Source organism: Leptidea sinapis, chromosome 9 (assembly GCF_905404315.1).
Source record: "Leptidea sinapis chromosome 9, ilLepSina1.1, whole genome shotgun sequence".
Lineage (NCBI taxonomy): Eukaryota > Metazoa > Arthropoda > Insecta > Lepidoptera > Pieridae > Leptidea > Leptidea sinapis.
The window spans coordinates 1,385,873-1,457,961 of record NC_066273.1 but is presented as its reverse complement, the minus strand read 5'-3'; the positions used below and the strand labels follow the sequence as shown (position 1 = coordinate 1,457,961).

The window sequence follows — 72,089 nt, the reverse complement described above, 5'->3', positions numbered from 1 at the left end:
ACCAATAAAATCAGTTTGCTCGGAAAACCTTTGGAATACGAAAATCGCTACATTTATCTAGGAAAATTATTGTCATTTAGAGATAACAGCGAGGAGGAAGAAGTTGAACGAAGGGTGAATATAAGCTGGAAAAAATCCTGGAGCTTAAAAGAAATTTTAAAAGGGTCATTCCCTCTGCATCTCTAAAAGATTGTTATGGACACCTGCATTCTACCGACTCTCACATACGGCCCATGATACAGATGGATTGATGACATAATAAAAATAGCAGGAAAAGAATATAGAGGAAAAGCACAGAGGAGGGATACATGGAATAAGCTGGAGGAGGCCTATACCCGCAGTGGGGTTCCAATAACATAACTTTTATATTATACGCGTGGTGTTAAGATTATATTATTGTGTATTTGAACGTTGTTGGAATTAATAAAAGGCTTATTATTATAATTATTGATTGTAGAACACTCGGTAAGTATTCTTTAAAAAAATATTCAATGTAAAATTTTCTTATCATTATATTATGTAAAACTAATGCACCCGCAATCCCCCTTACGGGTTAAATTTCGTAAAATCCATTGTTAGCTAACCTCTTCTCCTTGAAAGGAATATTCCTACCAAATTTCAAGTCTCTGCCAAGGCCCAATGTTTCCAGAGATATCATGATGAGTCAGTAGATGTATGTTATTGTTTTTCGAAGTATTTTCCGTTCAACTTAATGCACTTTTCCATTCGTGCAAACCAATCATTAAAACAGTAATTTCAGTCGGAAGTTGATGTTAACAAAATGGCTGATTTGTACGCTTCAACAGCTGCTTCTGGGTCTTCTTTTTTTTATGGAATAGGAGGACAAATAAGTGTACGGGTCACCTGTTGTTAAGTGATCACCGCCGCCCACAATCTCTTGCAAACACCAGAGGAATCAGAGGAGCGTTGCCGGCTTTTAAGGAAGGTGTACGCGCTGTTTTTGAAGGTACCCATGTCGTATTGTCCCGAAAACACCGCACAAAGAAGTTCATTCCACAGCTTTGTAGTACGTGGAAGAAAGCTCCGTGAAAACCGCACACATCCAGATGGTGGGGATGATATCCTAACTTGTGGCGTGTCGTGCGAAGGTGGAATTCAGCGGCAGGAATCAGGGTAAACAGCTCTTCAGAACACTCCCCATGATAAATGCGGTAGAAGACACACAATGAAGCGACATCTCTACGCAACGCCAAGTGATCCAGCCGTTTACAGAGCACTGGGTCCCCGACAATTCGAGCTGCTCTACGTTACACGCGGTCAAATGGATGCCCTCCAGATGGCCACGAAATTGGCAATGGCTCGAGATTTCGAGACCCAGTATTCCGATACTAGGCGAGGCTTTAAGGGAAGTGTTGTCGAAGAGCGGTGATACGACAAATGGGGTTTTTTTAGTGGTAAACGCGCAAACTTGAGTCTTCGGGGGGTTAAATTGGACAAGGTTCAACCTGTTGAGGGGGGGGGGGGGCCGGACCTCGACACTAACCTATGCGAAACATAGCGGCACTAGGCTGCTACTTCACACCGGTATTCTGTGCGATGTGTGGTAATTAACCCGGACGAGTCTGGCCCGACTGTACTGACGTCATAAGACGCCAGCGTGACTCTCCCACTTCTAAAAAACCTTTAGTCGCCTCTTACGACAACCATGGGCCTGGGACTCCCCTATTCTTTTTACGCCCCGGGGAAACTACAGGGCAACCAAACCGTTCTTCAAACCGTTGACCTCGTAATAAATCTTTCATTCCGCCTTTTGCTCTTCGGACAAAATTGTGGGGAACCCAGCGGGAAACTAGCTTTCTTACATAGCTGTATCACAACAATATCGACTGAATTGAACTCATTCCGATACTGATAACAGCCTGAATCTGCTTGTATGTCACATGACGGTCATCTAATATAATAGGTCGCCCAGCTGCGATGTTTTAAGGCGTGACCGCTGTTCGACCTGCAGAAGAAACAGTGCTGAGCGAACTCTGCATACCAGCGGTATATTGTCGATTGACTCGGTGCCTTCAACATCATAAATCGAAACAAGTTCGTTGAGTTATTTATCTTGAGATAAGCCGCGACGAAAATTGTGATAAATTATGGCACAGAAATGTTCACGCGCGAGCTCCATTTCTGTTAACGACGTGTCAAATTTAAACCAACATAATTTTTGTTTATGAACTTGTTGGAATGTCATTAAGAATCTAAGAGGCCAGTATTCAAATTCTAAAAAAGGATTTACTGTAACTCAAACCGAAATATTCTATTCCCGATCATTTCAGTGTGCCCCTCGGATATAGATTATAAATAATAAAATTAAAGAATAATTAAATTGTTATAATATTGAAAATTTTACATTATACTTCATGCCAACGAAATAAATCTCAAAAACAAAGCACAACACTTCAATCCAACCCATTTCTTCTCCTTGGAAACTTCTTCTCTTCAAGTTGTTCAACTTTCTGTGCAACTTCAGTTAATTGTTCCGAAGCATTTGCAGCAGCAGCTCCACATGTCTCTGCAAGCTCTTGAATACCCTGGGATACCTGTGATGGACAGATTATAAAAGATTTTTATTGTTTATCACACTTGCTCATAACATGGGTCTTATTACATTGATCTCAGTCAGTGATTATGAGAATCAAAGATATAAAACACACAATTTAATTAACATTAACACAACCGTGTTTTATGAAAAGTTCACACCTCAATCCAAGTTAAATATAATATACTATAAATAGACTAGGCATTTTTAATTTAACTGGCCACCATCGTACTACAAACATCTAGACCAGTGGGAGGCTCCTTTGCACATAATGGCGGCTAGATTATGGGTACCACAAAGGTGCCTATTTCTGCGGTGAAGCAGTAATGTGTAAACATTACTGTGTTTTATTACTGGGCAAATGAGACCTAACATCTTATGTCTCAAGGTGACGAGCGCAATTGTGGTGCCACTCAGAATTTTTGGGTTTTTTTGCATTGTTGTGGGCAGGGCTCATCAATTACCATCAGCTGAACGTCCTGCTCGTCTCGTCCCTTATTATTATAAAAAAAAGAGTCACAATCGCCTAATAAATGGTCGTCGAAAATGTGGCGTTGTATATGTATTAAGTTTTAACATTAACAGATTAGAGATTCAACACTAAGATTAATTTTAATAGATGATGACATTAGACCTAGACATAATTTTGTGGCACGTTCATCTGTATCACACATTTTGAATCACATTTATAGGCGATTTATTTTAGCCAAGTTAGTTACATAATTTTGCTAGTTTAAAGGCCTTTTACCTGAAATACAAATATATAATATTTTTAAGTCGGGATATGCTATTATTTGGTAAATTTTTCTCTGAACACTGTCATTGCTTGGCGTTGTAATCAAAGCTCGGCCAAAACAACTGAACGAAAACTCTGCCTAAATGACGCGTAGGCAGAGTTTTGCTTCAGACAATTTTTGAATGTGCTTGTCAGTCTAGTTGTTTATTGTATGTTAATGCTGTTAACCTAATAAGTTTTGTATATCCACATCAACAAAAGTTTCTCTAAATAGTAGCTACTTACACAATTTCTATTTTATTTTATCAAAATTTTCATAATTCACAATTAGTAATATTATAATTACTAATACGGTTTTTATTTTTTATATTTACTGTTTGTTAATTCTTTTTGCAACAGTAAAAGTAATGTGTACGGAGTACCTCTGAACTTTAGGTAACAAAACATACATAGATAATTTAGTATCCTAATATATTAATTAATTCGCCTTTTCGTGCATTTATTCATTGGTGGAAATAATATGGTATCTTTTGATTTTGATTCAAGCAGTTGTAGTGCAGAATAATTTAGTATGATATGTCATTTCATTTCAAGGTGCATGAGGACGAACTTGTCCAGTATATTCAGAAATTTTTCGTCATTACTGACTTGAAAACAACAATTAAATGCCAAACTAATATAGCACACTAGTTGAATGTACTATTACAGTATGTCAACTACAATTTTTATTATCTTTTTGACTCTGATATCTGCCTGACTATGATAATATTTCAAGATTATAAAAATGTGTAAAATGGTTTTGAAGTTCTGAATTATAAGGTAACCTTTATAGGTCAGTCATAAATGATTATGGGTTGCATGTTATATAAAATTTATTATATATTACCACATCAGCTTCCGTCTTTACTTCGGCAGCTGCAACATGCATTTGGTTAACTGTTTCTTGCATTTGTGGGACTTGTTGTAATGGTTCTGACTCCAAAACTGGTGCACCCTATAATTTTATAGAAATTTAATCAATTACCGTGAGTTATAATAGCGAGCTAGCTAGCTAAACTCAGATTAAAGAAAAGACATGCACTGAAAACAAATCGACTTTCTACTGAAAGTGGATTTGTATCTTTGTATTCAGTGACTTTCTAAGAAAAAAAGTACTGTACTGAATGTACTAAGTAATAAGATTTCACACTAAGTACATAGTTTAGTGTACTGTGTCAGTAAGTTTTCTTTGCATTAATTCCCAAAAATAAAAGCAAATTCCCAAATAAAATATTTTTTCACTCATGTTTTTCAAATAAGACGAGCCCTTATCGAAATGACTAGTGTGGCTGGCCTTTATACTATTGACAGAATGTAGATATCGTCGGTTTACTGCAAGAACTCTAAAAATCGTAAATCGTGATTGTAAACTTTCAAAACTCATTTGTTATTTCGTGATTTTTTTAAATATGACATACGAAAACCACTTTAGAACGATACTAGGTTAAAACTCATTAACTGCGCTTAATTACTCTTTAAAAACTATAATGTTATTATAAGACATATTTAACAATTTCAATTGATTCTACCAAATCATGTGATGGCAATCATATTAAACTTAGTCAAATAATTATTGTTTTTTTATGATTGATCTTTGCCCTTATAATGAAGTAGTAAATTCAGTTTTATATTTATTAAATCAGTTAGTACCTTATGATGGAATTCATTATCCCTTTATCATTATTTAGTGAATTTTGTTTACTTAAAACCAATAGATAAATATTGGTGTAAACCTGTAATAGCACAGGAATAAAACGCGGGATGGGATAAGTGAAACGGGGATAACGTGAGGGGTGGGCTGCATCAACCGGTCGGGTCGCTCGATAGTTGGTCACTTAATTTAACTAAAGTAAAATAATAAATAAATAAATTATCACTCAATTAAGTTGTGGCAGACAGCTGAAGCTACATGGAACGAGTCGGCGGAATTTTGCATAATAATTTGCACATGTAAAAGGCGCTCTAAATGCCAAAAATGCTTACTCCACTCGACAAGCAGCGGCCAGCACAACTTCACAGAAGTTTTGGATATCTATGGCGGTAATTCCGATATTTTTACTCGTATTGTTACAGTTAAACAGAAAAATCGCCCCGGAAGTTCAAAGTCGAAAAATCGGTATCCAAGCTCATGGTTACTGTTTATGTTATTGTGAAGGGATTTTGCTTATCGATTACATACCTAAAAAAACTACGATGAATGGGGATTTTTATGCCGCATTGCAGACATTGAAGTGGTGTTCTGTTCACTCAGCGCGAGTTGCAATCCGTGCCCTAGATTAAACAGGGCTTGAAGAAATTAACCACCCACCTAGCCCCCAGAAATTATTTTCTATTTTATAAGGTAAAGAAAGACCTCCGAGGGTGAAGATTTCCGAGTGACGAAGAGATGAAGGCGGCATTTGACGAAAGTTTTCATTAATACAGTTAAAGTAAAGAAAAAGACGGTACTATAGACGACTATCGAAAGGAAGGCAGAAGGTCTGGCAGTTAGCCTAGATATAGCGAAGGCCTTTCGTCGTGTATGGCACAAGGCGCATCTCTCAAAACTTCGATAATTCGGGCTTTCCTAGAATTTATGGGACCTCCAGTTACTTACTGGGTGCAGCATAGAGGTCGTTATCGATGGTTATTGCTCAAACCCGAAGCCCGTGAACGCCTGAGTGCCCCAAGGCTGTGTGCTATCTCCTACACTGTTTATTCTTCCTGTTTCTTCTGTGTGTCAATGATATGTTGGACACCTCCAACATACATTGCTATGCAGATGACAGTACTGGTGATGCCGTATACACGGGCCATGAAGGTCTCTTCGGGAAATTGTCGACGAGTGCCAGATGAAACTTGTGTCTTCCATCGAGTCCTATCTTGAGAAGGTCGCGGAATGGGGTAAAACCTTGTCCAATTTGACCCCCAGAAGACTCAAGTTTGCGCGTTACTAAAAAATCCACATTTGCCGTATCACTGCTCTTCGCCAACACCTCCCTTAAAGCTTCGCTCAGTATCAAAATACTCTCGAAATCTGGAACGAATGCCACTTCCGCGGTCAACTGGAATGCAAAGCCAAATTGGATTCGTAGAAGCTGGGCGTCATAAATAGAGCACAGCAATACTTCAACCCTGCCCACATTGTAGCGCTCTTCAAAGCGCAGTTCCGGCCACGTATAAAGTATTGCTGTCTGGTCTGGCGCACCCCAGTCTCAGCTCGAATCAATTGACCGAGTGCAAAACAGGACTGCTCGAAATGGCGGGGACCCAGTGCAATGTGAACATCTCGATCACCTGGCGTTACATAGAAACATAGCTTCATTGTTTGAAGAGAGGTTGGATGATTTGTAGATAAATCTCCATGCGAAGAAAAAACAGGTGTTAAGTGGCAGCTATGTAGTCGCGTTTCAATTGGCCAGTGAGAGTTCCGGAGGCCCACTCCCTTTACCTTCAACACAGTCCCTTAGGTTTACCCCCTCTTCCTCCCCCAGAGCCCAGTAGGTCCTCTCTGCTTCCCTTCCCACACCTTTCCCTGAAAAGTTAGTAGCACATCTGCAAGCCTGGTGGTGCAGGTTTCCATGGGTGGTAGTGATCACTTTCCATCAAGTAAACCTTATGCCCATTTGCCCTCTTTATCAAAAAAAAAATTATTATATCTATTAAAATAGTACTTATTTTTAAAAATAGACTTCTATTTTAAGGAATACTTAATTCACACCTCAATCAAAGGCCCAATGTCAAGAATCCATTAAATTCACATTTAATTTTTTTTTTTAATTATGACTTGTTAATATTTAAAAAGCCCTCTTGATTTAAATACTAAATATATTCAGCAATATAACAGTATTTTACTTTTCTTTAACATATGATAATGTTAAAGAAAAGTAAAATACTATTATTTAAGATGATATAGGGAAAACAATATTACTAAAACTCGCTTGAGTCATTAATGAGTTCTTACAGTAAACCGACAATATATTCTGTCAATAGCCTTCTAGTACGGCCTTCTATGCTGGTTGGTCACAGTAACAACTGACAAATAGCTGATAGCTGTCGTTATAACAGTATCACACACAGGGCCCCAATATTGCCTTCACAGTATTTTAATAAAACATCTGCCTTATTCCTGTTATATGTGGATAGTATATAACATAGACATCAAGCACAGCTATTATTACTACATTTATTGCAGAATATTTTAAAACAAATTAGATTTGCTTATAATATAGCTTAGTTAAATCTTGGTGATGAAAAGAAAAAAAAATATATTATTGTATTGTTCATTCAAACTGATATACAAAATTTTCAGTTAGCTAGCCTAATCTAAGTAGTTGTTGCTTAACCTATAAATGCTTTACCTGTCCACATTTATGCATACAATGGCAATGGTGCTTTATTATTGGCTCTGCAGCAGCTATTTCTTGCATTTTCATGTTATTTTGCTGCATCTGGAAACATCCTCAGAATTACATCCTTATCATATAAAATCCTCTTCATAGGTATATCCTGGCTAAACAATCTAGATACATACATTTTCAATCAAATTTGGGTCGGTGTAGTTGTTCAATTCATTGGCCATATCATGGATTTTTGACAACCTCTCATGTCCAGCAATAGCATTGTTTATAGATTGAGCTGCGTTCATTAAATTTGCAGTTGCGGAGTCTCCTTGTTGGCCTTCGTTCACTATGTCTGAGGCTAAGCCCAATTTAGCTTCCAATTGTTCAATTCTATTTTGCAAAATAGCAATGGGATCCATTATAACAAATAATCAGTTTATGAATGAGAGAATGGCTAATAATATAACGAATAAAAAATTAAATGTATTTAAGAAAAAGATTACTTCATAAAACAACTTTCAAATAAAAATAGGAAACAAATTGAAACAATAAAATTAATTCGCAATTTTAAAAATAGAAACTCGAATATTCAAATTATGAAAATTCGTAAATCGTCATTCGTCACAGCCTTTACGATAAACGTCAAAACACGTCAAAATAGACAACAAAAGATGATGTAAATACTACCTAATAAGAGGCGGGACTACCTAAAATAATATTTTTTTTTTTTTTTTTGAGAGGAGGAAATACTGTTACGTATTTACGCCCCGGAACGGGGCGTAATATGTCGGACTCGAGTGTCCGCGTAAGCGGACACCCCATACCGACTAAAACCTCCTCTGTGCTGTTAGCAGCCCTGGCTTTCACAGCGAAGTAGGACGTGGGCCGTGGAGGCCGCAAAGACTACGCAACAACAGTCGCGGGGCGTCTCCTAAGGAGACTCGAACCTCAGACCGGCTGTGTGCTTGTGGGAAGGAGAGAGAATGAAAATGAAGATGAAAGATGATAAGAACACACTCGCCGGCGAGTGTGGTGATGTTTTGTGTAATGTATGTAAGTGTGTATGTATGTGTTTATGATTGTATGTATGTGTGTTTGTATGTATGTACGTAGTGTAAATGTTTGTGTGCATGTATGTTTGTGTTTGTGTCTGTTTGTGGAGTGTGTTTGTGATTGTGTAAGTGGTGTATGTCAGTCCGTCAGTTAGTCCGTGTGTGAGGTAAAATAATAAATCCATACGTAGCCGTTTTGTATTCCAGTAAGGTCGGGCTTGCCAACATAATAACGAGAAAATGTCGATATATAAAAGTGTGAATATAAGAAAAAAAGAAACTGAAGAAGCTGTTCGGGTAAATAAATGTAGCTCTTGATTCGTGAGCCCTTTGACTGTCTTTATACAAAATTCACATTAATTTGCCGATATAATTTGACGTGAAAGGACAAACAAGCATACTATCACATTTTGTAATACTCAAGGATGAATTTATGGATTACAGGGAAAAAGTCTTTATTTGTTTGTGTAGCTAGAAATAATGCAATGAGCACATTTTCATTTTTAATACCAAATATAAATAAAAAGAACTTATTTTTGCACTTATTTACATGCTTGGGTATATTATGTAGGTATATTTAAGCACTATACATTGCGATGGATACGGGGGTTTAAGTGAAACTACTCGCACCGGCCCTTAAAATATGTTTATTAGAAAACAATTAATATATATTATGAGCAGGAGTCGTAGGTTTTATGGTTGGTTGATTGAGCTCACCGTCGTAGTCCGGTACTCCTGACGCTGAAGATGCCGGTGCAGACCCCTCAGCTGGAGGCAACGACTCGGCATGTCGCAGGTATTCCGGAAGGTCCTGTGTCCGTGGAATCTACCACTGAAACTTGGTGAATGGAACCTTATTATTCAAAGTCCAGAATCTAAATATGGAACCTTGTGAATGATGTCCACAGTTAAGGCCACATTCCTTTGCCTCCGCTGATTGTAAGCCACTTGCGTCTATCATCATGGGTGAAGCCGTAAGCAGAAGGTGTAGGTGTTCACAATCAGATTGTGTGTCGTTGTTCAATCACTTAAAATTGAAGAAAGCGAAAGCATAGAAAGAAATAATAATTTTGTAAAGAAAATTAAGTGCTTTGGATTTCAGGCAATTAAAGTAAGTTAAATGATATTTAACCCGTGTCCTACACTTACCCTATGGTGGTAACGAATAATCCTTAAACTATTTTAATAATTAATAGTCTAAAAGACCAGTAGTATAAAAATGATAAATTCGGTAAGGCGACAACAAATCAAATAATGTATAATATTGTATGGCACACGTAAGAAGACACTCAACTACCGTAGTGGATGCTTGCACATACAATTACGTGTTGAAAGTACCGAGCGCAGGCGTGGTATGGCGATTGGCGATAGTCGGGCGACCGGTGCCGCGAGCGATCGAGCCATTTTTATGTGTATTAAAAAAACTCACCGCTGTAAACAACGTTCGCACACAAAAGCGCTAACAAAAGAAATTGTTACTTTATAATTTATAATTTATTATTTATATTTTTTTTATTTATAATTTTATGTTATTATTTTTTTTTTGATTTATTTATATATTAGTTTAAAGTTAAACGTGTCTGTAGATACGACGTTATAACATATTATTACACTTCTTACATTTAAACTTTAAACAGTGTTCAATAATCACTCCAGTTATAATTATTAAAAAAGGCTAAATAATCTAGACATAGATTCCCTGGAAATTTGGAGAATGGCGGCTAAAAAACTAATTAGAAGTTTATTGATTATTTTTAATTTTCTATATATTTTAATTATTAGTTTTTTAGTTTAGTAATGTTGTGCATCCCTTTAATATAGATATATAAATTGTTTTACTTAAAAAAAGTTTATATCATTGTTTATTTTATTCGTACAAGCAATGTATCTAGTTGGTAAGCCTGAATAAATATTGGGAAATATAATCTTGATTTGATTTAAAGCACTCATATTTACTTCTGTATTCTACGATTTTCATCGTATTGACAGTGTAGCTGTACCTACAACCAATAATATCAATTAATACAAATGTCTTATACCTAACTTGTAACGTAGCATTATAATCGTAGAAATAGTAATCGTGCATAATAACTGTAATAAGCGTATGCCGAAAGATTCGTTCTGACAAGAACATTTTATTTTATATAACGTAGTATTAGCTCTGATAAGAACATTTTATTTTATATAACGTAATATTAGCTCTGATAAGAACAATTTCATAATGCTGTACATCAACTCATAGAATCATACAGATCACCAGTTTAGTCATATCAGTAAAGTTTCAAGCATCGTACTTTCTCTCGACGATTGCAGATATACTCACGTGATCAGTCATATGCTCCGCGTTACACAACCGCACAGCAAGGCCGAGCGTCCTCGTATGAAGCGTCGGGACTCGGGAGTCGATCGCTATTCATGCAATTTTAATCAATGAGCAACAGCCGTAGGTGCGGAATGCTCATTGACATCGTATGATCGAGGTTCGACGCGAGTTTACACAAACTGCGATAGCATTAGTTTTAGAGCGTGATAGAACACATAATATTATTCTCAAATCTTATTGAATGAAACGTTTTACTATTGGTTAAAATGTAAGCTCTAGTATTGGTGTGTATTTTCTGAACTTGTAAATATTTTTAAGTAACGATTGTAATTGGGTAACTAGTTTTAAGGATTTTGTATATATATCGTGTAACTTTTTAATAAATCATATCTTCCATATATCTTCCGCATATTCCTCACAGTCAAGCAGTTGTTTTATTTAATCGCCAAACGCTCAGTCTCTAAAACAGTAACATTGTGACTGCACAACAATATGAAACCTCAGCATATTCTTTTTTTATTTTAAAAAATGGCTATGAGTTTTTATTTTAATACGGAAAGCATAAATATGGGTGTGTCACAAAGTAATTACAAAATTCAAAATTTTAACACACATAAATTAAAACTAAATGTAACTAGCATTATCATGTGAAAAGGAAAATTCCCGCCTTCATCTGATTTTTCACTGCTATGGCTTGCAAAATGAAATATAGTGGCTTCAAGTTCATGTTTTGCATTTCAAGGTAGATAAGGTGAGATATGTCTGTCTCTTTTCAGTGAATTGCTTTTTTTGCATAGGTTTGAAAAGTCAAGCTAGTAAAGCTCAATTTATTGTTACTGCTCTAGTCTTGATATTTGCTCTGAGGTTGACACTAAGAAAAATTGACACACGTCAGAAATGACATATTGTCAAATATAAATTTTGATTGTCCTGTTTTTATATTTTCAAATTTCAATTAATTGATAAATATTAGAATTTTGTAGTTTTTTTTATTTCGAAACTATCAATGAAGTAATAAAGGTTATACTAGTTGTATTTTTACTATTACATAGTATAATTAAATTAAAACATGGACCCAGAAGCAGGAGAAATTTTAACTCAGGAAGACTTTTTTCTTCCGCCGGTTAAATATGAATGTAAGTTTGTAAAATGATTCATTGTATGGTAAATATTTTTATCAGAAACCATAACTAATAATGGAGACTTTTGGACGTTAGAAGCTATATTTTACACCTCTATTGCTTCCTTATTTGTGTTAAAACATATGATTTAAGTAATATTTAATAATGGTTTGCAGATTTAGACCACACAGCTGATGTGCAGTAAGTTATTAAATACTTTGAAACATTTTTTATAAGTAAGTTATTTATAGTAATTTAAGAGTACTAGTAATAGACCTTGTACCTGTAATTGAAGAGTAACATCTGTAAATTTATTATATTTATAAGAATTTGAGGCACGTGTTTAAACTTATTCTATAATGAGTCTTCAGTGCTGCTATCTTATATATTCAATATAGCCAACAGTTATTTGTCAAGGTATATACCATAATTTTATTAATTTATTTTCCTTACAGTTTTTTTATGGATTGCAAAGTTCATAAAGTAAATTAGCAAGTAAATGACATTCATGTTCATGGTAAAGTTTTTGCTTATCATAATATTGTTGAATTAATAAAGGTACATCTTTACATGTTATTTTTTTTTTTTTAAATATTAAGTCGATATTAACTATTTTAAAATTGGGTGGTCCACTTTTGCCTCTAATAAAAAATAAATAAGTAAATTAACTAACTTTTGAATGAAATCATCTGATAAGTATAGTAAAACTATACAAAAGAATATCTGTAGGGTAGCATGTACTTAAATTATTTTATTAGAAGTTACATAAAGTCCCAACAAGCTGAAAATCAGTGAAATTGTTCAAAACATAATTATTATAAACAATGTTTAAAAGTTCCCCATCATTCCCGTGTATGGAAAAAATTATTCAAGGTCAAAGGTCAAAAAAATGAGTTTTTCATGATTTTCAGCAAAACGGTAAGTTTTATCATGAAAGTACCTCAGACAAAAATTGGAGATCATAAAATTATCTATAAAAAATGTATCAATACTTTTTCTTACAACTTGAACCTTGACCTCTTGACCTTGAATAAAAAAAAATCCATACACGGGAATGATGGCGAACTTTTAAACATTGTTTATAATTATTATGTTTTGAACATTTAGGCATTTAGTAAGTATTGCATAATATGTAGATGAACTTGAATTGAATTGTTATTAATAACTCTTGTGTTTATAAGTATTAATTTACTTTTTTTTTCTTTTTTTGACTTACTCATGTAAGCCTTTCAGTTTTTGACTTTTAAGTATTTTTGTTGCGTCACTTTGCATATATTGTAATTGAAATGATTTGTAAAACAACTAAAATGTAAATCTTGACTTAAAAGAGTGGCAATGAGTTTGTGTTTTTGAATTTGAACAATTTCACTGATTTTCAGGTTGTTGGGACTTTATGTAACTTCACTCTCATTTTTTGGTCTAAATGTACCCGACTAGTAAGTGGCTAATTTCCATAGAACCAGATGAATGTTAAATTTAATCAAATTCATTATCATACAAGGGGCTTACAATAGTTTCAATCCTACAAATCTAAAAACTTTTTACTCAGGTTTAGGTAAATGATCAGTTGATTGGTTTCAGTTTGATTTATTGTTGTAATGATAATTTTTTTGGGAAAAAACTTAAGGACACCTAAAAGGTTGCAATACAAACTAATAATTATATATGGGAATATGGATGTTGTTCAACTTTGGAAAATATATTCATATTATTGTGCACTAATAATTTTGCTTTGCTGTCAACTTGAATTTTGATCCGAAATTATATGGAACATGAGCAAATACGCAAAAGTGTAATTGAAAAACCAAGAATTTTTTAAATCATTAAATAAGCAAAAACACTGTTTCGTTTCATTTACTTTAATTGTTTCATTTCATCTTTGTTTATTTTGTAGACTTCCACAGAGTCTACTAAAAGAAAAGTCATTTTGTGTTTTGGGGATAGTGGTCATCTTTTGGTACTCTTGCCATGTGTAAATCTTTTTTAAATACAGTTAGAACTTAAGTAATAATAATGATCTAAGTTGAATTCATTAACTTGGCAAATATAAACTCAAACAAGTTTTTTTTATATATACAAGAGGGGGCAAACAATCAAAAGCAAGAGGTTCATGTGATGGGAAGTGATGAGGAAAAACCCATGGACATCTGCAATACGAAAATTTCTTTGACAAAGTGTTTACTATAGTTTTTATAGACTCTATCAATGCCGGAACTTGTTGGATCTCGAAAAAGGCGAAAATACGTTTTATACACCATTCAAATAATTATTGTATGTATATTTCGGGTCTCATTATTGTATGAATAGTTCTTTTTTGATATACGACATTGAAGTTTTTAAGCCATAGAAAAGTTGTACTATAGAAAACACTAAACAATCATTGAATACATTTACAGCAGTTAAAAAATATTTTAGTGACATTAATATTATAAAAAACCAATGAAACCTACATCTTATGGATCATAACATCTAAGTTACTATTGATTCTGAAGGTACACAATATAAACCTACTAGCCCTCCTGTTGAAGGTTTACAAGAAGGTTGTTGATCATTATATCTGTCCCAGTGGATAACAAATACGAAATAGCAGACATAACAGAAAGTATAAACCTAATTAAATTAGAATATTAGCTTATATTATTTATAAATCTTAGCTTAATTTTAATGATGACGATAACAATACCTTTTTGTTGAATGAGGCATTTCCCACAGGAGATTCTAATATGCTTATATATATTCTAGTATGCCGCTACAAGCTGTAATATAACATATAGTTTAGGAGTAATCTCGAATCAGGGGAAACAACAAAGGGATGCTTTTTAGCGGAAAATGCAGAAACTTGTGTCCATGTGTCTTCCTAGGACTAAAGTGGACGATAGTTAGACATTTGCAAAGCATAGTCTCGATTTCAGATACAAGTTTGTTCTGATTCTCGATGACACAACGCCGGGAAATGTTGGCACGGCCGGTTCAAGAAGTCTGTCTGTCATACCATGTGCTGTGGTTTTGCATAGAAATGAATATCGCTGATTTGCAGCACATCATTGATATGCATAATAAACAGTTTAGGGGATAGCATGCAGCCTTTCGGGACATAAACGTTTATGGGCACGCACCGTTAATAACAACATGATCCTAGAGGTTCCCAAAAGGTTGATCAGAACCCATCTGATCAACCTCTTGGGAAGCCCACAGGGAAGAAGTTTCGCTATTAGCGCTTTGTGTTATACCCAATCAAAGAAATTTAATATTAGTAAATAGCATTCTCAAACATGACCTTAATCTAAAGACCTGAAGTCATCATAAAGTGCACTATTTGCGTACTTTTTGAAAAAGTTCAATCCAAAAAAATGTCTAATTCAACTTCGAGAAGATATTTACAATGAGAGAAAAGTTTTACCGGCAAAACGAAAATGTGTGGATATATCGATGTCCAGCCTTCTATATGTAACGTAATGGCACCAATAATCGACACTTTTAGAAGTTCATGTTTTTCTTTCTAAAATTAAAAATATTTTTATCATGTTTTAAAACAAAATTGATATTGAATACGGTAAAATATAATTGTCCTTGTGATATAAATCGAGTATATTTTATTTTTAAAATATGATGCAGATGAGTTTTAAATAAAAAAAATATATTTATTTTCAATATCTCCAATTTTCGACATTAGCACTCCAATAGTCAACACCCAGTTACCGACAATTACCAGTTATCGTCACCCAGTTTTCGACTATATTACCTGGTAATGTATGTTTTAAGTATAATACATATCTCAAAATATATTTGTACTACAAACTCTAAAAAAGGTGTTTCTGTTTTTAATACTTTTTATTTTTATATAAGTACACTTTAACAATAGCTTGTAAAAAATTCGAATTAGAAAACAAACACAAACACACTTTAGCATTTATAATATTAGTAAGCAAAGGATTTATTATTAAATACTCAACTACTAAAGTTACTCTTACGTATATAACGAATATTTAGTGAATTTTTATTCTTAATCACCTTGGCTTCAACTCCACTGACAAGAGTAAAGTAAATTTGTGACGAATTGTGTAATTATTACGAAACTTCCAATTGTATACTTCATGTTTTCCTTTAATTTAATGGCATTTGAAGATGTAAATGTGTCACGTAAAAGTAAATTCTCTAAGTCTGAGTCTAGAGAATTAAGCTAATCATAACTAACATCACTTTCAGCGTACGAAACCTCCATATCGGAGTCTGAAGTCAATTCTTCTTGAATAATCGTCTTTCTTTTAACTTTTGTTTTAGCTGTTTTTATTTTGTAAGTTTTATTTTTCTTATCTTTGCCTAACTGTTCCTTTAATTTCAAATTTCAATTCTCTTTTTTTGCTCTTTCTTCTTTTTCTTGTTGTTTTCTATTTTTCTCAGCCGCTTTCTTCTCGTAATAGTTTTTCCAAGCTAAACTTGTTACTGTTGTAAAGATGTGTAGAGTTTTGACAAAGATCATTTTGGGAGCAAAAATTAGATAAGTGTAGCGTGAGGTGTGATTTGTGATTTGTGGCCATCCTCAACGAGTAAAATCGGTTTTTCAATATTATTTTGCTCTAACCAAGGGTTTAACGTTTTCAACGTTAGTCAAATATTCATAGAATGTGCTGCTGCACATCCATTCAACTACCTATTGCCCAGTCATCGGGAACACTGGCAGCAATGGACGGCGCAATTCGTTCATAATTAAAAGCGATTATCAGGGGCAAGGTCTCCGGCTGCATTTCCTGTGATAAGGACGGTAAGATTGTCGTTATCATCCTCACAGCTACTGTAAAGGTGTTTCTCTACTTTTTTGCGATTACTCGATCAGGTTTGAGCGACAAAAAAAACGCGCTTTCGTCTGTATTAAATAACCTGTGTGGATTGTTTAGAATAGTTTTGAAGTTATGTTCATCAAAATAACATTCTCAGACACGTTATCTCAAGCTCTAGGTAAGTTATCTGGTACCCTTTGTGACAAGTTTGGATGCCTTTTCATGAACGACTGAAACCATTTTTTACCAGGCCTATTATTAGTAAATGGGTTTGGCCTGTTTTGACTAATAATATTTTTTTGCACACTGTCCAGTAGAGAATCCTTAGTAAGTGGAATATGTTTTTCAGACAACGTTACTTACCATTTTCCAGAATATCTTCTTCTAATTTCATCAAAATAGTACTTGGCCCCATGGCGCAACCTATTCAAGTTTTTCCAGTTATTTTGTCATGAAGCGTAATCCAAGGTACTCCGAAACGTTGCGCAGCCACTGCTATCTTTTCGCCATTACTTACAGCCTCAATTGCTTTCTCTATCTGATCGGAATTGTAGTTTTTTCTCGGAGCCATCTGCAAGAACCAATTATCGACATCGTGTCGATTACTGGTAACTATACGTTGATCAACTTATTAAAAATATCTAAGAGTTCAGAAGAAACCAAAGGACAATATTCTCTTAATAAATATAATATTTATAAAAAAATTATTATCGACACTTGTCGATAATTGGAGAAAGCCAATTTATGAGAACCAGTAAACGAAATCAGCATTTTAAGTCGAAAAAAGTAACCTGTAAACTTTTATTACAATGAAAATCGTTACTATAATCCCCATACCATGCCGTAAAAAACACCAAATTAAAATAAGTTTTAACACGTCAAGATAATGAACAAAACATTGTACTTACTTTCCTAAAGATTCCGCTTAGAAATGCCTTTGTTTGAAGAGGAACACTAGCCAGACTCAGATCTCACGCGGCCACTTTTAGAGAAAATAGCGGATTTCTTTCAAGTATCACTAGATGACAGCAGGAAGCATATAGTCTATGATATAGAGTAGCCATATTAGAAAATCAATTTCCTACTCTTATTTTCAGAAGACAGAGTAAGAATTAGCATTGCTTTAAGTTAGCAGACTATTATGAAAAAGGGGGTATATGTTTGCGCTAGATACAACTTTACTTATAAACTTTCAATAAATTTTGTTAGAAATAGTTAGAAATATTTTTTGTTTTTCCATATGTGGTAGCTTTTAATTGGCCTTTTCACATGTTTTAAATGTATTGTGTTAGTGGCTGTAAGATTCCCTAATAGAATAAAATAAATACCATATATTGCACGTCTCACAAAACTAGAGCCGGAGGGAGTTCTCTATTAACGGTAGATACCATGCGTCAGTTTCCGACGAAAAAATGGTTGTCATACTCCAAGTACATAAAACAAATTGATCCAAACATGGATATTTTTTTTTAATTTACAGACTACATGCATGGGGAGATAGTCTTCAAGAGGCGTTTGAGCAATGTGGAATGGCCATGTTCGGATATATGACAGAACTAAACTATGTCGAAATTAAAGAAGTTCATACTATTGAGGCTACAGCCGACGATATGTTGGGTCTTCTGTACCACTTCCTTGACGAACTGCTCTTTCTGTTTAGTGCTGAACCAAATATAATTTGTAGAAAGTTGGTAATAACAGAATTCAACACGGAATGCTTCCGGATAGTGTGCAAGTGCTATGGTGAAGAGTTTCAGATTGGAAAACATCCTCAGGGATCGGAAGTAAAGGCTATCACATATTCAGCCATGCAGATCATAGATGAACCAAAGGACAATAAGTTTGAAGTATTCGTTATTATTGATATTTAGTTGTACGACTTATTATTTATATAATATTATTTTAAACAATGTTATTGTTAAACATAATGCATAAATTACATAGATCAATACTCTTATCAAAAAGGATTTAATATGTTACCGTTGTCGCTGATCAACTTTTCTATTAATTTTTACACGCCGAAATAAATATTTTTTTATATTAATTTATTTTTTATTAAAAGCTTTAATTAACATCTTAATGTGTAAGTACTTTTTTTCATTTTCAGGCGTGTTACTTTTGTTTTTTGAAAGAGGATGACAAGCATACGGGTCACCTTATAGTAAGTGATCACCACTCTCACCACCGCTCATACTCTCTGCTAACACCAGAGGAATCACAAGAGCGTTGCCGACCTTATAAAGCGATGAATAAACGTACCTACATATGAATGAGAAAACCGAAAATGTGGTGGGCGAGGATCAAATTAGGGGGTTTGAGGCGAGTCGATTAGTAGCGCACTCAAAGCACTTTTATCAAAATATTGAAAATCATTAATATGTCATCTATAATTTTATTAATAGCTTTGAAGATTCCTACAATTCAAAAAATAAATAATAGCTATACAAAAATAATATTTTGTGTGGTAAAATTTATGTAATACCAAAAGTAAACAACGAAAGTCTCACTCCGCAAAATCAATTAAAGAAATAGGGACTAAGGTGTAATTCAGATCGCAAACCGCTACTAACCTACATTTTTATTCACCTAGAAGTTTTCCTCTTTCTATGGCGTGAATCCTACCTGTTCTGACGACAGTAGGGTTGACTTCTTTGCCTAAAACTGTACCTACCTAGAATAAGGTCAGCTTATAAATATAGCTCAGTTTTTTCTATAATATAAATATGTACGTTATCGTTATTTTTTTGAATTTTCTTGCGTTGTCAAACATACCTACATTAGTTGCAGATGGTAATGTTACATGCGTTGGAAGATCACGACATAGTCAAACCTTCTTTGTATATAGGAAATAAATAGGTAGCTATCATGAATGATAATTTAATTATAATAATAATCACTTTGACTTAGATTGATTCAGCGTCTTTATAAAGCTTTAAAAAATTTAATTAGGATTGTAATGACCATTATTATGCATTATGTTTCTCCTTTTTTTAAATATCGGTCAGACCGTTGAAGTAGGTATTAGTAGTAGACGAAAAAGCTCGCGCGTGCGTCACTGATCGCTTGTGATTCCCTAATGACTGGCCTGCTCTGTAGAGTTTCAAATTCAAATATTTTTATTCGAAATAGGATTTAAAATCACTTATTGAACGTCAAAAACTACCACCCATTCAAAAGAGACTGCCTCAGACCTGAGAAGAATGGGCGCAAGAAACTCAGCGGGCTTTTTTTTTTAAATATAAAATATGGATTACAATGTGATATCGTACAATAAACATTTATAATTAAAGAGCCTAAAGGTGTTCGCTTTATTTCCAGTTCGTGGTGTCATTAAGAAAATCGTTTATGCTATAATAACCTTTCCCACACAAACGTTTTTTAACAATTCTTTTAAATTTCGTAACACATTTGTTTTGTACATTTTCTGGGATCATATTGTAGAAGCATATAAATCGCCAAACAAAAGACTTACTAACTCGACCCAACCGAGTATTTATTTATTTATTTATTTATTTATTTATTAGAATTTCAATTTTACACTGACATTACAGGGTGATCCTAATGCGCTAGTGTAGTTGTCCATAAAAATAATTATATATAATTATTTTGGACTTATTATGGACATTTAAAAGCTTAGTAATATAGATTATAGGTGCTCGTCACACAATAATAATAATAATAAGTAAATATTAGTCGCACAATATCAAATGTCAAAACCAGTTGAAATACAATCGAAAGAACTAAATTGTTATAAACATATGATAAAAATAAAAATTTACAAGTCAATATTTTGTCTTAATATTTAAATAATTTCTATAATACAAGAGGCCAAGTTGTAGGCATAATAAGTTTATGTTTGTTCCTCGTGTTAACATTATGAATGTCACAGTTTCTAGAGAATTCCTCAATGTGCTTATGAACATACAGAACATTATCAAAAATGTATTGAGAAGCAACAGTCAAAATGTTTATTTTTTTTAAATTTTCTCTTAATGATTCTCTAGGACCTAGGTTATAAATCGCGCGAAAAGCCCTCTTCTGCAGCACAAAGATGATATTAATATCGGCCGCACTGCCCCATAACAATATACCATAGGACATAATACTATGAAAATAACTAAAGTATACTAATCTCGCCGTATCTATGTCAGTTAACCGTCTAATTTTCTTAACCGCATATGCTGCAGAACTAAGCCTATTCGCCAATCCTTCAATATGGGGGCCCCACTGCAATTTGGAATCAAGCGTAATGCCAAGAAATACAGCAGATTCCACTGGTTTTACCACCTCTCCATTTAATAAAATATTCGCATCTACATTTTTGACATTTGGCGCGGTGAATTTAATATATTTGGTTTTATGATTATTTAACAATAAGTTATTGGCGCTAAACCAGTTCACGATGTCTAATAGAGCATTGTTTACTTCGTCATATAAAACTTGGCTTCGTTTCACTTTGAATATAAGTGAAGTGTCATCCGCAAACAATACCACCTTCAATATCTACGTGGGAAGTGCGAAAGGCTTGGTAATACTAAAGATTTATATTTATGACATAGGACCCAGTAGTTTACAAATAAATAAAATTGTTTCAATATCAAAATAACACAAAAGCAATAATTTTGGCTGTCTGTTTGTTTATTCCGGGTTATCGCCGAAACGACTGAACGAATTTGATGAGATCAGTGAAATAATAACTAAACTTAGACAGAAAGGAAAGTTGGTGCTTATTTTCAACAGCGTAACAGTAGCTATTAATATGTTGCTTGTTTTGGATTATACTTTTTGTAAATAAGTAAAATTTATTTTCAGTCAGGTCAGCACGGCATATCTGCAAAGAACTTTTCTTTTCTTGACCTCCAAATAACAATATAAAACAAAATGCTTTGAGCTAAGCCGAGAATTTTTGAAAGGTTCACGGTTTACAATATATTTACAATAAGGCATGCCAATTTTCCCAAGAGTTTTACGAACATATAAATTGGTAGATATATTGGGTAATTATAATCTTTTTGATTTGAAGCAGTCATATTTTACTGTATACTGCGATGTTCATCGCATCGATGACAAAACTGTGACTACACACCAATATGAAACCAATATTTCGCATCATCATCAGCCGGAAGACGTCCACTGCTGGACAAAGGCCTCCCCCAAAGATTTCCATGACGATCGGTTCTGCGCTGCCCTCGTCCAACGTATTCTGGCGATCTTGACTAGATCGTCGGTCCATCTTGTGCCTACCAACGCTGAGTCTTCCGGTACGTGGTTGCCATTCGAGGACTTTATTGCCTCAACGGCTATCTGTCCGTCGAACTATGTGTCCTGCCCGCTGCCACTTCATTTTCGCAATCATTTGGGCTATGTCGGTTGGCTTTGGTATTTCGCATATTTTTTTTAAATATGAGTTTATTTAGTTAAACATGAAAAGCATAAACATAAGCAATTCACAAAGTAAATTCAAATCCAATATTTTTTAATACCTTAAAACCTAACCATAACCTGTGAAATGATAAATTCTCGATTCCTGATCCCTTTCTCATTGCAACGGCTTTTTCAGCTATAAGCAACGCAAGTCATGTAATCAGATCAGACACGGTAAGATATATCTGTCTCTTTTCAGTGCATTGCGTTTTGCGTAGGTTAGAAAAGTCAAGCCAGTGCCAGTGCTGTAACGCTCAACTTATTGTTACTTTTCTAGGCTAGATAATTGCACCGAGACCTTTGGAATTGCTGATGTCCATTGGCGGCTGATTTTTTTATTTTCCATCAGTAATGGTTTGGAGAAGGAGTTAACTTAGCCTGTTCACACTAAATGCACACAGCATAGTCTAGTTAGCTGTAGAAGCAATTTACTGATACAGCCTGTAAAATATACATTGCCGTATGGCAAAAAACTAAGTCATAATCTTAGAATAATGACACAATAGAAGTAGTCGCCGTGTGCCCCATTTGGATAGCAATCGTTTTGACAGGAGTAGTTTTAGGTCTTGTCATATTATTATTATGATGAAAATTACCCCTAACGGAATTACATCTTACGACACGAAGTCACATACTCAACAGATGATTGGGAATGTAAATGAAGTAAACACCATAACGAAAAGCATGTACTGATAATTATATTTATTTTTAAAGGACCGTAACTTCACAAAAAATAAGTAATATTATGAATTAATGAATTTCTTTATTCATTTAGGTACAATTTGTACGCTTATGAAAGTCAAGTTTGATGCCATATTGGTTAAAGAGACTACTAAGAGATTACAAAAGTCATCTCTATAATATTATGTGAAAACTACGGTCAGAACTCTTTTGAAGATTAGGAAATATATTGTCTTATTTTTTATTTCTATTCACATGTATTTATTTTCTTTCTTTCTTAAATCTAAGTTTTTATTTCATTCATTTAATACATAATATAATTTTTATAATAAAAACAAAATGCATCGACGAACTTTAAAAAACTAGATCCACATTAGCTTAATAAAAGTTCGCCAAAAATATCAAGCGGCGTTGTACATACGTACGTATAAATTAATTTATACAGATAACATTAAAATATTCGTGTAAATTAGCACCTTACTTGGTGGCAGTAATTTTCAAAGTCAATTGTATACCCTTATAAGAAGTTCATTGTTACTGAACACTTCGTCATTGAGTGGCGTTGTATTCCAAGGGCTGTCAAAACAACTGAACTAAAACTCTACCTAATGACGCGTAGGCTGAGTTTTGCTTCAGACAATTATCAGCGTTATTGTTGTTTATTGTACGTCAATGACAATATATTATAAAAACTTAAACTTAAAGTGCCGCCGGCAGCGGTGGCATCGCTGCAGAATGCAGATAAAGCTATCACTGTGTGTCTTTGAGCTAACCGCCTAGCGAGAACCGCTTCATATATTGATTGAGGCTCTTTGCCTCACCTTTGAGACCTTTCGCCGTAAAGACTATCCGGACTATGATCGTCGAGTCAACGTCTCATGTGTCGGTTATCTCGTTAGCCAAGTCATTTTAGATGTCGTTTGGTGACACATCGTTGGAGGCTGACTTGTTCAATTTCAAATATTGTTATTCAATATATGATGTGACATCACTTATTGAAAGTCAAAAATTGAAAACCCATTCCATAACGAATGCCTGAGACCTGAGAAGAATGGGTGCAACAAACTCATCGTGCTTAAAAATTTGTTTACGAAGTAATATTGTACAATTAAACTTATTATTTAAAAGCCTGAAGGCGCTCCATTCTCAATCTGTGGTATCATTATGTTTTTTTTATGTAAGTTACCTCATAACTTTGACTGGGTGAACCGATTTTGATAATTATTTGAATGCTGGTGCTTCCTGTGTGGTCCGATCCAGATCTGACAATGGCATACATGAGAAAACCATAAAAGTTTTAAATTTGCTATACATACGTATAGCAAAGTGGATGATAAATTTACGAATGACTCAATATCGCACCAACCGATTTCGATGATTCTTTTTTTATTGGAGATGATATACTTTAAAGATAGTTTGGTGAGAGTTTGGTTAGGTTCTGATTACGGAATCCATGACAAAGTAACGGAACTCTTCAAATCTTAGGAGCAAATTAACGATACTCGGCCGAATCTTTTATACCCTATCCGCATATTTAAGTCATCTACCATAAAATAGTGGATAATTGGTGGTGTGCATAAATGGTCAAGTAATTGTCGTAGTCAAATATGATGATCAATGGGACTCCTTAACGGTGCGATCTGTGGCAGAATTTTTAACTGTCTGTAATTAAATTGCAAAGCGCTTACGTTCATTGCTGGTTTGAAAATTTTAGTATATCTACACATATTTAATTTAACAAATTGTTAGTTAGTGTACTTCAAATTCACTAAAAATAAAAATAAAAAATAACAACCGACTTCAATAACACTATTCCAAAACAATAGATATAATATGCACTAAAAAGTATAAAATAATTGCGTATTTTTATACAATCTAATTAATCGATTATAACAACATAATCGACACCGATTCCAAAAATAACAATAATCTAGATATAACTAGAATTAGATTGTATAAAAATACGCAATTTTTTTTATATTTTTAGTGCATATTATATCTATTGTTTTGGAATAGTGTTTTCGAAGTTGGTTGTTTTTTTGTTAATTTTTTTTACATTTTTTTGTAAAACGTAATGCTTTTGTTTTGAACATTTTCTGGGATATTGCTGTGCAAAAAAGCATATACATCGCCCCACAAAAGACTTACTAACTCTACTTAGCCGAGTATAAGGTATATTAGTTTGTCTGTTCCTGGTGTTAACAAGAGCGACATCTCAAGTCAATTTCCTAATATGCAAATATTGGGGTTAAGCAGGTTATCAACTGTAAAGTAGATCCTGTAGATGAAGCCACAACCTGAGAGTTGAACAAAGCATACACGATTTTATAACGAGACATCACTCAAACGGTTAGCTCCGTTGGTTAGAGCACCGGCACGGAACGCCGGAGGTCGTGGGCTCGAATCCCGCATCGTTCATAAAATTTTGTGTTTCAAATTTTATTTGTAGATAGAATATCGTTAACTTCGTCATACATAGCATGGTTTCTTTTCATTTTGAAAATCAGTGAAGTGTCGTCCGCAAACAATACTACCTTATGGTTTTTCTCTATAATATTAGGAAGATCATTTATATAGATAAGGAAGAGGAACGGTCCAAGAATAGACCCTTGTCCTCATACTGAGAGGAGTCCCAGTAGATCTCCTGCCATTCCCGTCGATCTTCTGATTTCTATTGTGCCTTCTGATGTTGATGAAGTATCTAAAAATAAAATAAGAAGTGTTGGAACAGGAACTTATAATATGTTTTTTTTAATGAAATTTAATTTGCAAGAAACATTGTACATAAGATGTTAAAATAATATTATTGATAATCCAATATGTTTCGTCAATTGACATGCAAAATATGTTATGAAATTGTCTAAATACCAATACACTACTGTTATACTGAAATTTAATAATTTAAAATGTTTATTTAGATTCACATAATGCCATCAAACTTGTAAAAATCAAATAACTTGTAAAGCAATTAACCAAGTCTCGTAACTCAGTTGTCCATTAAATATGTTAAGTCGGTCAATCCATTCAGACCCCCGAAGGTGGAAGGAACTGGGGGCTTTCCCTCAGAATCCTTCGTGAAATGTATCTATTGGTGGCTAGGCCCATTATCACATACCGTTGTTTGGTGTGGGCAAATAAGACATCTACCGTAGTGGGAAAACTATGCCTTATAAAACTGCAAAGGCTAGCATGTCTCTGTGCCACAGGCGCTACGAAATCCTGCCCAACAGCAGCCATGGAGGTGATATTATATCTTCCACCGCTGCATATAGCAGTAACAATTGCTGTCAGAATAGCTATAATCAGATTAAAAAACAGCGGGACTAGAACGGGCATAAATGCAAGCCAACATGTCCTAAAGCTACTGGCAAAGTTGTCACACACCTGGTTTATGCCACAAGACGAAATTCACCCAATAAATAGCTTTGAGCAGAATATCAGGCTAATTATCAGCAACAAGGAAGACTACTGCGATACCACAGTAAACCTAGATAGTCATACCATAAAGTGGTACACGGATGGCTCCAGGACTGCAGCCAGTACCGGTGTTGGAGTTTTCGGCCCAGCAATCAATTACCATGAAGCCTTAGGTAACTTCACGGTTAGTGTAGAAATGCAGAAGTAAACTAGAAATCCTTTGCCAGATAAATCAAGTTACCCTGGCTTGGATACCTGGGCACAAAGGTATAGTAGGTAATGAGAAAGCTGACCAGCTAGCTAAGGATGGAGCCTCATCTCCCTTCATAGGCCCTGAACCCTTTTGTGGAGCTGGAGAATGGCTTATCCGCAATGTCATCAAGAATCCAGAAATGCTGGAGGCAGCCAGTTATAGGTCCTCGCTGCCAGGCCATCGGCAAGCTAAAAGGCTCCTAGGCAACTATCAACGTAAGCGTGCCAAGCAATGTGGACAGGAGACAACTGAGAGTTCTCACGGGGTTCCTATCCGGCCATTGTGAGCTGAATGGCACCTGTGCAGATTCTCCTGCGAAGCCGCTGAAGACCTTCACATACACATCCTTCTGGAATGCGAAGCCCTTGCCAGAATCAGACTGGGGTGTCTTAAAATACTTTCACTTAAAGCAGAGGACGTGCCATGCCTGGACCCTCTGAGAATCCTACGCCTTTTAAAAGTAATAGGTCTCGAGGATATAATTTCAATCTCATTTCCAAGCATATACCAAGTATAGTAACTAGACATCGGTTTGGCGTGGCCAACACGAGACAGATAATATCCTATATATACAGCGTGAACCAGAAAGGGTTTAACATCTCTTCAATGGTACGTTATTTGGGTCATATGCAATAGTATGGTGATGTTTAAGTTTTAATAAATAAAAAAAAAGAAAAATACTTCCCTACGAAATAAAAACTTTATTTATCAATTTCTTTTCTTAGACAACCCTAACTTTTAAAGGGACTGCCATTTTTAGGCGGGACCTTTGTTTGTAAACAGAACGAGGTTACCTACCTACGAACATAAACAAAGCGTAGGTACGTACCATTCTTTTTATTTGTATCTTGAGCAGGTTTTAAATACACCTGTTATACAATAAATACACAGAAAATACCACATCACGTCATGTTGATTATGTTTTAGGTGCCCGGTTATTTTATCACTAGTATCTTCAAAACAGCCCAGGTACATCATGCATACACATGATCAAGCGAAGCATTAGTCCTCTGTGATCCACCACGATCAGAACTACAAAACGACCCAGTTAAGTGGAGCCTGTGCTTGGTGCACAGGCTTTCGGCAACTTACGGATGAAAATAAATATTTATTTATTTCACACACATAGCAACTATCATTACAGTTATTAGTTGACAGTTACAAACAAACAAGAATAACAAACACAGCAAACAACAATCAAATCAAACTAAAACTAATCATACAATCAAACATTACATTACAAATAATATATCACACCAGAAAATAGAAAAACTTAAACATACTACTATTTACCATAACATACTACATATAACAATACCCTTGTGAGTTCACTCCACGTACACTCAAAAATGTCCACTTTGTTGTGGAGTTCATTTATATGGCGAAGGGCTCTAGTTAAAGGCGACTTTGCCAACACATTTGTTCTCGCCATCGGAATGGACAGTAGTGGCGGATGGAGGCGCCTCCACACGTACCGGTCCGGCATACGAAGACTCAAGCAGCACAGAACTCCCGGGTTGTGCTCCTTCCCGCGCAACAACTTCACCACATACGCTGCTAGAAAAATTCCTACGGACGCTCAACTCAGTATACCCAACCATACCCAGCACAAACAGTGTCGGATACATAAGTGGGTAAAATGGGTATACTCCATATAACTTGAATAAAAAAATATAAAAAAAATATTAAATTAAATTAGTGACACCCATAATGTCAATACTAGAAATAGGGATAGGCTTGCTGTTCATGTAAGTCGACTTCAAAAAGTCACAAATTCACAGACATTCAGAACTTACCTTTAAATGAATATAAATCAGTGCTAAGGAAATAGTTGTATACAAAAGGGTACTATAAAATATCTGAATCTAAAGAACCCTTGGGACTGAGCTGCTGGGCTGTGACATGTGTGTCTCAGTTTGATAAATGTCATTATAGTTATATAATTTAAATATTAATATTGTTTCTGTTTTTTAATCAATTTTAATAAGAATAATAATAATAATGAGTTATGTAAATTGAAACAAAATAGTAAGAAGAGGCATTGAGTAAGTATTGCATAATATGTAGATGAACATTGTTTTCCTATTCGGTAGATTTCTCGTGACAGGCATCGTCGTGCTTGCTTAAATGCCTCTGCTTGTGGCGGCGACGTGGGGCGGGTCGTTCCCTTCACTAAGATATGGTCGAGGGAGGCGATGGCTGGTCCATGCGTCATGCTCGTGAATGGGTGCTACTCGTGGTGGCTGGATGATCTTGTTACCGGGAGGTCTGCTTGATGTGTTTTTTATTATTATTATTTCCTTTAAAGTTAAAGTTATTATATATTTTATTTTATGAAATGCGCACATAATGCCTCTATGTATTTTTTTTATATGAGAGGGGGCAAACGGGCAAGAGGCTCACGGGATGGGGAGAGGTGAGGCGGTTGCCCATGGACATCTGCAACAACAGGTGTGTCAAGAAATGCGTTGCCGGCCTTTAAGGTGGGAGTATGCTTTTTTCTTGAAGGTCCCTAAGTCGTATCTGTTCGGGAAGACCGCTGCCGGTAGTTGATTCCACAAAGTGGCTGTGCGAGGCAAGAAATTTCGAAGAAAACGCGCGGTTGTGTAATGCCAGACGTCTACGTGATGCGGATGGTACTTTGCACGTAATGTCCGATGGTGGAATTCGGCCGCTGGAATCAACCCGAACAGCTCCTCTGAGCACTCCCCGTGATAAATGCGGTAGAAGATGTAGAGAGAACCCACATCTCTACGCAATGCTAGAGAATCAAGCCGATCGGAGATGACTTGATCGTGGATGATTCGAGCCACTCTTCGTTGTATGCGGTCAAATGGAAGAAGCTGGTACTGGGGATAACCCGCCCAGAGGTGAGAACAGTACTCCATGTGAGGCCAAATTTGCGCCTTATAAAGTTGCAGGCGGTGGCTTTTAGTGAAGTAATGTCTCGCCTTACTGAGTACACCAAGCTTTTTAGAGGCCAGTTTGGCCTTCTCTTCCTAGTGACCACGGAACTGAACGTCGCTCGATATATCGACGCCAAGTATGCCAATACAGGCTGTGACAGTTAGAGGAGTGATCTCGAATCGAGGGGATACGACAAAGGGAGACTTTTTAGTGGTGAACGCACAAACTGTTATCTCCTTGGGGTTGAATTGGACTAAATTTTGTCGACCCCATTCCGAGACTTTGCAAAGCATAGTCTCGATTTCAGACACAAGTTTGTTCCGGTTCTCGTCGACGCTATCCCGGGTCATGTTGGCACGGCCGGTGTAGGAAGCATACCCCGTGCTGTCGTCTGCATAGCAATGAGTATTGCTGATTTGCAGTATATCATTGATATGCAGAAGAAACAGCGTAGGGGATAGCACACAGCCTTGCGGGACACCAGCGTTTATGGGTTTTAAGTCGGAGCATGCACCGTTGATAACAACCTTGATGCTCCGATCAGCCAAAAAGCAGTGACCCATTTGCACCACTTCTCGGGAAGCCCATAGGATGGCAGTTTCGCTATAAGCGCTTTATGCCACACCCGATCAAAGGCCTTCGCTATGTCCAAACTCACCGCCAACGCCTCTCCCTTCGACTCAACTGCTTGCGCCCATTTATGGGTGAGGTACGCAAGAAGATCACCAGCTGAGCGACCCTGACGGAAACCGTACTGGCAGTCGCTGATCAGCTGGTGCCCCTCTAGGTATCCCAAGAGCTGGCGGTTGATGATCGACTCCATTACTTTGGAGAAAATGGAGGTAATGGCAATGGGGCGGTAGTTGGACGGATCTGAGCGTACACCTTTCTTAGGGATCGGGTGCACTAAAGCCGCCTTCCATAATTTCGGGACTACGCCTGATGAGTAGGAGAGCCGGAAAAGACGGGTAAGGACCAGCGCCAGTTCCGGAGCACATGTCCGCAGCACTATCGGGGGAATGCCATCGGGCCCGCTCGATTTGTGAATGTCCAAGGTGAGAAGCGCCTTAAACACGGCACCATGCCGGATTTTTACCTCCAGCAAATATGAATCGCACCGCGGAATATGCGGTGGTGGTGCACCTTGGTCATCCAGAGTCGAGTTGGACGCGAAGAGGGAACCCAGGAGATCAGCTTTCTCTTTCGCGTCATGGGCCAGCGAGTCATCATCCCTGTGCAGTGGCGGAATGGCTGGCTGGCAGAAGTTTCCTTGGACAGCCTTGGCGAGCGACCCGAACGCACGAGTTCCCGATTGAAGGCGTGCAAGTGTCTCGCCAATTCTGTCAATGTGCTTCGACTTCGCGTCTCACTCTGCTGACCTATAGTGCCACACGCGGCGACAACCTAAGAAGCGGGGCCGTGTTAGGCGCGTGATCGGCACGGTGCTCCGGATCAGGCAGTGGTCCGACGATCCCAGAGGAGGGTCAACGGAAACTAGGTAGCCGTCCGGATGTGAGGTCAACAGAAGGTCCAACAGTGAAGGTGTATGATCTTGCACATCTTGGATTCGCGTTGGCGCAATAACCAGTTGCGTCAGACCATATGCTAAGGCGAAGTCGTGAACAGATCTCCCTGCATGATCGGTGGTACGTGAGCCTAGCCATTCGGCGTGGTGGGCGTTAAAATCGCCAAGAAACACGATCTCTGCAGTGGGGATCTGCTCCAACATGGAATCTGTAGCCATTTGGATGTGTTCGAGGAGCCGGTCAGTCTCTGCGTTACCGCTATGGGACCTATACAGACATGCGTAGATTCGTGGATGGTCATCGCAGTCTACACGCAGCCAGATGATGGATAGGTCCTGTCCTTCAAGAAAACTAAGGCGTCGAGAACAGACATCCTCCCTGACGTAAACGCACACGCCAGCCCGTGGTATAAAGGAGTGTTCCAAATTATACCCCGGGTAGGAAAGGTAAGATGAATCAGCCAGGGAGGATATCTGTGTCTCGGTTAAAAAGATCAGGGCCGGCTTCGCCGTCTCCAGGTGAAAGTGGACGGCATTTAAATTTGAGCGAAGCCCCCTGATGTTGCAAAAGTCCACAGCGAGTGTGGAGGTGGTTTAAGCCTCCTGCTCTTTTTGCCCCGAGTCAGCGCAGATTTTCCGCCTCCAGAATACGCGGGGCGGCCTGGGCAACCACTTGTAGGTACAGGCCCTAATTGTGGACGCCCAGGGACGGATTCTCCAGGGCTGCATAGCCTGGTACCGTCCTGGAGTAGTCTCTTTTTAGTCTGTGCTGCCATTTGTATTTGGGAGGGAGGGCGTAGGCCTCCGGATAAATAACGAATTATATATTTATAATGATATAATCTATTATTTATTAAAACTGGCAAGCGTTATTTAATATTTATTCGATACGCGATTTTTGCCGCCTGCCAAATTATTCTCTAAGAAGACTGCATAAGAACTAAATTCAAATTAAAGTCATTTAATATTTATTTGAAACGCGATTTTTGTCAGCTGCCAAATTCTGCTCTAAAAGGACTGCATAAGAACTACATTCAAATGAAAGTCCAGCTGTAAAAGGAAATATAGTAGGCAATCGAATATATTTTGTTCCGCTATGCAACGCGTTAGATTATTTTCGTTCGAATATATCAGTGCGGTTCTAACCAAAAAATATATTTATATTTGTTTGCCGCTTACGGCTCGCTTGACTTCGTATGACGTATTTTGATAATTGATTAGGTATTCGTAGTATTTGGAATATTATCGTGCGTTTATGAGTGATTTTGAATTGGTTATTGATTTTTTGTAAATAAAAGTTATTTTTATAATAGTTTAGTGAAATGAATTGAACTTTAAAAAATGTTCATAAACTGGAACAATTTATTAATTATTGCATAAATAAAATCTATAGGTAAAATATATATTAACAGAAAAAATAATTTTAGTCAATCCTAAACGTGTAAAATGTAGGTATGAAAGAAAGTTCAATTTTTGTAATTGAGTAATTACAATAACGATTACAATGCAATAATGTGTAGAATAATATTTATTTTAACAGCGCACGACACAACTTCATTTTGCAACGATAGTCAAAACTCGTCGTTCTACGAAGCGAACTAATATATTATAGCGTAAAAAATAATAGGCGTTTTAAAAGTAGCGTATCGTTATAACGCGATTTTAATATATAGCCGTTGCGAACACCTCTATAAAAGAGTGGCAATAAGTTTCTTGCTACTTCTTCTCATTAGCAACCCTTTACGACGACGATCTGTATAGCCGAGTGGTTACCGATCCTACCTACTAAGCTAGAGGTCCCGGGTTCGAATCCCGGTAAGTGCAAGCATTTATATGATGAATATGGATGTTTGTTTCCGAGTCATGGATGTTTAAATGTATTTATGTATGTTTATATGAATTTATGTATGTTTAAGTAAGTATATTGTATTTAATATATCGTTGTCTTGTAACCCATAACACAGGCTATATATGCTTAACTTGGGGCAAGATATTTTGTGTAAAAAGTGTGTCAATATTATTATTATTATTTACGAAGTAGCGGTAAATTCAATAAGAGACAATATTTTTCCGTGACCTACATGAATAAAGTGTTTTTGAATTTGAATTTGAATTAGTTACAATAGGTACATAATATGACAAAAGTGTTCTTTCACTATCACTTTTACATCGTAAAACACAACATCGCACCTTACACCTCCTTCGATTTTACTTAAAATAATCACTGATGTTGAATAAATAGTGGCTATTTCACACGTTCCACAAGAATAATAGGTATCTTTATAGACGCAAATAAAAGTAAACAAAATATCTGTGCAGCGCTGTCAAGTTTGCTTAGCACGTGTCTATCTAATCACTCTATCTCATTTCTTTAAATAAGACTCGCATAAGTTTTTCTTTTTCTCGTTTAAGTGAGATGGAAGCTATCAATTAGTTTAGTTACTATACTTGGTCTATGTCTCCAAGCCTCGATTGTCTTCCTTAACTTTTGAGTTGAGGGTAGCCGCGCGAGCAGGGGGCACAATAGATCCTAGGATTTAAGTGCATTTTAATCCCCGAATCAAATTGATAATAATAATATTTAGACCCTACAGAGTACAGTCCTTCTGTTCTAAGGAGCTGTCTGTCTTAGGTTCACGTTACTTAGTTTACACGAATAAATTCTAACAGAACAGTATCTTCAACGAACTGTTTGTTTTTATCTTTTCTGACTATCTGTGTGGGCTGAACAAATTCTTGCATATTTACTTGGCACCCATAAATCAGTTTATCCTGTTGCATTTATCCATTATATTTTATTTTTGGATGTAATGGAAACCATAAATAGAATATTTATATTAATATTTTATTACACATAGTTATCATGCCCTTTATTTTATTATCAATACTAGGAACACGTCCAAATGTCGTTCTAATTTCCTTACTCCATAGAAATACTGTATAATAAGAACAAATCAAAGTACACTAAAAATTTGCACTTTTAATGTAAAATCTTTAGTATCGTTAGAAAGATATATTGAATTAACTCTTGCTCTCAAAAATATCAACTTTGACATAATAGGCCTATCAGAAGTCAGACGAGCAGGCCTAAGCATAGAAGAATACCAGGACTATGTGTTATGTTATATAGGGAAAACAAAAGTTACACATGGAGTAGGATTCCTCGTTAAAAAGGAGCACAAAAATAAAATAACTAAATTCACGGGAATCTCTGAAAGAGCAGCACTCTTACAACTGGAATTTGATAACTTTCCAATCTCTCTGATACAGGCTTATGCGCCAACAGAGAAAGCAAACGAGGACGAGATTAGTCAATTTTACGAAGATCTATATCAAGCTCACTCCCAAATAGATGGCAAAGTTCTGGTAATCGGAGACTTTAACGCAAAAATTGGCCGACAATAAAAATCTGATAACAACCAAATCTTAGGTCGATTTAGTCACGGTGAAAGAAACAAAAGAGGCGAGCGGCTAATAGAATATGCCACTGAATACAAATTGGCGATAATGAATACTTTCTTTAAAAAGAAAAGAAACAGAAAATGGACTTGGATATCTCCGGATAGGAAAACTTTAAATGAAATCGAATTTATATTGACTAATATTCCACAAATGGTAACGAATGTTGAAGTTATTAACAACTTGAAATTTTCCTCCGACCACAGGCTAGTAAGAGCCACTCTTACTACAAAACTACCGAAAATGTCTAGGAAAACCTTCAAAAAAACTACAAGTACACCCAAAACAAGCGAAGAAATCGACAAGTATTTAAATAATCTTACAGAACTTTTCGGAACTTCAAACAATCTGAGCAAAGCGGCCGACGTACAGATCTACTACAACCAACTAGAAAGCATCATACTTAAAAGCCTAAAAACACACCAGGCAACAGAAGTCAAAACACATAAAATTTCAGTAAGGAAACAGAAACACTAATCAACAGACGAACAGAACTAATAAAAACCAAAAACAAGAACACTGATATGAAAAAAGAACTAAGTAGATTGTACAAAACTACAAATAAATCAATAAAAAAAGATTACGCCAACTACAGATACAACATAATAACCAAAAATTTAGAAAAATTCAGAAGTATAAAAAGAGCATACAAGGAATTAACCACTCACAAAAAATGGGTACATAACCTTAACCATATATCAGAGGAAACGAAAACAAGGAAAAACGTGATTGAACATGCAACAAACTTCTATAAAAATCTGTACATGAAAAATGCAAATGTGAACGATTTCACTGAAAACCGAACTTACTGTGAAATAAAATCTAACACTGTGGAATTATTCGATGAAAAGGAAGTGCATACACACATAATGCAATTAAAAAATGAAAAGAGCCCTGGCCCAGATGGTATCAGCAATGAAGCTATAAAAACTGGAGCAAAAGTCCTACTACAATACCTTACTAAATTATTTAATATGATCTTAAACACAGAGACTGTTCCCAAAGGTTGGTGTTCGTCAGACATAACTCTTATTTTTAAAAAAGGCAATCCGCAAGATATTGACAACTATAGGCCAATTAGTCTTCTATCAAGCACATATAAACTCTTTGCTTCAATAATACTGAAACGAATAACTAAGGAAATTGACAACGCACAACCTACACAGCAAGCAGGCTTTCGCTCAGGTTTCAGGACTATTGATCACATACAGACAATTGAAAAAGTAATAGAAAAACACAAAGAATTTAACAGACCACTCTATGTGGTGTTTATAGATTTTAGAAAAGCATTCGATAGCATCAGTCACATCTCCATCTGGAACGCGCTTTACTCTTTAAATATCGACCAGATATATATCAACATTATAAAAAACGTGTATGAAAATAGTACAAGCAAAGTTAGACTGGAGACCAGCGGAGAACCCTTCAAAATCGAACGAGGTGTAATACAAGGTGACCCATTGTCACCTAAGCTTTTTACAGCGGTTCTTCAAGACATTTTCAGTAAAATATATTGGACACGCAAAGGAATTCTGTTAAATGGTAAATATCTCAATCATCTGCGATTTGCAGATGACATTGCGATACTGGCTGAATCACCTAAACACTTAGAGGAAATGGTAACAACACTCGACCAAGAAAATAAAAAAGTTGGTCTTGCAATGAACACAAACAAGACAAAATTAATGACTAACCATTACAGAAGGCCAATACAAGTAAACGGACACACAATAGAATATGTTGACAGTTACATCTTTTTGGGGAAACAAGTCTCATTCAATACAAACAGCAACTTAGAAGAAGTAAAGAGGAGAATAACATTAGCGTGGAAAAAATTCTGGTCTCTTAAAGAAATATTAAAAGGCAACTATAGCCTGCATATGAAAAAAAATTGTGATGGACAGTTGTATTATGCCATGCCTGCTATATGGCTATCAAACCTGGGCATTCACAAAAGAAATAGAACAAAAAATAGAAAAGACACAAAAAGCAATGGAGAGAAGCATATTGCGGATCAGAAAACTACAAAAAGTACGTAGTGAGGACATTAGAAAGAAAACCAAGCTTACCGATGCACTAAGACACGCGCTAACATTGAAATGGCAATGGGCTGGCCACATTGCACGCTTCACAGACAGAAGGTGGACAATAGAGACCACCAAATGGAAACGACCACCAGGTAAAAGATGCACTGGTAGACCAAAGCAGAGATGGGCAGATGATATCGTGCAGTCGGTGGGGAGAAACTGGATCGATCAGGCCAAGGATAGGGAAAAATGGAAAAAGTTGGGGGAGGCCTATACCCAAAATGGGGTCCATAACCAAAGTAATATAGAATAAATAATTAAACTGGTCACTCTAAATAAAATTAACACTAGATTTTAAGAACTTTAAATGACTAACATTTGTTTGTATATTATGGGTTATGGAATAAATGGCTTATTATTATTTATACAAATACTGTTGTATATAAATACTAATAATAAATACCTGCTGTATGCTATTTTAATAAAATTGACAAAAAACATCATTTAAACAAAAACCCTATAACATGGGTAAAACTATGACACTAAATTCTCGTTGTGACTGTTTTAATGTTATGTTTATTTTGATTACGATAAATTTACTGAAAATAGGTGACTATGGATAAAAAATCAATACTTTTGGTAAAACATTTCACACAAAATGAATTTAAGTCGAGCTTGTTGCACATAATATTGAAAACGTTAGGTGAAAAGTAATACTTACGCGTGGAAGCGAATTCCTGGATTTTTTTATATTAACTATAGCTTTGTCAGCAATACACAATACACCCAACCATATTGTTAAGTTTTATAACTACATAAAAACAACCTTTAACACAACCAAACATGTTTCAAAAACAATAAAATCACAAAAATACTATTCGCCAACCGATAACATGACAGAATTTTGATTATTTGTCCCAAAAGTTGACATTGGGCCAAATAAATAAATGGGTTACGCGATAGAGATGCAAGATCAATAGTTTTGTCCCGTTCTAACTCAGCCTTAGTTGTATATCGCTTGTCCTTTCTATTTGTAATAAAGTTACCGACGCTACTTCTGTAGCGTTAATATTCTAAGTTTACAGCTTATAAATATTACCAGTATTACACAAACTCAGACATGACATGCTGTTTATTTATATTATAATTTCACATGAACGCATACATTTACTAGTTAAAAAGTAAAATAGAAAACAAAATGGTTTTTATTGAATTTTTCTTTTAATGTTGTGTACTTTTCTTTAATGAATTACATAAAGAATAAATGAATTAAGTTTAAAAATAATTCACCAAGGATAATTATGTAAGACTTTACCAGATATTGACAATTAGGTAAATAACAATCTTACCAATAATGCTTGTTAAATTATATACTTATAATTAATATACTAGCCTATAAACCAACAAAGCATGTGAGAAAAGAAAGTTCCAACGGGGATATAGCAAGATAAAAAATGTAAGCGAACCCAAAAAAACAAACCCAATAAACCCGTATCTGTTACCCATAATTATTTAACTGACAAGTCGTAAACAGTCAGCTACGCTTAAAATAAGCTGCTTAATTTTATGAATATTGAACCACTGCTAAGGTAGCGCATACATTGGTAAACATCATTTCAATTTTATTTAATATTATGTTACTTATCTACATAATATAGCTGATTAATGCCACATTTTTTACATCAATAAATCTAGATGTTACTCATTACAATAACTACCATTTAGAAAGCGATACTTTTCTTCTATACTTACTCTTCGTTTATATGTGTCTATGATCTAGCGATTTCTCAAAAACTAAGCTCTATGGTGTTTACACTCTATGGCTTATGGCCGACGTTTCATCACTTCCGTAAAAACAATGAAATTACGCGCTCTTTTAAGAAACGTTATAACATGATTAAAATTATTGAATATTAAGGAATTTGTTATTTAATTCCTTAATTCACATTGGTTTTATCTCTCAATACGAGAGATTTAATTTTTCACATGAAGTATATATATACTACATGTATATATATACTTATACTCTCATATGAGAATGAAACATTTTGTGTTTTATTATTTGCGTAAGTACTGCACAATTAATAATATGTACTTCTAACTCTATAGTTTTTCGATTATTTTTAATAAATTTAAATGAAAAATAGGCATTGTCTTAGCAGATATAGAATTATATAGAATAAAATTTCTGGAAAGGTTTTTCTGAAATATTATAAATCTAACAAACATCAAATCGAAAGCATTATCGTTGCATGAACGATATCATTTCTTTTCAAATTTTGTGGTTATGTACACAACAGTAGTAAGTTACATGCATTTTAATTTCATAATGATAATAACGACAAGTTTTATTCGGAAAAAAGGCTGCTATAGAAATAAAAATACTTTTATCAGGGTTTATTCTAATTTAAGTTCTTTAAATATTGCAGCATTTTGGAAAACTGATTAAATAACTATACCTACATTTCATATTTCTGTAAACCCTTACAGCATTGCCCAGTCCAAACTGTTAATTATTGTATTCTATAAAATTACTTACATAAATTTTAAACGTCAACATTATCATTTATGAATACCGCGGACAGCTGATGGTTTTAATAGCAGAAAGATAAATAAATAAAATACTATGTCACTTAGGAAGTTTTGAAAAAGTAATGGATAACACATAATTTTTTTTTGCACATGTAGAGTATTTAATTCATTATAATTTTATTAAAACTTTGAATACAAGCGCTTCATGCCTGCACAATATTAAACACAAAACCGGTCGCATAGCGGCCCAAAGAAATTTAAAAAATTCGTTATTTTTTTATGGCTTCTCGTGAGGGGTGGAATTCCGAAAACGGCGCGCGGCGTTCGCTAGGGGATGCTTGAATTTTTCATTCGGCTCGCGCCTGCGCGCGTAGTTCGCGCCACTTGTACGTTGGTCGGTTGTCGTTGCTTGCAAGCCAGATGTTCTGAAAAAGCTTCCTGTCGTCGCCGTTTACAGCTCTGCAATATTTCAATAATTTAAAATGTGGACAAGGTTGATTTATTTGTTTTCGAGTATTAGTGACATAGTAAGAGTGTAGATATGTGTCTTATAATAGTGTTCTAAAAAGTAAACGGGCGACGGGCGTCTCCGTATCAACGAGTTCACTCGAAACCAACAAAGCGGCGGACATTTTATTTTGAGTACTCGATAATGTAGCGTTTGCGTCGAAAAAATTAAATGTCGTTTTATCGTACTGTATTGGGATATCGTTCGCTTACACCTTTCGTAAGTATGACTTTTATAAACCAGGTAATTTATTCAAAATTTTCAATGAAATAAGAGTACGTTGCAATGGTTATGATTACGTTTTACCGCTAGGTTGTCGATAATTTTTGGTAATTTGTCGTTGATAACGTGACGTAAGCCTATTCGGAGACTTATTTACATCTGCTTTTAAACGTGGAATGAAAGTCATCAAATTTGTAAGCTTTAAAGAGCCGTGTGCTAACGAAGGCTTCGTGCCAGATTTCCGCGCGCGCGGCTCCCCTAACCTCTTCTCTAATCTAATTGACTGATGAAAACGTTTAGTTGATATAAAAATTTACTCCACCACATTTTAAGTTTTCAATGGTTTTGGGATGACAGCGATGCCGAGGGGGGTGAAGCGAGGGCAGGCGGAGGGCGAAGCTGAGGTGGTGGTACGCGTCGGGGCGTCTCCGTCGCAGACCACTTTCTTGGATGACAGCCCAAACCAGCCCATCAGCTATCACCTACTCGACCATGGCTACGGCGCCACGCCACAGCATCAGATACGGCGGGAGGCGCCCACCGCACCGCCGAAGACCTCAGAAGTAAGTACCCTGATAGCTGATAGAACAGCTGAGTTGTCACTTGTCATCCACATTGAAATTTGACTACATTAGCACTTAATTATTGATTCTATAATGTAAATTTTGTTCTATAAATCAGCTGTTTACTATTCAGTTTTTTGCTACTGCAGAAAGTAGAGTTTCTAAATGACTGAGATTAGTTTTATAAATAGTAATGTACTAATCAATGATTTGTGAAAAGATTTTAATGCATGAAATAAATTGAACTAAGAAACTTCATGTAGAATTTAGAATCACTAAATGAAAAACAAACTGAATTTACAATGTCTTATAAACCCTCAATCTGTACTCTACTTCTACACATCAGAGAATTGTTTCAACTTTGCAGAGATGGTGTTAACCTATCGGTTATCAGCCTAGATCACTTGAAGGTCATTTAACTATTTTCATTTCTCTTTCAAGTAAATATTTTATAATATCTCTAGTAAGGATAAGGTTGGTAGTGAAATTTAAAATTCAAATGCAGGCAATATGACACATTTAAATAAATACGGTTATTGAGGAGTTATTAAGTCTTGGATGTAAAGATTGTTATTTTCTATAAGTTTATAGAATTGGGTTTTCAGTACAGCATATCTCAGCCAGTTATTGAGGTCAAAGACCCTTACGGGGTCAGTGAACTAAATAAAAATGTGGTATCTATAAAATTAAATCAAATTGAAGATTCCAAAAGATATTTAAAAAGATAACAACATTTGACTCATCTACTATAACTAGAATTTTACTATTTTTTTAATTTAAATATTTTATCCTTTGATGAAGGTGTTATTATTAGCTCAGTATGAGTTTTTACTCCAGCATTAATACAATTATAATATTAACTTAAATATTATATAAACTTCAATCACTTATTAAACTTAGTATCATAAGAGAATGTCTCATGAATAATGGGGAAGTTGTTAATGAATTTATGGAAGGAAGTGCTTAATGATGTCATATTGTGATAACTCCCTCTTACCTTACTATACTTACTGTATATTATTATGTCTGCTTTTTTCAGGTGTTTCATATTATTGTAAAGTACTATGTAAAGGAAGATTTTATCATGTGAGCATCAGTAGTCTATGATTTTCTTATATTGTAGATCAAGTTGTTAGTTACAAAACAATGTGATGTGAATCTGTTTTTTTTAAATACATGCTTAAATTGTTTGAATTTCAATTTTTAAATTACTTAAATATTGAAATATATGTTCCTTGATTCATTAACATATTATATTTACAATGCTTTTTACAAATTATTATCATATCTATTTATAGAGATCTAATATTAAAATTAATTTTAGTCATTGAGTTACTCAAATAATATTTTTTTTTATTAATTGACTTACTGTAATCTAAAGGTTTTTAGATTCCACGCTAAAAATAAGAGCTCTTATCATGTTATAGATATTGATGCATTTATCTAATATATAAATATTAAAGGTTTTAATGCCTATATTTGCATTTTTGGTGATCCTGGGATCCTGATATTTAGTAAGTATTCCGATGGGAAAAGCAATTCTTTATCAGCATTATATAGATTAGAAAATTATTATCTTTTTGTCTTTTTATCTATATCAGAGTACACAAAAACTATTTATTGAAGTTGATACTACTATGATTTAGTGTTTTTTAGTTTCAGGGTAGGAAATAGGTAGAACTTTAGAAGTTGAAAACATTAGTAAACAAACATATGATATTCTTTTAAATTATGCAATTAATATTTATTATGGTCATAATTCCATCTATCAGCTGCTGTTAATTGAAGGTTCTGCTGATCAACATGTCGATTAGATTTGAATGATTGAACTCCTTAATTTACTAAAAAAGATTAATTAAATTTTCTGCAGTTATAGTTTAATATATTTATGTAAGAAATTATTTATTAATATAATTTTTTTGCAAAGGGGTCCCTTTTGCAGTGAGGTTTAACTATTCGAATAGTTTTACATAGTAGTAAGAACCAATATGTTGATTAACATTATATAACAATAATTACTCCTTGTGTATTCATATTAAAGTATCTAAGAAGTTCCTGATGAAGCTTATGTTTGCCTGCATAATATTTTACAAATTGAAAAGCTACAATTTTAGGCATGATTTAAACTTAAAAATCCACATAGAAGAGAGACAAGATAATATAATAAATTTTAATATAGTTACGAATGAGGCTTTGTCATCAGAGCTTGTGGCGCAAACTGTCATAAATAGGGCGAGTGGTTTTGCCGATAGCGCGCTCTAGCTTACTCTTAAGATACTTGTAGATTGTACTGACGATTCTAACGTTGTCTAGGTCTGCTAAAGGTCTTTCTTCTTTCGATCTATTTCTTTTGTCGTCATTCTTTTTACCTTAAATTTATCTCTTTATTGTTTTCCAGAATGCCTTAAGAACATTTTTTCACACAGAGAATTTGTCCTGTTGAGGTTATTTCTGACATACAAATGGTGTTCGCGTTATTTCATTAATTATATTAAAATTCAGAATTAAAATTAATATATGGAGTAAACTGGCGTGTAGGAAACTATATCAATGTTGTTAAACTTGTTATTTAATGTTTACTTATACGTGAACATTATTTCTTAGGCTGGCGTGTGTTTACAATTTCAATAAGTGTTGAATGTTGATAACAACCCCTCAGCTATGTTAAATCATAATGATTGCTGCTACCAATTCTGTGTTACCGCAATGAATGATGTTTGATCAATAAATGTTTCGTTTAAGAGAAAATCAAGTAAAAAGAAATGGCGAGATAGACTTGACGAACGTTGTTTTCAATCGTGATTCGATCCCAACAGTTGAACGTTCCGGCAAATGGGCCGAAAGGTTTGTTGGCAAATTTGAATCGTTTTTTTAGTACTATTATACAGCAAAAAGAAGTTCAGTTGTCTTGATAGAATGATTGTCCTCTATGGTGAACAAGTAATATTATAATACACATCGTGTTGTGTCGCGGGCGGATCACTCGTCGCGCGGTTGGCACCCCCGCGAGGGAGTAGGGACGCCATGTGGCCGGCCGCCGCTACGCCATGGTGGGGTCACGTGGACACCTACCTATTTCCTGCGCTCAGCGCTCGTCCGCTGCGCAATACAACTTTCCTGCGACTGTGCAGTCATTCAACCTATATTTACGACAATGTATAACCCTATTGTTGATACCGAAATGCTTATTCCGGAACCCAGTTTTCTATGATAAAAGTTTTCTAGTCTTGATCCTTCCCCGAGGCCGTCGTAACTTATGTTGAATATATTACACGTTTTATTTGGAGGGTTAACATTGTTATCAACGCAAAGAAAGGGAAAAATTGATTATGTAAATAGTGCTGGCGTACTGTTTGATGCTTAGGGTTCCGATCTATGTATTATCTTAGATGTGACGCTTGCAACATCTGCTCTGATTTAAACGGCCCCAGAGTACAAAGACCCCGCAAATTCGGCAAATTAACAATAGTTGTGTCAGTCGGCTATTAATAATAACGCGAGTTTTGAGATAAGAAATTGGCATTCTTTTGCCAGAGGTCCCTTCCGAGAGCTCGGGAGCTTTTGTGTTGATTCTAATTTATGTCGCGTATTGTGTTGGTCCCGATACCCTCCCCACACTTCCTCGAAGGGGTCCGGGCGTGCGGGCCTTCTTGAATTAGTTGCATCAGCTCATTGAAAATGCCTGGTGCATATCCCACTGCATCGCTTATCCGCTCGCGATTTTTTACTTTAAAACACAACGTTAAATTTCGTGTTATATGCCGCGATGTGTATTCGTATAGTTAAATTAAATATATTATTGGTTATGCAGTGCTGTTGGAGATATTCACAATAATCTGAGATACAGATTAGTGATGACGTACGTCGTTATAAGAGTGAGTCGTGTCTGTTTGTTACGTTGTATGGCTGCTTTGTTTTCATAAGATTTCATCCGCTCATTATTTTCGGTGGTAGATACAGGTAATTTTTCAGATGCGTAATAATTTGCGTTAACAGACACTTTGATTCAGTGATATGGCTTCAGGTTGTCCGAAGAAGCATTTGATGTGTCATGTATTCCAACATTGTTTTAAGGCGTTACTCGGCTTAGTCTCATATTTCGTCTCAGTATTCATGATGTCATCGAAGTTGTTATTGAATATTTAAAAAAATAAATAATCATTCGTCTTGTTTTATTATTATAAAAGTAAAAGTTTATTAAAATTTGATATTTATTAGATCGTATAGGTACTCGTATAGCATATTAAGTGATGATATTTCAAAATATTTTAACTATAAATCTATAATGTAGGTTTATAATAATTGTAAATGCGAGAGGCAGATATTCGGGCCATGATAAATGAATGTTCGTTTGTCTATAACATTAGAACAGAGACCTGATTGAATACATTGAAGTAGCCCCCGTAATAGTTTGAGAGTTATGGACTTAATTAATTGTTTGTTAAATAATTTTTTGCAAAACTTTGAAGGTTATCTTTATTCAATGCTTACGTTATAAGACATGATAAGATACCTAGGTACATCGCCAATTCCACAACATTAGTCATAAAAACTCCCCTAATATAATGACAATAACATCCGCTTTCTGTTGTACTACTAACAATTACCATCAATTTTGATGCGAATAAACAGCTTAAATGTTTTTTCATTGATTGTACGGACTGTACAGTCTTCGTATAATTTTTTTTTTAAATTAATCTTTTTAGCCTCCACACAGTAACTTAGCAAATAGACTGAGTTCCGCAGCTTTTGTCGTTCAAACGTCAGAAAAAATATTACTGAATTCAAGAAAAATTGTGATTAGAATTCATTTAGTTCAAGAAGAAATCATAAACTCTATGTGCTGTGTAATAGGCTAGCTAGGGTTAAGGGGTCCTTCAGGGGCCTTGGTATTTTTTGAATTTAAAATAAAACACCAGGCAGTATACCAGGACTCAGTGAGCACACAAATTCAAGAAATATATCAAAGCTTAATTGACAAAGAAGGTTTAGTATAATATTATAATAGATTCCATAGAAGAATCATGGTTCTTTTCTGATTCTGTGCAGGCCACCTAAAATTGTTTAATATTATTAAGTAGGTTCGTTTGTTATATGTATGGCTTAAAAGATGGGCTGGCACTTTATCAGATCTTCTCCCCATGTCCAAGCCTATTTACGAACTGATGTAGCTTGATGACACTTACCAAGTGTTGTTGCAATGTTACGTTGTTTTCACTCCCTATGGTAAATAAATATATTATTTCTATTTATTGAAATTTTAAATGACTATTTCGGTTCTTGGGGTTGCTAGTCCAGTAATTAATAATAACAAGGCCTATTACAAAAATACATTGCGGCGTTGGTTTTTATTCTTTTGAAGTTCATCAATATTTTTTACTGAATGTATGCTTCCCGCAATAGAATATGCTCAATAATTAACTTAATCCACCGTAGTTGCTATATTATTATGGTGAACATTTTGATTTATTAAATAATTAAGAGAATAATGAAAATACATTTTTGATTGATCAATTTACAGTAGCGATGGCTGGTCCCGTTTAACGTGTTAACAGTTTCGGATTGTAGACTTTACTACCTGTTATTGTTAATAAAATATGTTGGTTTCTGTGACGATCAATTAGTCATCTCCGATTATTTGATTACCTTGTTTAATAAATGCAAAAAAGTATCAACTAGTATCGATATAGTATTAAATGGGATATTACACATGGAATCTTGGAATAGTAATCTCTAAGAATTTTAGTCAGAAGAATTAAAAATCTTACTGATATTAAAACATCGAGATTGATCTATTTCAGTTATTTCCATAACATTATAATATATGAAATTTTGCTATGGGGCATAGGGAAAGCAGCTGATATTGAAACCTGTTTTCATCGCAATAGCATTTTGTCTGTGTGGTGTCTTTTCATAAACAATTTGTGCTATTTTGCACCAACATATGTAGGAAGGTAGTCTTTTCCTTGAAAGACGGTGTGGTGCAATGCCTTAAATACCTGGTGTTTACCGTATGGAGCATCGGGTATGGTGTTAGTTCACCGAGCGACGGCTGACGGCTGTTGAATATTTTCAAAATATGTCTAAGTATTTATTTAAGTCGTTTCATATAAAACATTTAAATAAATAGTCAGTTACACAATGTATCACCCCATCGAAAGCGTTGAAAAAAGACTATAACAAACATACAAAAAAAATCCCAACCACTTTTAAAGTCGTCTAAATGTTTAAGTTTTTTATAATATACTGCATCGGCATAACAAATTATGTTCGCTGATTTTGATGAGTTTGGGGCTATGGGAGTGGGAGACTCCTTTGCACAGGGTGCCGGCTAGATTATGGGTACCACAACTGCGCCTTTTCGCAGCCATTAAGCAGTAATGTGTAAGCATTATTGTGAAAAATTGTGTGAGATGTGATCGACCAGTCATTAATCCCGTTGCCCATAACCTTGGGAAAGCAACGGCTCACCCCATTAAGTTGCCGTGACGCGTTATGGCATGCGAGCACATCCAGAGAAGTAACGGGCAACGGAACACCGTTCATACAGTACCTTCAGTGCAGAAAGCTAGTTTCCACATGAACTTGTGAAGTCTATTCATAACTTACAATTCAAATAATTAACTTTTAAATTTTAAGGAAGTCGAAGTCGGCTAGCACATAAGTACACTGTGTAGTTGTTACATAGTTTCGTAAAAATATTGATTTCAAATTGCATTGCGATTATTTTGGATTTCTCCATGCGCTGTGGTACCCATCCACCTCCGAACCACCACCCTATGCAAAGAAGCCTCTCACTGGTTAATTATGGATTTAGCGACAATAAAAGTGACACCGTCAAAAAGACGATGGGCAAAAATATATGGAAAGTGGTACCTCACCCAATAAAAAAAATATTATTAAAAACCAACATCTCCGCTCGGACAATCGATCTGCTAATTATTTATCTCCGTAAAATTTCCTTTTCAATGAAATATAAATTGCGTCTATTGGGTGGGGGAACCAAAATGCTCTGGCTCCTTTCAGCCGTCTAACTATATCCTGTGACACCAAAAAGGACGCCTGAGATCTGAAGCGTACTTAGACTTTGCTCAGACTTTACTTACATAATACTTAGCTTAGCATAATCTTTGTTTTCGTTTTTATCGCCCAAGTTCGTGTTTTATCACACTCGGCTAAGTTTAGCGTAAGTAAAGTCTGAGTAAAGTGTACGCTTTATAGATCTCAGCCTAGTAAAAGGATTTCTATTGGTTATCCTTTATGTGCTCCCTAAAATGGGATCCCTAAAGTCCAATTTTGATGCCAAGTCCTTTCGTACTTCGATAGCCAGATCCGGAGTCAAGAAAGCGTTTTTCATACTCAGATGTTTGCAGTTACTTTTATTTGTCTCATGGTAATTCATAAATGTTAACTAAATTTTAGTTTTATAATACCTATACATAATCTGTGTAGCCATGAAAGCGGCAGTCAAAAAACAATAAAACTTATGCTTTTTATTTGTGGAGATATTTTCATAATTTTAATTTAAAGTAATTGCATTGTTATCAGGCGGTGAAAAGAAGACTGAATTTAAGTGAGAGCAGTTCCGGCAGTCAGGGTCATGTAGTCCCTATGAAGGCGGATTTCAAGACGCCCAAGCAGAAACGTGTGAAGGTGCTCACACCGTACAGTCGGCCGTCCAGTTCCATGAAAAAATACTCGGAGAAATCCAGGTAGCTGACTGGCTAACTCAGTTTGAGAGTAGCGAACTCTATTGCTTTGGAATATGGACTGATTTTGTTGAACAGAATCGTCTGGTTGGTTTTATGTTTGAGGGATAATGTGTGACGTGGCAGGTTTTCGTGATTTATGTAACGGATTTTGAAGTGGTAAGGGCTGTTACAGACATGTTTATTGCGTTCTGTGAACTTCATTTGTAATGGTATTAAATAGAATGTAATATATAAACTTATTAATAAATTACCTATTTAAATTATTATTGTTTAGGACGCCGACATCTTAGCTATTGATACCACGAAAAACAATATTATGCAACAAAATTTGACATAACACTAAGTTCGAAGGAAGCTTTTGTTTTGAAATTTTGTCTGTGTCTTTTGATAGGTTAATGTTGGGAAAAGGTAGGTTTTGTTACCGTTACCGTAGATTGAAATGCCATGGGCGAGGTTAAACGCTTCATTGTCTTCACAAATTTTAATACCAGGTAGGACTTGAACTGTGTTATTAATAAACGCGAAGTAAAGTTATTCCAAATTTGTTTTTTTCTGTCTTTATCTTACCTTTGTCACTACAGAGTTACATGACAGGTAGAAGTTATTTTAAACTTGGACTTAACATTGCGTTAATAAGAGAGCAAGTGCAGTAAAAGCGTTACGAAAAGATTTGTTATTTTTTTATCGATAAAATTAATTTTAATTTGATTTAGAATCTTGAAAAATTTTATAGTTGTTAAATTGATACTTATAGCAAAAAAGTTAATAGATCACATTATGAGTAATTCGTATTGGAATTCTGATAAAAGCAGCAGTTAAAATGTGCAATAATAGTGTACGTGATTCAATTTTAGTTAATTGGTCTGTAATAAGAAAAGTTCAATTAAAGTTATGGGAATGCTTGTATTTTCACTGAGCTAACAAGCATAGGTAATTCAAAGCAGTAAATAAACGCGCTCCATCCTTCTTTAATTCGGCGCTTCAGCAACTAAGTGAACTAGAGTCCATCAATGTTATTTAAATAAATGTGGTCAGAAACTGTCGTTAGTTTTAACACTGCCTAGCAACAGTTTGCCATTCAACAATAAGGTATTGTGGTTTCAGGTTTGACACGTCACTAGGTCTATTAACAAAAAAGTTCGTCGCGCTTCTAAAGTCGTCGCCGAACGGCGTTCTCGACCTGAACGTCGCGGCCGAACATCTGTCGGTGCAAAAGCGGCGAATATACGACATAACGAACGTGCTCGAGGGAATAGGGATATTAGAAAAGAGATCGAAGAACAACATACAATGGGGATGTGGTGAGTGATGCTTTCAACCCTTTCTTTGTGACCCGAAACTGCAGGGGTTCAATGACTGCGTTTACCTGCGATTAAGTACAATAGCGCCGTTTCTTTAGCCTGTTAAAACAAAAGAGAATTTTCGGTTACGGACTAAATATAATAACCAGTTAGTAATGTTAAAAAACTGGTTAGGTTCGAATTAAATTTCGCGTACTAAGGGTGCTGTGCTAAAAACAAACTATTGATGGATTGTTGGGCAATTGATCACTTGTGTGATTAGTTTATTCATATATCTTGTATTATTGGTATTAGAAGACATAAGTGCCATTATAGTATATATTTCTTCAATATATCAGGCATGTAGCCTTTATTCAGATGGAGTTCGTTGGGCTGTGGCACAGGCAAATTGCAGGCAACAGGCAATATGCAGTCTGTAGTAATAAGTATATTCCGTCCCAATAATTTCTACCCCATAATTACATACAGAACGACAGCCAGCTGTTTTATTCCTAGCAACTTTTACTTAGCGCTGCTGTAGAGCCAAATAAGTACATGAATAAAATTTAACTAATTTATATGTTTAACTGAGGTGATAATTAAATAAAATAACATTGTTAACAGAGTAATAAATAACAGCATTTATGGGATTTCTAAGGACTCCTCCATGGCGTTGGAAGCGCTTGTGAATACGTTAACTACTGTAATAGTATGGCTAACACAATAGTTATCTATGTAACTGTTGTGTAATAAGGGATATTAAATCACGCATGTGGGTTTATCACACGAGGTATGATAATAGTATCACATGAGTGTTTTAATACCTAATTTTCAACAGTTGCATACAAGTCTGTATTTACACCTATAGTATGAATCCCCTATAAAAGATTCTGAAACAGTTAGCTCACTGCTAACATTAAAAAGGCCAGTCCTAGTAACCATAACATCGTCCATACGAGTGTTGTAATGTTGTACTGAATTTGATTACAACACTCGTTTGGATGATGTAATGGTCACGGTGTTTTAATATTGGCAATAAGCTAACTGTTATAGAATATTTAGAGAATTTAAAGCATGGGTGTAGATAAATAAGTGTCATGAACGACACAAATATGGTTTAGTGTTGTTGTGCGACAGGGTCGGGCGCGGAGGGCGTGGGCGAGCAGGGCCGCGCGCGGCGGCTGCGGCGCGAGGTGGCGGCGCTGGGCGCGCGAGAGCTGCGCGTGGCGCGGGCGCTGGGCGTGGCCGAGCGCGCGCTGGCGGGGCTGTCGGACCACCAGCGGGCCTACATCACGTACGCAGACCTGCGCAGCATCAGGGAGTTCCGGAACCAGACCGTCATACCCATCAAGGCGCCGCCCGACACGCAGCTCAGTGTGAGTTATTATATATATACACATGATCTTCACATTTTATGAACTTTCATTTGCCATAGGACCTACATACAGTTTACACTGCTTAGTCAGACACTCAGCTCAGTGCGAGTTATTATATACACCATCTTCACATTTTATGAAATTCCATTTGCCACAGGACCTACATACTGCTTAGTCTTCTTACCTCAACGTAATCATGATTCCTGCCGCCGAATTCCACCTTCGCACGATAGACCACAAATTAGGATATCATCCCCACCATCTGGATGTCTGACGTTCCTCCACAGTGCGGTTTTCAAGCAACTTTCTTCCATGTGCGACCAAGCTGTAGAATGAGCTTCTTTATGCAGTGTTTCCAGGACGATATGAAATGGTTATCTTCAAAAAAAGCGCGTACACCTTTAAGGGCCGTCAATGCTCCTGTCCTCTCGTGTTGCAAGAGAATGTGAGCGGCAGTGATAACTCAACTCTTAACCTCTCTTCCAATAAAAAAATTACAATTTTGCAAGCTCTCTTAATCTTGTCTGTCGAACACCTTTTTGTATAAATCGCTGCTGCCCAGTCAATATACCTCTACATTTACCAACATTAATATTTACTCCATAAACTTAACAGTCAATCTATTTTTATACCTTCTCTACATGGCCATGGTTTCATATGTATATCAATGATTTGTTAAGTCCTTCAACTCTTTAGAGTATCTCTGAATGGGGTAAATGAACCTTGTTCAATTTAACCAACAGAAAATTCAAGTTTTCGCGTTTACCACATAAAAAACTTCATTTGTCGCATCACTCTTCGACAACACTTCTCTTAAAGCCTAAATGCCTGGATTGCCAATACGAGGTCATCTAGATGGTATAGCAAAATTGGCTTTGAAGAAGATGGTAGCACCATCTTCTTAATAGAGAATGGCAGTTCAATTGTATACAAATAAAATTTATATTATCTCACAACAGTTTTAATAATGAATGTTTGATCTCAATATTTGCAGGTTCCTCATCCAGATGACAAAGGCTACATGATCCACTTGAAGTCTAACTCCGGTGAGATAGAAGTGTACCTTTGTCCCAAAGAACGAGCTCCATCACCACCACCTTGTGAGTCCTCATATTTTTAAAAGAACGAAATGCTAATGATTTACACTTAATGAATAATATTAACCAGTGTTCTGGACTACAGAACTTACACTAGATATAATTGCTAGGTTTTAACTCTTGTATAGATGCTTTCAGTTAATATTAGATTAACTAAAACTAGCTTGGTATAAGAGTTTTTGAAGTGAAACTTCTATAGAATCGTTGTGATTTCAATCCGGATGCAACGGAAAAAACGACAGGTAAGAGACACAAATATAAAAATGTGTAGGATGAAGCTGGCTAAGAATGAGACAGAAATATGCATACTATTGAAGTGAAAACTTCTTTATCATCGTTGTGATTTGAAAGTCGATGAAACGAAAAAGCGACAGTAAAAAGAGCAATCACATCAATTCATAATATTTAACATGGGAGATAATGAGATAGGAAACATAATACAATGTTTTGGTACCAGGCGATCATAGTTAAAGAAGAGATTTGTCTTAGGTGTGGCGTGAGTATACTTACTAGCGCACGACGTATTACTACATAGATACAAGGAGAACATATTATTATATATATTAGTGGTGGTAGGAATGTCTTTCATAGCGGTTGAAATCATGTGTCATCCTAGCAATACGTACCAGGAATTCATATGCAGTTTAGAGGTTCATGCACCATGCAGGTTTCACTTCGGACATGTGTACTTTGTACGCACGCAATGTTTTTTTTATGGCAATAAGGGACAAGACCATCAGTTGAAAATCCTGCTTGATTTTCAACTGATGGTAACTAATACAACCTGCCCATTACAATGCAGTGCTGCTCAGGGTTCTGGAAAAACCTAAAAATTCTGAGCAGAACTACAATTAATTGAGTTTGTCACCTTGAGGCTTAAGATGTTTTGACCAGTAATTTCACTAGCTACGGCGCCCTTCAGGCTGAAACACATTACTGCTTACACATTTCTGCTTCACGGCAGAAAAAGGCACTATTGTGGTAGCCATAATCTAGCCAGCATGGTACTTCCAAGCCAAGCAGCCAAGTCTGAGGCATAGCCAAGCAGCCAAGTCTGAGGCATACTTTTTCGATTGAGTGGTAGTTGAATTTCGGTGATTTTATACCCTATTTTAAATAAAAACATTTGAATTTGAATGAACAGCGTCGTCGCTGCCGTCGGACCCGCTGCTGGAAGACAACAAGGCTTTGCTGGCGCCGCTTATAGCACAGCTTCAGTCCATGCCTTCCAGTTCTATCACCGCGAGTTTCACGTAAGTTTATTTATTACTTTGAATTAAACAACTACCAAACATATTTTTTTATTAGCAAGCGCATTACTGTGAACAATTGAGAACTATAATATAAGCATGGTATAATAATATACTCCGTCTGGTATACTCTTTCGGTGGCAGCTCGGTCACGTGATTGTCCTAAGAAAACATCATCTATGCGATGGCTGTTCTCAAACAATTTTCGAGTGATACAACGCTATAGGCTTGGTCTATATGAGAGCGACACGCAATAGCGATTAGGAATCATATGATGCGTATTCTCGTAAAAATATCGAACATCAATTTTCGGGAGATGCGTCTTATGCAACATTTTGACATTTTGTTTAGTTGACAACTTAAAATATCATTTAATTGAGTATGCTCAATGTTTGTTATATGTGGTATATGTTATATAATAGTATGTTTTTTTTATGGAATAGGAGGACAAACGAGCGTACGGGTCACCTGGTGTTAAGTGATCACCGCCGCCCACATTCTCTTGCAACACCAGAGGAATCACAAGAGTGTTGCCGGCCTTAAATATATATATAGTAATCATTAAATGTATATGTTATATAGTAATCCTTTTAAGAGTACTAGAAATATTTTAGATTTGGTAGAATAATATTAACTTCTTGTGAGCTAGCTAGACGTTCAAATGTCGTCGACGCGCGGCTTCGATCTAGATTTAGTTCAGTTAACGTTGTAGGGAAATTATAGGAGATTGGAACTTAGTGACTACGATTAAGAAATTACGAGAATAGCATCGCAGAACGGTATTGGTCAGTTGGGTAACTCAGCCGAATTATCTTTTGATTCTGAAGGCGAGCTTTCAGTTCTTACTTTTGTTCTTCTACCATTTTTAATTTTTGTTTATGAGAGGACGGAGCACATGGCGCCGAGGTGTCAACCTCGGCGCCATGTGCTCCAATTGACGAAATCGTTAGATTTCGTCAATTTCTATATAGAAAAGTAGATGAAGAAGCTCGTCTTGTGGGAGAGAGTATCATTAAACGGAAGCTGTAGAATTTTAGATGATATGCCTGCATTGAATATAGCGATAGCGTATGATTTTTATTGATGTACATGATGTTGATGCAGACAATTTTAAATGTAAATATTGTGTGGAATTGTGTATCCTAAAGGTTATAATATAATCGTTAGGTTATCACTACACTGCAAGCAAACCAAAGTAGAGCAGAATATATTTGACTTGGTATGTGGTACAAAAATATGGGTTGGCTCATGATCGGGAGCGGGTGTGACTTGTGGTGGCTGGATGATTCTGTTATAAGAAACATTGCTTCATGTTTTTAAAATTAAAGTTATTTTATTTTTTACAATTGCTTATAAATTATTGAAGTAATACCTTTATTTATTTACTGGGTGTGTGGAATGTGGATCGATGGATCTACTATACTCACTCACCCTAATTTTTACGTATCAATTTAGGTTTACATTTTTGACTTACTTAAGGTATTACTTTTAAGTACTAGACGTTTGAGTATTTTTGTTATGTAATATGTTACCTATTGCAGTTGAAATTTGTATATTTTGATTTAAGAGAGTGGTAATGAGTTTCCTGCCACTTTTTCTTAATAAAGTTCAACCTTTTGTGGAGTGGCGGTAAATGTAAAAAGAAGAGACATTCCTAAGCGTCATTTCCTTGAGGTACATCAAGTTATTTACATTACTGCAGGACTCCAGTCAAGCGCGAGCCGGGCGCCCCGCCGCCAGAGCCCCTGCGCGGCCTGCCGGTGCGGTCCCCGTGCGTCACGGACCCCACGCTGCCGCTCACCGCGCCCGCCGCGCCCGCCACGCCGCTGCACCACACGCCCGTTGAAAGTAAGTGTCGCATAATGGACACGAGGACAAACAGCGTCCGGCTCACCTGGTGCTAAGTGATCCCCGCCGCCAGAGCCCCTGCGCGGCCTGCCGGTGCGGTCCCCGTGCGTCACGGACCCCACGCTGCCGCTCACCGCGCCCGCCGCGCCCGCCACGCCGCTGCACCACACGCCCGTTGAAAGTAAGTGTCGCATAATGGACACGAGGACAAACAGCGTCCGGCTCACCTGGTGCTAAGTGATCCCCGCCGCCAGAGCCCCTGCGCGGCCTGCCGGTGCGGTCCCCGTGCGTCACGGACCCCACGCTGCCGCTCACCGCGCCCGCCGCGCCCGCCACGCCGCTGCACCACACGCCCGTTGAAAGTAAGTGTCGCATAATGGACACGAGGACAAACAGCGTCCGGCTCACCTGGTGCTAAGTGATCCCCGCCGCCAGAGCCCCTGCGCGGCCTGCCGGTGCGGTCCCCGTGCGTCACGGACCCCACGCTGCCGCTCACCGCGCCCGCCGCGCCCGCCACGCCGCTGCACCACACGCCCGTTGAAAGTAAGTGTCGCATAATGGACACGAGGACAAACAGCGTCCGGCTCACCTGGTGCTAAGTGATCCCCGCCGCCAGAGCCCCTGCGCGGCCTGCCGGTGCGGTCCCCGTGCGTCACGGACCCCACGCTGCCGCTCACCGCGCCCGCCGCGCCCGCCACGCCGCTGCACCACACGCCCGTTGAAAGTAAGTGTCGCATAATGGACACGAGGACAAACAGCGTCCGGCTCACCTGGTGCTAAGTGATCCCCGCCGCCAGAGCCCCTGCGCGGCCTGCCGGTGCGGTCCCCGTGCGTCACGGACCCCACGCTGCCGCTCACCGCGCCCGCCGCGCCCGCCACGCCGCTGCACCACACGCCCGTTGAAAGTAAGTGTCGCATAATGGACACGAGGACAAACAGCGTCCGGCTCACCTGGTGCTAAGTGATCCCCGCCGCCAGAGCCCCTGCGCGGCCTGCCGGTGCGGTCCCCGTGCGTCACGGACCCCACGCTGCCGCTCACCGCGCCCGCCGCGCCCGCCACGCCGCTGCACCACACGCCCGTTGAAAGTAAGTGTCGCATAATGGACACGAGGACAAACAGCGTCCGGCTCACCTGGTGCTAAGTGATCCCCGCCGCCAGAGCCCCTGCGCGGCCTGCCGGTGCGGTCCCCGTGCGTCACGGACCCCACGCTGCCGCTCACCGCGCCCGCCGCGCCCGCCACGCCGCTGCACCACACGCCCGTTGAAAGTAAGTGTCGCATAATGGACACGAGGACAAACAGCGTCCGGCTCACCTGGTGCTAAGTGATCCCCGCCGCCAGAGCCCCTGCGCGGCCTGCCGGTGCGGTCCCCGTGCGTCACGGACCCCACGCTGCCGCTCACCGCGCCCGCCGCGCCCGCCACGCCGCTGCACCACACGCCCGTTGAAAGTAAGTGTCGCATAATGGACACGAGGACAAACAGCGTCCGGCTCACCTGGTGCTAAGTGATCCCCGCCGCCAGAGCCCCTGCGCGGCCTGCCGGTGCGGTCCCCGTGCGTCACGGACCCCACGCTGCCGCTCACCGCGCCCGCCGCGCCCGCCACGCCGCTGCACCACACGCCCGTTGAAAGTAAGTGTCGCATAATGGACACGAGGACAAACAGCGTCCGGCTCACCTGGTGCTAAGTGATCCCCGCCGCCAGAGCCCCTGCGCGGCCTGCCGGTGCGGTCCCCGTGCGTCACGGACCCCACGCTGCCGCTCACCGCGCCCGCCGCGCCCGCCACGCCGCTGCACCACACGCCCGTTGAAAGTAAGTGTCGCATAATGGACACGAGGACAAACAGCGTCCGGCTCACCTGGTGCTAAGTGATCCCCGCCGCCAGAGCCCCTGCGCGGCCTGCCGGTGCGGTCCCCGTGCGTCACGGACCCCACGCTGCCGCTCACCGCGCCCGCCGCGCCCGCCACGCCGCTGCACCACACGCCCGTTGAAAGTAAGTGTCGCATAATGGACACGAGGACAAACAGCGTCCGGCTCACCTGGTGCTAAGTGATCCCCGCCGCCAGAGCCCCTGCGCGGCCTGCCGGTGCGGTCCCCGTGCGTCACGGACCCCACGCTGCCGCTCACCGCGCCCGCCGCGCCCGCCACGCCGCTGCACCACACGCCCGTTGAAAGTAAGTGTCGCATAATGGACACGAGGACAAACAGCGTCCGGCTCACCTGGTGCTAAGTGATCCCCGCCGCCCACGTTCTCTGCCAACACAAGAGGAATCACGGGAGCGTTGCCGGCCTTTAAGAAAGGTGTCCGCGCCTTTTTGAAGGTACCCATGACGTATCGTCCCGGGAACGCTGCACAAGGAAGCTCATTCCACAGCTTTGTAATTCGTGGAAGAAATCTCCTTGAAAACCGCCCTGTAGAGGACGGCCCCCAGATAGTGGGGATGATATTTTAACTTGTGACGTGTCGACTATCTTTATAATAATAATAATAGCCTTTTGTTCAAACAAAAAACTAAACATAATACATTAAAAATACATGACACTTATCTAAGTACTTAAATCAATGTGCCTCTGGGCAAAGGCCTCCCCTGTTCTACTCCACTATTCTTTATTAGCAGTTAGTCTAGTCCAGGTTCTTCCAGTCATTTTCAATGATTCATCTTCCCATCTTCGTATTTGTCTAACTCTGTTTTTCTTGCAACCTCTTGGGCCCCATGTAGTAATAATTTTAATCCATTTATCAAGAACTCTCATGAGGTGTCCAACCATTTCAATTTTTTTAATAGAAACACTATCATAAAGTCTGTCAAATCACTTAAAAATTGATAAAATTATGTACCTACGAAAGCTTAAATATTTTATACGTCTAAACAGAACCTCTTGCTGTTACACAACACATAAAAAAGGGCCAGGTTTATTATTTTGGTATGCATGACAAGCTACGTCTTCTCATTCGCGATACGTATGTCACTTTGTATTAGTATGCGTATGTCGCTAAAAGTAGTATTCCTTAACGCAACGTAAGGCTTCCTTTTCGACATGTTCATAGCTGTTACAGTCTATCAAGGTGTATAAATTATCTAAATAGAAAGAAAATACAGCTAATTTTTGTGTAAATAAAATCAAGCAAGTTTGTTATACAGACATTTTCTTATACATTATTTACCTCATGTGAAAAAGCTCTATTCAATTAATTATAATACTTATTCTGCTAAACTTTTTAAACAAAACTAACATAAATTAGTACACCATAACTAAAAACCGGATTATATGCAAATGCATATTGCATATGCTTTTTACAAATTTAAATTCTGCCCAATAATCTCGGTAGACGTAGACATTCCTTTTCAGCTTACAAAAATTTTATTAAGCAATAATACACACAATTGTTCTACAGAACATTTAGAACAGTACTAATTAGTAGTAGGTACATATTTTAAAGGTAAATCTTAATTAGAACAGTACTAATCAGTAGTAGGTACATATTTTAAAGGTAAATCTTAATTAGAATAGTACTAATTAGTAGTAGTACATATTTTAAAGGTAAATCTTAAATTTCATTGTTACCTAAGTAGGTATATCTTGTAATAGTTTTTTTCACAAATACGATTGTCAGTACAAGCCTTTATAATACAAAATAAATATATTTAAAAATACGACTTTTTATTTTATCCCGTTTAATTGTATGCATATTTTGGCGCTTTTTATGGATTTTCGTGCATATTTTAGTTATTTTACTTGCATATTTGCATGCATATTTTGGACATTTTTTGGAGCATATAATCCGGTCTCTAACCATAACCTATGCAAGCACATTGATCTTATGTGGATACATATTTATAATACATAGGAGAAGTAATTAATACTTAAAGTCATCTTAGACATGTATTTAATATGGTTTGTGATGGTTGCAGCGGGCGCGCGCGGTCGACTCCGCAACGCATTAATAGCGGACAGCGACGACTTCGCGCCTATAATGGGTGGTGGCCGCTTCCAGCTGCAGACGGAGGACCAGGAGTCTGGTAATGATGCTTGTCTCTTATTTTGGACCATCGTTGAGAAACCCAACACTCTCATTATTTTATGCTAAAACAACACTTTACACTGTTGTTGCTGACTTGTTTATTTTAAAATATTAACTATACATCTATATTTTCAATAAACAAGTTCTGGCTTACTTGATGTAATTAACTTCAAAGTTGTCAGATGTTTAAAAGTTATCATATTATACTTAGATGTTGTTTTGCATCATATAGTTATTAATATATCTAAAGAATGCTGTAGGAATTTGATTTCATAGTTTTGGTAGGGGAAATATGAAGCACCCTTTGAAAATCTTAAGAAATTCTGATTGATTTTGCTGATTCTTACATATAAATTTTAATATATGGGAGAATCAGCTTTGTTTCTTTGCTCTCATATACATTTTAAAAACAAGTATGTTTATGCTATATATAAATTCGGTAGTCATAGGAACTGTTTTATTAATTAAACGTTGATGGACAACTTACACCACACAGTCAAATATAGTGGTCTTTATTTTATATCTTGCATGCTTAACACAGTTTGACAGTACTTTGTGATGGTTTAATAACCCTAGGTGTTGCCTAAAGTCAAATGCTTCATTGTGTGTTTACTATGGCTTAAATTACGTATTTATCACATGCTCGAAAGAGCTGTTGGACCTGATCCTGACCACCAATGGTGGAATATCAGACCACACACCACTGTGGTATTTTAGGAACTCTTCTATGCACTACCGACAAAATTAAACCGTGCCCCACCTTAATGTACCAGTCATAATAAACAAGTAGTAACGAAACGGTAACGAAATTTGCTTGAACATACATTTCCTAAGTAACCGTTTTCATTTTATTAGACACTGGCAGTCCACCAATTGTCACACAATATTTTTGTACAAATATAAACCTCACTGTGTTTAAAGTGGGTCATTATTTATTTGTAGAATTAACTTTGTTGTGCAGTGTATCCAGGTGCATATGACATTGGTTAAATTAAAAAAGTCCAAAGACTCCTGCAACAACAACAACCAAAGTATAAACAATTTGTAATTTTTTTTTAAAGTGGTATCACTTGCTTCTAGGATGAATTATACAAATTAAATTTGCAACTATAATTTATGATCGATGCGGGATTCGAACCCGCGCCTTCGGTTTTCTACCGATGGCTCTTACCAACGGAGCCAACCATTTGGTTGACGCATGGCACTGACATTTATTGTCGTTAATAAATTTGGGTTACAAATTTAATTTGTATATTGAAAGTATACTCAAAGGTTTAATATTTACCTGCTGCTGCCGGTGTCTGCTTAAGGCATAGGGCTTTTTTTGGAAGAGAAGATATACGAGCGTATGGGTCACCAGATGTGAAGTGATCACCGCCGCCCATATTCTTCTGCAATACCAGAGGAAACACAAGAGCATTGCCGGCCCTTTAAATAAGTGTACGCGCTTTTTTGAACGTACCCATGTCGTATCGTCCTGAAAACACAAGGAAGCTCATTTCGCAGATTAGTCATATGTGGAAGCAAGTTTCTTGAAAATCGCACTGAGAAACGCCACACATCCACATGGTAGGGATGATATCCTAGTTTGTGGCGTGTCGTGCAAAGGTGGAATTCGGCGGCAGGAATCAGGTGAAACAGCTCTTCTGAACTCTCCCCGTGATAAATGCGGTAGAAGACACACAATGAAGCAACATCCCTACTATAATAAGAACAAAATGATTTTGTGCGCTGGAACTTAATAATTTCCACGGTGTAGTTTATGTAGCTGGTCGGCGGACACTGCGAGTGGAGTGTTGCAGCAGCGGCAACAGGTGCCGCTTCGTGGCTAGCACTCCCACTGTGACTTGTGTGTTCACTCACATCACAGTCAGAGTTCTAGCTACGCGGCGGCCCGCTCTACTACTGCGAACTGGCTGCTGGATCAAGCCCTAGCACTGTATTTATTTATTTTATATAATGTACAGCGTCACAATTTGTATACAGTATTATTATAATAATAAGTACAAGAATAAGACCAAAACTGATTACAGTATATTGTAATTAAATTATATTAGGTATTAAGCAAAAGAAGTAACATTAATTATGATTTAACAATCCAGAACAAGGTAACAAATTTACAAATACTATCTTCTCACAATAATGTGTGTGTGTGTGTGTGTGTGTGTGTGTGTGTGTGTGTGTGTGTGTGTGTGTGTGTGTGTGTGTGTGTGTGTGTGTGTGTGTGTGTGTGTGTGTGTGTGTGTAAATATAATTATTGTAGATGTATATTTCTTAATTCTTTTTTTAGCTGTACTTTGGACAAGTAAACATATCTAAATTATAATAAGCATTATTTTATGTTAAGCCAGATGTTGTAGAACAGAGTTTTGTGTGTAGTTGGTGTTGGCTTTATTAAGCACAGCCAGGAGTTCTAATGGATGAGACCTTTAGTTATAACTCGCTAATAAGGAGGGACAATCTATTCAAATTATTAAAGAAATTAAAAATCTAAATTATTTAACTATTTAGGATTGCTTGTAATAGCAGCATGTCACTTAGCTTTCTTTGATATTATACACATGTATAAATCTATCACTAGCTCATTGTATCAAGGCTGTTTGTCATTTACATAATAGTTATATACTATAATGCTAAATATAAGAGCCATTTGTCCTGTTTATATGGAAATGCAGATATCATATCATGCAGATAGGATGATATGATGTGTGATGTTGAAATTGATTGACTGCATTTAAATAGTGAATGTCGTTGGGATTGTTTAGTTTGTTGAGTATTCCATGTCCTGATTGGCTATTTACTGAAGACTTCACAATTGATAAGAGAGTTTGTATGAAAGTGAATGAATCCACATAGGTGTTGATGTGATCAGAATTGTTATAAGTGGGGGCTAATAAGGAAGAGACAGGCCTAATTTAATTATAAGTTCATTGTTCAATATAGTGTTGGTGGTAAATCGTGTTATCTTAGATAATTTATATGTCTAGATAGAGTACCTGTTGCTTGGCTATAGATGAAAAAAAGCCAGGTTTATTACTTTAGTGTGTGACAAGCTTCGTCTTAAACCCGCGATTTGCACATAATAGAGGTTAACTATCAACCTCAATTTTATTCGATGTTTTCCCACCTGTCACAGTCGTTCTAGAAGTATAAATTATTTAAGGGTGTTAGATATTGTATGTATAAATTTAAGTACTAAGTCAGCTCTAAGAATTGTTAATTGTTAACCAAACATGGGTATTGTAATAGTTTGAACCGTTGACTCTCACCACAGAGCCCCCGGTTCGATCCTCGCGCGCCACCTAGGTACTTGATAATGTGTTTTCTGTTTTTGTACACACATGTACGTCTATTCGACGCTTTATAAGGTTGGCAATGCTCTGGTGTTAGTAGAGTATGAGCTGCGATGATCACCTACCATCAGGTGACACATATGCTTGTTTATTCTTTATCCTCCTCTCTCGTAGAAAATATATAAGAAAATATAATTTAATTTAGCTTAAGTATAAACTGAGATATGATTTTTATAAGAAACAATACATATAATATATTATCATGCATATGTTTGGTTATGTTTTTCTAAGGTTATAATCATATCATATTGTGTACTTACATTTAATTAATCATTAAGTCATGGTGACTAATCATTGGGCCACATGGATCGTCAATTATTTCTTTACTTTATGCTTTGAACTAAGATTTCATCACATTTGTGCTAATCATTTCTCACGCTTCATTTGATATTTTTTTGTATTTAACATACAATATCTCTCTAATAAAAATATATTTCTCTTGTCATACTTTGTGACAGTATTTTTATTTATTTATTTAATGTTTTAATGTACAATCATTGTTTGTTTATATATAGGTTCATTATTTCATAACTCACCATTTATTATTAATTATATTAATGTTTTTTTTTAATAAAATGTTTTTAATTAACTCACTCACAAATCTTTAGAACTTATATAACTTAAATTATAAAATGTGTTAGGATACAAATAATAAAATATATTTTAGTTTTGAATGTGGTGAGGTATTATTTGTATATACTGGAAATGGTGTGTGTGAACATTATTTTCATGTATGTTTATTGTTAGCTGTATACCAATTGCATATAATAGAAATAATGAAGTATGGCTGTACTTTTTACATACATACTTAAGTTAGACTGAGAACAATGTAATACTTAATTTTCACACTGTAGAATTAACTCTATTTAAAGTTACTGAGAAACATATTCAAATGTTTTCTTTTCAACTTAACATTAATCTCTACAAAAAAATAGTTTATTTGAAGCAGCATCTTTTACTCTAGTACCCTTTTTACTGTATAATAAATAATATAAATGTGTCCAATTGGTAGTAAAAGGCATAAAAGGCAATCATTTCTCAAAATTGATTCCTTTAGAATTCTTTTTGATGTTTCTTCTAACACTACTATCGCTTGGGAAACAAATGGCGCTCTGAGACAGAAGCGGCACAAGAAACCTATCCAAATTTTGATTTATTATTAGAATTAACAGCCCTCTTGATTTATTTAAAACATATTTGTCACATTTTTCGATATATAAACGTAGACAATAATTATTATAGTTAATGGATCATTTTTGTGCAAGGAACTGTGTTGGTGTTGCGGGGTGAGGGAAGTACGGCATCAAGGGGTGGCAGGGTCGAGGGGGTGGCCACGAGCGGAATCCCGTGGAGATGCAGTGCCTCGTGTAGCACCATGGGATTCAGCTCAGGCCGCTCCCCACTAACATCATCTACTAATATACAGCATCCCATCAAGATAACAAGCATCACCCCTAATCTAACGCATTGTGTGCTTTTGTCATTGGAAAAAGTTTCTTAGTTCTGTACTCTAAGGGCTACATTACACTGGGACGCCACGGTGGCGCGACCAGCTCGGACGCGTTAGGACTTGTATGGTGTCTAGTTTGGTAGCTTATGGTGTCCCGGTGAAAAATAGCCCTATAACAAACACAAAGTCCCGTCTGACACAAAACATAACCCTGCTGGACTAACATAGATCTAAAAATAAACAATTGTTGTTTACCATATTAATTAACTGTTTTCTAGCCTACAAGATAACATGCAGTTGGTTATCGATTAAAATATCATTTTAAAATAAAATTTCAAACAGTCAAACCTGAACAGGAGAGAATTCATTGAAACAGACTAAAACTGTGTGTCACTTAGGTTATGACTAATTAATAATCAAATAATTAAAGTTTATTTAATTTAAAGTTGACGATATCAAGCACGCGATTATGCTATTTAAAAATCCTTTGTTTTGTACAAAGCCATTAACAGGCACATTATATGGTTAATTAAAGTAAAGCGCATGTCTAAATATTTTCGATATTTCGAAAAATCTGTTGTGGAATCAATGTGATCTTAAAATTCATACATTTTATGAAAAACAGAATGAATTAAGAAAAAGATGAAATGGTCTCACAGAGGTTAATTATTTAGGTACTACTAGAGGGAAAAACTAACATTTATGGCTTGTTTTGACTAGGCTAATATTTAGGTCGAGTAGCGAGTTATATAGTTATTAAATCAGTGTGAACCACATAAAAATTGTTAGTAGTATTGTATAATAGCCTTAACACATGATCGGATTTGGTACGGCCAACCATCGGACGCGGTCTGGTAGCGGACGACATTCGATGTATGTCGCATTATCCATCGCACAAAATTTTTATCATCACCGTTATGTATTAGTACGGCCCGTACCTAGTACGACGACGCCGGACCAATTGGTGCGAGGTGCCCCCCACCACACCGTCCGATTGTCCTGCCGAACCGAATCCGAGCATGTACTTAGACTAAAATTTAGTCGAGTCAATTAATTATTTAGAGCCAGTAGCGCCCCCACTATGCGTCAACACGCCACTCTACGCCGGAACAGTGTTTTCTGGTTCATTCACTAAACAATTCAGAAGTTGTCGTTTTAGTAAAGTTAATTAGTTGCTGGAGAAATTTGTTGTTGTTTTGTGAAAGTGAGTTGTTTTCAAATATTTGGAATGAATGCTTGTGGAGTGTAAAGTCTTCATGATTCATACATAAAAATAAACAAATGAAGCAATCACCACACATACATTAAGAAAATGCAATGCACTTTATGCTCTTTTTTGTGTTGCACTAATCCTTATTGCAAAATAAAATAACTTGCTACTACTTCTAATACATAGCCAAGTCCGAACAAGCTTTTAAGCGAGGACTATAAGTGGTATGGTAGAAATGTACAATTATTGTCCCTTATAGGGTTATTACCTAATGAATATTCTTCTATATATATTAAATTAGTATTATCCTACCCAGGTTTGATTGTATAAATTGTATATAAAAATAATAAAAATCCATTATCTGTCAAACGGGAACTTTTTATTTGTGAAATCTAATTCTAATACATATAAAAAAAACTACTAAGGAACTTTAGCCAACATGTCTTGAAATGTAAGTGATATAACAATAATAAACTGTGTGTAAGTGCTCTGTTAATGTGTTGTATTAAAAGCTATTCAACTCAAAGGACATATTAAAACCTTTGAGATTTCAATGAAATGGTTGCTGATTTTTAATTATTAACCAAAAAACAGAGAAACTTCCTTTTGTGAGATACATGATGTATTTATTAACTTGTATGTATTAACTTGTGTCTTTTTGTGTTTGTTCTGTGTTGTTCTTACATGATTTGTTTTTACTAATATTTACTATAATTAACTTATCAAGACTGATCTATATGTTAATAGGATAACTTTCTTCACTGACTTGAGCTTATCTATTATTCCAATTCGTATTTTTTTTCCAGTCGAACGATTTTAAACATCTGTTATATGAAAATAATTATCACATATAAAATAATATATTTTTAATACTTCTTTCATTGAATTTTTGTCTTGTTTTCACTTATTTGCGCAGAAACCTCATGTTTCCTCATATAAAAGTAGCCTCAGCAAGCGTATACAATATACATTGTATCTAATAATATAATAATAATAATAATATTAACACCCATTTACACAAATTGTTTTAGCCCCAAACTGGGCATAGCCTGTACTATGGGTACAAGACAACCATATATTTAATACAATATACTTAAACATACATAAATACATATAAACATCCATGACTCGGAAACATAAACATCCATATTCATCATATAAATGATTGCACCTACCTGTTGATGTATCTGCCAGTAAGAGTTCCGAGGACGATGGAAGGCAAATGATGTGCCGAAAATAAATAAATAACATTTTTTTTTAAAGTGTATATGACATACGTCACCAAGCCCAAACCACTATGAATAACTATGGTGTAGCGATGTTGCGAAGAGTAAACACGGCTTCACAATAAAATTTTCACATCATTTGCGGCCTCCTCGCAGAAATTGTTTATAGCGTTGTCATTGTTTGGCGCCTCAGCTGGCTCTCTCTCGTTCTACCCTGAAGCCGCATCTGCTCTTAGTCTTACATGTGTTACATATTCCATCTTGCGATTCCAGAACCGTTGGAGTTGGAGCCGTTCCTAGCTCTGGAGCCGCCCTTGTGCGCCACTGACTACGGCTACTGCCTCGACCAGGACGAAGGCCTCTCCGAACTTTTCGACTTTGAGTTCTGAACCAGCCAGTGAACGTGAACCGTGTTTGTGTGCGTCTTACCAACCATGTAATATATACTTATAGAAGAGCTTTATTTAAACAGATGTACTAGGTAATTTGTTATCTTTAAAGTGATATACTTCACTTCTGGGATTAATTAATTAAATTTGCAGCCGAAAATTATGAACGATGCGGGACTCGGACCTGCGAGTTCTCGCATTTCGTCCGAGAGCGATTTTCCACTGAGCCAACCGTTTAACCAAATTGTTTAGATTTCAAAGAGCGACTTCTCAAGTCAATTTCCTTGTTGGCAGTTTATCAACTATAAAGTAGATCCTGTAGGTGGAGCCACAACCTGAGAGTTTAAAAAGACATACAAAGATTTACGAACCATACGTCACTCGAACGGTTGGCTCAGTGTAAGAGTGCTCTAACGGAACCCGAGAGGTCGCGGGTTCGAGTCCCGCATCGCTTATACATTATGGTTGCAAATTTAATTTACATGTAAGTACTACTAGGTTTTTACTTTTGTACTGTCGTATTGTCTACAATGTAGGCTTGACAAATGACTTACTTGTTCAAGTAGCTGTTTATGTTTTATATCACTACATCTTATAGAATCCGTATAACAGCTTACTTGTTCAAGTAGCTGTTTATGTTTTATATCACTACATCTTATAGAATCCGTATAACAGCTTAGCTGCTTTGTACTTGGTCCGAAGAAGGCATAACAACAATTATGTAATTATAACAAATTTAAAATAAAAAGATTGCCAATGCAGATACAACCAATAGTGCTATTTGTATAATTTAATACTGTGAAATCAAGATGGTTTATAGACTGTCCCACCTAAAAATGCAATTCGGATATTTGCTATTCGAATAGTTTTTAATTATTAGATTTTTCGAATATTACGAATCACGTTCGAAAGCGAATTGTGATATGCGTATAAACGTTTTTGCGAAATAATTTTATAGCCACCACATGTGTATGATGTGTGCGTGCCTCAGTCGTCATATAAATTTGTCATATTATATAAACGTAATACACTAGTTGCCTTAAAACAAGAGAAATTGTAGTTATTATTACTACGGGGTACTCACTATGTTATATGTTTTATTTATTTGAAGCCGATTTTTCGATCCAATTGCATGAATGGTGGTCACGGTAGGACTGGAGGCGGCGAGAAACTCTTGAAAAATTGACCCTTGATAGTTATTACATTTAATAGTACATCAATCTGTCCTCATGGCGTCTAATTCGTTTCGGTCTTTGATTCGGTTATTCACAGATGCATATATTCGATATTTTTTTTTGAGGCCACGGGATTCCATGCTTGCGCTAGTCTAACTACAACCTCCTTATTCAGAAAAAGTGAAACTTCTTTTTTTTAAATATAATTTATTATTATTATATTTTCTACCATTTACAACTTCACAAAAATTGGGTACATGAGGCTTAAGAAAAAAACATGTTTCCGTATGAATTCAAAGCTATTTTATTATTATAGTCATGCATACAATTAAGTCTTTTTATTTTATCACTTTCAAACTGTGTAATATATTATTATTTTCGTCACTGTACTGAACTTTGATAAAAACAACATGGCGCATACCAGAAAATTGTGACGACGTTGATATAAAATTTCTCTCATACATCGATAAAGAAGTTTCACTAAAATAGAAACAATAAGTGGTGTTTTTATTGAACTTTTGATTATTATTAACCTATGATTTAGACAAGATTAAGTTGAGGTTGTATGCTGGTGCATTAATTTACTTGATGTAAGTGTTTACTGACATTTTACATTAAATAAATATATATTTTTACTAAGAATGTGAATAATAACACTATCAAATTTAAGGTGGAACACATTTAAATGAGAGTGAGGAATTAGCAAGCCACAGTACATTCTAACCAACTCTGTAAAACATTAGTTTGTACACAGTGTTGAACAAGTAAGCCAATATCATAATCAACGAATAAATATTGTGATTCAAATGTGAATATATTTGTGTGCGCTGAATATAAATTGTGTGTATGTACATAGCTAGGATCGATTTTATATACCGACTGTATGATTGTTGTAGTTTGTACTCTAGAGTTGAGCTATGTATTTGTGACAAGCATATCGAAGCAATATGCTCAATAGGCACGCAGTATATTCGTGTTTGAACGTCCGTCGATCAGAGATGGTATTGTAAATAGTCTCGCTCAAATAACTGAGGTTTGCGGTCGATTGTATATAAAGTTTTTTATAATGAACGGTGATCACTTAGCGGCCTTTCTGAAGCTAGTACGAACCCCCTCCCCACTACATCAAATACACATTGTTTTTACAAATGAACCTGAAGAGAGTAGCTTCAACTATTTTTAATAGAAACATTGACAGTTGAAGGAATATTGTATCAGTATGTGAGATAGTGTAGACTGCCAAGAACGTGTATTTATTTGTATATACTTACATCATCTGTATTCCTCTTATTGGTTCACTTACACTCCCTTAAACTGGATTTAAAGTATCCGTTTGCGACACCTATAGTACTGCTATCTTAAGCTCAAGCAATTAACGTTGTTTGTCAGATATTTTGGCACTTTATATGCTTGCTTGTTAATATGGACGGAGAGCGCTCGTCGCGATTCATAATTTTGATTTCAATTCGTGTAAAGTACAACTTGTATAAAAAAGGAAACCGTCTCAATCGTAATGTTATCTATTGTAGTATAGGAGTGCCGTCGGCGAGCGCGCCCCGTCACACGTCAATGTACAGCACAAATGTTGATGTAAGGATTTATAAATAATAAGTGCATATCAGAGTAACGTTAATATGTTTAGTATTAGGGCACATATGTGTGTGAATGGGATTTCGCTCTTGGTACCTGCTTGGTTACTAATTGTATGCATACATCAACTGTTTATTTTCACAAACATCCTGTTAAATAGAATCAGGCTATATAAGCCCCGCGCAATCAAAAAATAACGCAACATCTTCATAATTAACGTTAGTGTGACGTTAGCAGAATACGTTACTTTGCAAACTTTGATTTGTGTTTTTTAATGTGTCTTGTCTTGGATTTGACGTCACGAAGATGGCGGCCTGCTTTATTCTCTTCGCGCGGTTATATTATTCTCAGTGTGATTATCAGCTCGATAACTATCTGCATAAAATATTGCTTATTGTTCAATATTAGTCTTGAATCTTGATAACATCACAAAAAACCTCAAAATTCTATCACCAAAATATTCTATGCTTATCTGAATAAAAAATGATTAAATATAAAATATTTTGCTATGGTCTGAAGTGCTGTGTTTGTGATATGGGAATAGAGGCCGCGCCATTCTACTTGGGAAATATAATGTATAAAAAATATATAATGCTATTTAGTTTAGTCAGCGGATTCGCTGTTACTCGTTATGTATATTACACAAATCTATGAAACAATTGTTTCCGAACGTGATTAATGTTTTGGTCTAATTTTTAATGTTTCCCAATAATCTTTACTGATTGTATGTGTTCTAATCAAAATTAATTTAACTAATGAATTTGAAGTATGTTTCGATGTGATTATTTTTTTTGTTAGGTTATAAATAATTTCGTTGATCTTATTATTTATGAGAACGTGTCATTTGAGTAGTAAATGTTTAGTTTCGCCTAATCATTATCATTGTTGTATTTGTGTGCTATGGGTGGTGTTGCCAAATTTGGGGAATATGTGCAAAAGTTGTGCACAAAAAGTGCAAACTCCTTAGATCATTCTGAAACTAGTTAATTTTTTTGGCAACACCAACACGGCACGTTATCGTGTGCGCGTATGTTAATGAAGATAATATTTAGACTTGCGCATTATTTCGTTGAAGTTCATTTTTTTGTTGAAATTAATAATTGATTAATTTCATATGATTTTATGTGACGGAATTTCAGGGGCCAAAAAACGCGAGATATAAGACGAAGTACAAATTAATCACGTTTATTTTTATTTTGCTACAAGACTTAACTTTCCTAAATCGTTTATCGTCAATGTGTATATATATATATATATATATATATATGTATATCTATATGTATATATATATATATAAAATATAATGGCTGGCATGCATTGGTTTCGATTCCAAATATACTGCGCGTCTCATCAGACGTTAAAGAAGAATTGTGTACAGAGTGTAATTTCAAAACTGTTTCCCTACCTGCTTGTTTAGAAATTATTTATATGAAATGTTTTCCAAGTGGATTAAATAGTAGAAACATTTGTTTTTACAAAACAGTAAAAGTGTGATTTGAGCTTGCAGAGATTTAAAAAATGGACCTGTACACATTTCTATTGTAAGAATTGGGCTGAGATAGTAGTAGTACAATTTTTTAACTATAACTTTCTGTCCATATCTCAGTAGATAAACAAAATTGATACAAGTTTTTTTTAACGGAAAAACAAGCAATAATTAATAATTTTGAAATATTTCGTCGCTTATATATTTTGGGATTAGTCTGTAACGTAATTCTTTTGATCATTAAACTTCTATATGTATCTTCTGATCATTGAAAGTCAATTATGCATATAAGATATTGTACACGACGACCTCATACATTACGCTTATAGGATAACAGTGTAGTTGGTTTCAAATTAGTTGACAGTGTTCAGTGGTTCGTATGATTACTACCAGAGCAGAGCACTTAATAATCAGGGCAGGGATTGTGGCTCATAGCGCATTTCCATATGTACGTTTCGACAGTAGGCAAATGTTTGTTCTTAGTGTTCACGCCAAAAGTGCTATAGAAGCATATCGCCGTGACGTTATTGACAAAATACGAACAGTTTTTTTCTATATCCGGCTCGGTGGACCAAAAATATGAGGGATTAGGGGAGGGGTATCAAAAGTGGAATGACTAGTCGGCCAAAAAGTGTGATGTGGATATAGATATTTTTAATTATTTCAAGAGAGATTTAAAAGATAACTCGTAAATCGATTTAATTCTTATTTATATTCTTCTCTTATCAAAAAGTTAAATTAAAGACCAAAACTCCGAAATTTTTATTTGCTAATGTATTTTCATATTGAAATATAAGAAAGCTAAGAATAAACATTTGTCCACATTGGTATGCTGTGTATATTTTTGAATTATTTTTATTGATTTTATCATCTGACGCCGCATCGGTATATTATTATGTTAACTTGGCGACCTAATTTCTGTCTTGTAAATTGTTGTATCGTTTAGTTGTTAGCTCTCGCTAATAATAGATTTGTGGGCATGTTTTTGTAGTTAATCTGGTTTTATAAATGGTGCAATGTTATTTACTTGTATTTACGTGTGGATGTTGGCGAGTGCGGGCGCCATGTTTTCTTGTTGACGCTCCGTGGACTTGTGTTTGTAAGTTTGTGCAAGACTGAGGTTGATAATTCCAGTTGGATGAACGTGCGAGTTATTTGTTGATTGAATATAAATATAAAGCG

The 72,089-nt window shown here is 36.4% G+C and overlaps 3 protein-coding genes and 1 long non-coding RNA gene across 4 annotated transcripts; 2 read left to right on the top strand and 2 right to left on the bottom strand.

The window, feature by feature from the left end:
- Window positions 1-2,331: 2,331 nt before the first annotated feature.
- LOC126965882 (uncharacterized) lies at window positions 2,332-8,276 on the bottom strand. The gene is made up of 4 exons (XM_050809656.1): window positions 7,843-8,276; window positions 7,670-7,759; window positions 4,177-4,284; window positions 2,332-2,555 (listed from the first exon to the last, which is right to left on the bottom strand). Exons 1-4 carry the CDS (start codon window positions 8,068-8,070, stop codon window positions 2,415-2,417), a joined length of 567 nt encoding a protein of 188 aa, XP_050665613.1. The 5' UTR covers window positions 8,071-8,276; the 3' UTR covers window positions 2,332-2,414.
- Window positions 8,277-11,939: 3,663 nt separating this feature from the next.
- Window positions 11,940-18,969, top strand: LOC126965883 (protein archease-like). The gene is made up of 3 exons (XM_050809657.1): window positions 11,940-12,162; window positions 12,324-12,348; window positions 18,406-18,969. The coding sequence occupies exons 1-3, from the start codon at window positions 12,096-12,098 to the stop codon at window positions 18,794-18,796; spliced, it is 483 nt and encodes a 160-aa protein (XP_050665614.1). The 5' UTR covers window positions 11,940-12,095; the 3' UTR covers window positions 18,797-18,969.
- On the bottom strand, window positions 14,185-15,648 carry LOC126965895 (uncharacterized). The gene is made up of 3 exons (XR_007729626.1): window positions 15,548-15,648; window positions 14,831-14,903; window positions 14,185-14,294 (listed from the first exon to the last, which is right to left on the bottom strand). It is a non-coding gene; the product is annotated as an uncharacterized LOC126965895 (long non-coding RNA).
- A 20,564-nt stretch (window positions 18,970-39,533) lies between the features above and the next one.
- LOC126965855 (transcription factor E2F2) lies at window positions 39,534-70,654 on the top strand. The gene is made up of 10 exons (XM_050809618.1): window positions 39,534-39,877; window positions 40,238-40,443; window positions 47,992-48,155; window positions 49,260-49,456; window positions 50,573-50,811; window positions 51,806-51,911; window positions 53,053-53,161; window positions 54,861-55,006; window positions 58,919-59,026; window positions 66,541-70,654. Exons 2-10 carry the CDS (start codon window positions 40,240-40,242, stop codon window positions 66,654-66,656), a joined length of 1,389 nt encoding a protein of 462 aa, XP_050665575.1. The 5' UTR covers window positions 39,534-39,877; window positions 40,238-40,239; the 3' UTR covers window positions 66,657-70,654.
- Window positions 70,655-72,089: the final 1,435 nt, after the last annotated feature.

Bases quoted from the DNA above. Each gene is read 5' to 3' on its own strand.
- LOC126965882 (XM_050809656.1), bottom strand. From the start codon at position 8,070: ATGGATCCCATTGCTATTTTGCAAAATAGAATTGAACAATTGGAAGCT. The intron at 7,760-7,842 runs GTATGTATCTAG...GGATGTTTCCAG, and splicing joins ACCCAAATTTGATTGAAAAT to ATGCAGCAAAATAACATGAA. The intron at 4,285-7,669 runs GTAAAGCATTTA...ATAAAATTATAG, and splicing joins GTATGCATAAATGTGGACAG to GGTGCACCAGTTTTGGAGTC.
- LOC126965883 (XM_050809657.1), top strand. From the start codon at position 12,096: ATGGACCCAGAAGCAGGAGAAATTTTAACTCAGGAAGACTTTTTTCTT. The intron at 12,163-12,323 runs GTAAGTTTGTAA...AATGGTTTGCAG, and splicing joins TCCGCCGGTTAAATATGAAT to ATTTAGACCACACAGCTGAT. The intron at 12,349-18,405 runs GTAAGTTATTAA...TTTAATTTACAG, and splicing joins GACCACACAGCTGATGTGCA to ACTACATGCATGGGGAGATA.
- LOC126965855 (XM_050809618.1), top strand. From the start codon at position 40,240: ATGCCGAGGGGGGTGAAGCGAGGGCAGGCGGAGGGCGAAGCTGAGGTG. The intron at 49,457-50,572 runs GTGAGTGATGCT...GTTGTGCGACAG, and splicing joins CAACATACAATGGGGATGTG to GGTCGGGCGCGGAGGGCGTG. The intron at 55,007-58,918 runs GTAAGTGTCGCA...TGATGGTTGCAG, and splicing joins GCACCACACGCCCGTTGAAA to CGGGCGCGCGCGGTCGACTC.